The 72089-nt window shown below is 36.5% G+C and overlaps 1 protein-coding gene and 3 long non-coding RNA genes across 6 annotated transcripts; all 4 read left to right on the top strand.

Moving 5' to 3' along the window:
- The first annotated feature begins 3985 nt into the window (after positions 1–3985).
- Positions 3986–10982, top strand: LOC145952845 (uncharacterized). The gene is made up of 3 exons (XR_014430335.1): positions 3986–8145; positions 8185–8395; positions 9325–10982. It is a non-coding gene; the product is annotated as an uncharacterized LOC145952845 (long non-coding RNA).
- Positions 10983–12979: 1997 nt separating this feature from the next.
- LOC145952668 (uncharacterized) lies at positions 12980–18331 on the top strand. The gene is made up of 3 exons (XR_014430174.1): positions 12980–17533; positions 17629–18202; positions 18280–18331. It is a non-coding gene; the product is annotated as an uncharacterized LOC145952668 (long non-coding RNA).
- Positions 18332–24117: 5786 nt separating this feature from the next.
- LOC145952821 (uncharacterized) lies at positions 24118–31589 on the top strand. 3 transcript variants are annotated; one of them, XR_014430309.1, is made up of 7 exons: positions 24118–24880; positions 26418–27631; positions 27860–27972; positions 30408–30518; positions 30696–31044; positions 31144–31239; positions 31326–31589. It is a non-coding gene; the product is annotated as an uncharacterized LOC145952821 (long non-coding RNA). The 3 variants fall into 3 exon arrangements; XR_014430307.1 differs by having other exon boundaries at positions 24118–27631; XR_014430308.1 differs by lacking the exon at positions 30696–31044 and having other exon boundaries at positions 24118–27631.
- Positions 31590–36985: 5396 nt separating this feature from the next.
- On the top strand, positions 36986–38071 carry LOC145952286 (F-box/kelch-repeat protein At3g23880-like). The gene has a single exon (XM_083064625.1). The coding sequence runs from the start codon at positions 36986–36988 to the stop codon at positions 38069–38071; it is 1086 nt and encodes a 361-aa protein (XP_082920751.1).
- The last annotated feature ends 34018 nt before the right edge of the window (positions 38072–72089 follow it).

The following is a 72089-nucleotide window of genomic DNA, read 5'->3' on the forward strand; positions in this document are numbered from 1 at the left end:
GTCTGACTATTGGCAGATACAAATCCAAGAAGAGGAACGTTATAAGACAACTTTTACTGTTCCTTTCGGGCAATGCAAATGGAACGTTATGCCCTTTGGATTAAAAAATGCCCCCTCAGAATTTCAAAAAATCATGAATGATATTTTCAATCCCTATACTAGCTTTGCTTTTGTATATATTGATGATGTCTTAATTTTTTCCCAATCCCTTGATCAACACTTCAAACATGTTAACATTTTTGTCAAAATTATCAGACAAAATGGTTTAGCCGTGTCCAGCTCAAAAATCAGTCTTTTTCAGACTAAGATCCGTTTTCTTGGTCATTTCATACATCAGGGGAAGATCACACCTATTAGCAGATCCATTGAATTTGCTGATAAATTCCCTGATCAAATTATAGACAAAACTCAACTTCAAAGATTTTTGGGTTGTTTAAATTATGTTGCAGACTTTATTCCCAACTTAAACAATATAATCAAACCTCTGCATGATCGATTAAAGAAAAATCCTCCTTCTTGGAGTAATAATCATACTACTTCAGTCAAACATGTCAAACAATTGGTTAAAAACCTTCCTTGTCTCTCTTTACCAATCCCTCAAGCCTTTAAAATTGTTGAAACCTATGCGTCTGACCTAGGTTATGGGGGAATCCTCAAACAAAAATTAGGAGATAAAGAGCATATTGTAGCCTATACTTCCAAACACTGGAACCCTGCATAGCAGAATTATTCAACTGTTAAAAAAGAAGTTTTAGCAATTGTGCTTTGCGTTTCAAAATTTCAATCTGATCTTTTAAATCAAAAGTTTTTAATTAGGGTTGATTGCGAACCAGCCAAAGAAATTTTGCAAAAGGATGTCAAAAACCTTGCATCAAAACAAATTTTTTCTAGATGGCAAGCAATTTTAATTGTTTTTTATTTTAACATTGAATTTCTCAAAGGCACTTCAAATTCTCTCCCTAATTATCTTACTCGTGAATACTTACAGGGAACACCAACTGATGCCTAAAAAGCCAGTACTGGCCTCCACCAAAGGCAGAGGCAAGGGAAGCCATTTGGCCTTAACAGGGCCAACCCAATCTATGGGGTCATCTACTCCACCAAACAAGGACCTCGAATTATTGAGTCATTGACTCAATCTCAACCAAATCAAATAATTGAGTCATCTACTCAACAAACCGTTCAAACACAAAAACAAACCAAGGAAAATTATGCCATTCCAATCCCAATCTCAACCTTATTAAATCTTCAGAGTTTAAGCTCTATCCCAAACAAGACTTGGGCTGACTTAATTTCAGAAGAAGAAGAAGAAGATAAAGCTATGGATCTTCTTACTGGAAAATTACCAGAAAAACAAACCCAAGCAATTTCTCAAAACCAAACAAAAAAACCCCAATCTTCTCCAAATCATTATATCCCAAAAAACAAGACGTCAGTCATTGTTCAAATGGAACCTGAATTTTGGGACAAGAATCCCAACAAAATTCCTCAAAAGATTTTTCCTGAGGGTTTTCATTTTAAACCTGTAGCCCTTAATAAAACAAGGAAGTTCTATGAGTTTATTCTGGTTGATACAGATTCTGTAGCAATCAAACATTACAAGGACCCAAAAGATCCTTCTAATGTAACTCATACAACCCTCCAAATTCTAAAGGTTTTAACTCTAAGCCAGTTTGGCCAAAACCCGAATGAAACTCAGAAATTTTTAATGCTTTTTGATCCTATTAGATACAATTATTGGGATTATATTGATGCATGGACAAAAACGTTTTGGTATCAAAATAAATCCAATCGCCACTCGTGGCTTATATATTTCAAAATAAATGTTCAGTACAAATTCCCAAATTGGTTCCTCCATTGGTGGAATTTTTGTGGTCCAATCGAAGAAATCCTTCCAACCCCAGCAGATGAAGGATTTAAGATCTTCTAATCCATGTATGACAGCCAAAATACATGGATCCCAACAGATCTTCAATTTTTTTCAAGCTTCTCACTTTCATGGATATTTTCATGGCAGTACAAGTTTGGAAAAGCAGAACATCCTTTACAACCTCCGCCATTGCAAAGAAACTCTTATGTCAAATGGTGGAATCAATTTGATGCTAGTAGAGCAAACCCACAAGAAGTTAAAAATTGGTTTGCCTCCAACACAAAGTTTTTAAAACTAGTTGACCCAGAAACATCATTGTTTCTCAATCAGAAAGCAAAAATTACAACGTCACTGGTTGCTGCAAAAACAAAAGAAAGTTTTGCCAAGAACCTTGATGAGATTTTGGCTCTACTAAAAAATGAAGGCGAAACTTCAAAATCCTCTTTACCCATTTCATCAGAGTCTACAGCTTCTCTAGATGAATTCTATCAAAATGAAGATGATTGCTTTGGTATAAACCTAGCAGAAATCTGACAATTATTGTAATACCCATTTTATTATTATTATTAATTATCAATGGCATTTTCGTAAATTTTATAAAGGTATAGGGGTATTCTTGTAATTTTATTACAGATGGCATTTTCGCAATTTTCAAAAAAATTTAAGGGGTGTTTTGGTAACTTGGAACGGGCCGTTCCAAAAGTAAAACGGGCTGTTCCAAGCTTAAAAATTATACTAATTTTTTTTAGTGAGAACAGGTCCTGATGGAATCATGCCTAGGAAAGCAAGGGGTGACACATTGAAAGAGCCAAGAGGAATGGGCTAGATATGAAGATTTGGGCCAGTCGAGGTCCAATGGGCCCGATGGGCTTGGAAGGCCCAAGTTGAACTTCTCATGGGCCATATCTTGTTTTAGCTATTTTCTTATGTCTTGTATATATCATGTTAGTATAGGATTCCTATATTTTAGGTCTTGTATTTTGGACCATTTAGGATAGCATTTTAGGATATAGGCTTATTGGGCCTAGTTTTGGGCTTCATGGGCCTTTGGGCTTTTGGTACCCAATATTGGGCTCATTTTCATTCTTGTAATTTTTCCTTTCCATTGTATTTGCTTGGCCATTGTATTTAGGCCATTAGAATAGGAATTTAGAAGGATTAAGTAATAAAGCATGAATCATAGAATGTTAATTACATTTAGGAGAAATTAGAGTTTCATTTGAGTCACATGTTTTGTGCCAAAGGTGGCTGCACATGTGTACACTCAAATGAACCCTAAATTACCTCTAAATGCAATTAAGAATCTAGAAGGAAGGGCTGCACATGGGTGAGGATAAGTGGACGTCCAATTTGAATTCAAATTCAAATTTGAATTCAAATTGGCGCCACTTTTGAGTGCACATGTGATGGCTCCAAAGACTCCTATGATCCGTGGCTTTAAATGCTTGACTCCTTCACTATTGTAGACACTTTTGAATGAATGAGAATTCTGAATTTTACTTCAGCCATATTCTCTCCAAGAGTCACCAAAATCTCACTAAACCTAGTCTTAGGAAAACCTCCATTCCTAAGCTTGAAAGTGAGCTTTCATTTGGATCTTTAGCTTGGATGCTTCCATCCTTAGCTTAGGGATTCTCCTATCATTCCATTCATCTTCCTCCATCATTCAATCTGTGGAAAGCTCAAGGAAAAGGTCTTCAAATTTCGGAGAAGGTCACAAGAAGCAAGAATCACTCCATTGTTTCAACCTAAACTCCATCAAGTGGTATCATGAGCAAGGTTGCTTCCTTGAGCTAAGTAATCCTTTTCCACCGAATTTTTTTTTTGTGTTTTTGTGTTCTCTCATGTCTCATCTTGGTTGTGCTGTTTGGATCTAAATTTTTGGCTTAAATTTGATGGATCCAAGTTAGTGATTGTCACTTGTGTTCAATTCGGCAATTACTACAAACTAGGAATTCTACTTGTGCTTGTTTTTGTTTTGTTTGAGTCACTTCTTATTCTCTTTGTTTTGATTCGGCTATCTCTTTGAGTTGCATGTGTTTTGATTTTTATTTTTTGAATCTTAGTTTGTCAAGTCATGTTAGTACTTTAAAAATGTCAAAATATTCAAGATGTGTTTGTATGTTCATTTGTTGAAAATTTTTGAGTCTTTTGGAATTCGGCCGAGATTCATTTCTATTCATATGTGCCTTGCTTGTTTGCTTTTCTATTTGCATATTTGAGTTCATGTTCATCACTAGATCATTGGTGAACTCTTAGTGTTAGGTTTCCATTGTGTACTTGAGTTTTCAAATTTACTTTCCATATCAATCTTGAATCAATCTTTTGTATCTTGAAATTTTAAGTGATACTTTGTGTTTTAGTGTATTGATTGTATTGGATCCGAATTTGACAAGTTTGATTGCTGGAAAACAGAGAGAAAACAGAGAATATTGACACAAAAGAGATTGAAAAAGAAAAGCACACAAAGATCAAAAAGGATCCAAAACATTTTCATCTTAAACTACACTAGAATTTGAATTTTCACTTGAAATTAATCATTCTAGTAGTTTCGGTTCATGTCCATTTGATTTGTGAAATTTTTGATGTAAAAGGCAATATATCTTCTCTGGAAAAGCAAGTTGAAATTCAGCAAAACAAAGAAAAAAAATAATAATCTAACATAAAATAAAAGAAAAAGCCGAGAAGGAAAAACAATTGAAAAAAAAATCAAATTTCATCAAATGCTTTGAACTACTAGTTTGGTTTCTCTTCTTTGATTGCTTCCAAATTTTGTTTTTGTTTTCTTAATCTACTCTAGTGCCAATCTAAGACTTTCCTAATTGAGTGCTAACTTGTTTTTGAGTCTTAATTTTTGTTTTACTTCCTTGGCTTTCTTTGAGTCTTGTCATACACACTTATTCCTTCAATTTTGGTATAAGCTTTGATAAATTGTGCTTTTGTTGCTTGTCTAAGTTTTCTTTGTTAAAATTCTGTGCTGGAAGTTGCATCAAATCCTTGCTAAAGAACCAAACATTGACTCAACAAGGATAGGAAATGAGTTTTGAAACAAGGACATTAAAATTTGACCTAAACTAGTGATCTAAACTCCTAAATTTTTCCTTCACAAGAGTGATCAATCCTTTCATCTTGTGAGCAGCCTTCTTTCACCTATTTGTTGTGTTCACTGTGCAGGTTCAAGGAGCATCAAAGGACCAAGGTTGGAGGTGGATTAAAGCATTCAAACAAGTGATGGAAAAATGTGGCTGAAAATCCGTCACTAAAGTGGTCACAAAACCGTCACAACTTTGTTTCTTTTTTAGGACTAGTTTAAGTTCTTGCATTTTTCTTGTAAATTCAATCAATTGGTAATAGCTTGGAGGCAGTATTAAGAAGCTGGTCAGGTATATCTAATCCCTTATAGTCACTCACGTGTAGTACTAGTGGAAGTGGCTTGGAAATTTCATATGTTTCAAGCTTCCACTTAGGGAAAATTCGACTAGTTGATTAATATTGTTTCCTTTGATTTGTTTGTTCTTAGTTTGTTTACTTTGCTTTATTAATTCGACTAGCATGTGTAGAATTTAAATTTCTCACGTTTAGTTGTAATCAAAAACACTTGAGAAAATCATCCAACATTAAAAAATTTTGTGAAAAATTTTGTGGAATTGAGAATATCACAAGGAAGTTTAGTGATTTCCACTTGAAAAGACTTGGTTATTAAGTGGCTCTTAGTAGCTCACCTCCCTTGATAGTGCAATTTGTACACTTAGACTTCCAAGTGTTAGTCTTGTTCCTAGAAAAGACCAAAAATATTTTCTCTTTGCATAGCATATAAAAATTCTTTTTTTTTGTTTAATCATGAGAAAATATTCCTCAAGTGGTAGTGATTCAAGCTCTCCAAAAAGTTTTTCACATCCTACTCAAAGGCTTAAATCACTAACACCTTGGACAAAGCAAGAAGTGTTAAAAAGAGAAAAAGAAAAACTTGAAAGAGAAGCACAACTTGCAATTTTAGAGGAAGAAATTCACATTCTTAAACAAAAGGAAGAAAAATTTTTAGTCAAAGAAAAATTGAGAAAAACAAGAGAAAAAGAAAGAAAAAAGGCATTTCTCTTAGGGAAGAGTAAGGAGGAAAACATTTCCTCTAAAGGACTTGTGAGTGAAGAGAGTTGTTCTCAAAACCATTTGCAAAATACTCTCTTCATACATAAAAACCTTAACTCTTACCCTTATGCTACCACTAGTCATGAAGTGGAGATTCTAAAACAAAATATTTTAAAGAAAAATGAATCTCAACTTCAAGATGTAGTGAAGAAGGAGTGGACTACACTTAGTTTTACTTCTTGTGCTACTTCCTTGGAGGTGCCCAAGGAAGATAGCCTTCCTCTCTTTAGGACTCCTTCTACCATAGTTGTTCTAATAAAGCACCCAAATTTTGGAATATATTGTTTGATGGATACATCTTGTTATATTTCATATTCTATTTTTTATCTTATGGGAAGTTCCTCTTTATTTGAACTTAATTTGCCTCCTTCCCTACAAGACAAAAATAGTTTATATGAGTTTTCAGGATTTCACAAGACATTATCTTTTTATCTACCAAACAATATGTTTCAAAATTGTTTAGGATTTCCTTCTAGGTTATGCTTAGAAGAGGATCTTTTTTCCATTTGTAGGAATGTTAATTTCAAAAGTTTAGTTTTCTTTGTTAGGATAGATGGAAGGATTCTTCTTAGGATCCATAGTCCATTTTCTTCACATTTCACCTCTTATACTTGGTATAATATGCATGTAGGTAATGATTCTTATTCCATGGCTCCTCGAGATTTGAGGACAAATCCTTTTCAAGAGGGAGGGGATGATGGAATCATGCCTAGGAAAGCAAGGGGTGACACATTGAAAGAGCCAAGAGGAATGGGCTAGATATGAAGATTTGGGCCAGTCGAGGTCCAATGGGCCCGATGGGCTTGGAAGGCCCAAGTTGAACTTCTCATGGGCCATATCTTGTTTTAGCTATTTTCTTATGTCTTGTATATATCATGTTAGTATAGGATTCCTATATTTTAGGTCTTGTATTTTGGACCATTTAGGATAGCATTTTAGGATATAGGCTTATTGGGCCTAGTTTTGGGCTTCATGGGCCTTTGGGCTTTTGGTACCCAATATTGGGCTCATTTTCATTCTTGTAATTTTTCCTTTCCATTGTATTTGCTTGGCCATTGTATTTAGGCCATTAGAATAGGAATTTAGAAGGATTAAGTAATAAAGCATGAATCATAGAATGTTAATTACATTTAGGAGAAATTAGAGTTTCATTTGAGTCACATGTTTTGTGCCAAAGGTGGCTGCACATGTGTACACTCAAATGAACCCTAAATTACCTCTAAATGCAATTAAGAATCTAGAAGGAAGGGCTGCACATGGGTGAGGATAAGTGGACGTCCAATTTGAATTCAAATTCAAATTTGAATTCAAATTGGCGCCACTTTTGAGTGCACATGTGATGGCTCCAAAGACTCCTATGATCCGTGGCTTTAAATGCTTGACTCCTTCACTATTGTAGACACTTTTGAATGAATGAGAATTCTGAATTTTACTTCAGCCATATTCTCTCCAAGAGTCACCAAAATCTCACTAAACCTAGTCTTAGGAAAACCTCCATTCCTAAGCTTGAAAGTGAGCTTTCATTTGGATCTTTAGCTTGGATGCTTCCATCCTTAGCTTAGGGATTCTCCTATCATTCCATTCATCTTCCTCCATCATTCAATCCGTGGAAAGCTCAAGGAAAAGGTCTTCAAATTTCGGAGAAGGTCACAAGAAGCAAGAATCACTCCATTGTTTCAACCTAAACTCCATCAGGTCCAGAACGGGCCGTTCCAACTGGGAGAACGGGCCGTTCTGACTTTGGAACGAGCCATTCTGGAGGGAGAACGGGCCGTTCCGGAAGGAGAACGGGCCGTTCTGGATGAGTCTCGGAACGGGCCGTTCTAATTTTAGAACGGGCCGTTCTGCTTTTTGGGAACGGGCCGTTCCGATTTTGGAATGGGCCGTTCCAGTTTAAAAATTTGCGTGCATTTGAAAGATTCGGAACGGGCCGTTCCGAATTCAATACGGGCCGTTCCGGGTGACTCTGGTTGCCTATAAATAGGGGCCAGGGGGGGTGAAAAAAATATACTGAGGGAAGTGAAAATCTTAGAGAGAGAGAAAGAGAAGAGAGAGAGAGAGAAAGAGAAGGGAGAGAGAGAGAGAAAGAAAAGAAAAGAGGAGAGAGAAAGAGGAATCCAGTAGAGGAGGTTCTGCCAGGGGAGAGAAAAGAGGAGGGAGAAGAGGAGATTCTGCCCGAGTTTCGGTCCTTGCTTAAGGAGAGAGGTGGAGGTTCTGCCCGAGTTTCGGTTCTTGTTTAAGCAAGAAAGAGGAGAAGGTTCTGCCCGAGTTTCGGTCCTTGCTTAAGGAGAGAGGTGGAGGTTCTGCCCGAGTTTCGGTTCTTGTTTAAGCAAGAAAGAGGAGAAGGTTCTGCCCGAGTTTCAGTTCAGGTTTATCCAAGTAAGGGTAGTGCTTATAAAATTAATCTAGTATATATGAGCATGATAGGAATAGTATAATTTTAATATGCTATTTTATGTGGAGATTTTCATTTCATATAATATAATTTGGATCAATTGATGGTTGTTTTGGATATTTAATTATTTATATTATTATTATATTGACAAATTGGCATGGTTATGGTTATGTTTAATTATGGAATATGCTATGTGTATGTGGTTTGGAAAAGTAAATAGGACTTAAAGGAGTAAGGTTATGGTATGGATTAGATCTCTTGGTGAGATCAGGATATAATCTTTGGAAAAATATGGAATTTGGGAATCCCATGGTGAGGATTCCAATGTGAAACTTTTCCAAAGGTTATATAATAAACCACTTCAGATGTTAGGTGGATTCTGAAGTACTCCTCTAAGTATTCTATTTGCTACCGGTATGGGTTTAGGCCGAGTCATACCGATGGATGAGGTGGCCCCACCAGGGTTACGTGTCAACGTAATCCAACTGTATATTTTTCATGAGAGGTTAGGCGTGGGACATGGGTTGCTGACATGTTTCACCGTATCAACACTTGGTTTGGATGGTGTTGAGGCCAACATTTGGTTTGGATGTGTTGGTTACATCATGGATTATACAGTGGTGTGACTTTGTTTTGGATATGGAATATGTATACATATGGTATGGATTGTATACATTGGTTATGGATTATTTTATTATCATAAAATATGTATACATTGGCATGGACGTGTATACATTATATTTTGGGTTGGTCTATATTTAGCTTGAAAATGACTTGTTGGTCTGGATAAATACTGTGGATAAATATTTGTTTAATGATATTTTATTATGATGTACTATGATTGGTTTTATATGTGCTAACCCTTATATTTCCATGATGTGGACTGTGATGATCTCACTATGTGGGGGAGCAGATCAGGTATGAGGCTTTGGGATAACAAGGAGTCTTTTGGATAGCTGCTTTGAGAAGTGGCTAGGTTTAGAGCTTGACCAGCACCTAGGGTGTCTTATTTTGATGTTTTCATGACATTGTAATTATATTATCTTTTTGGATTACTGTATAACTTTACTAAGGATGATGACTCTGCTATAGAAGATTATATTATATATTTTGGAAACAATTTATATGTTATTGTATAATTACACTCTAGCGTAGTTGGCTTTTGCTCTATTTTCTTTATTTTATATTATTTTATTTTGGTTGGTTATTGATGTGACGGCCTAGGGTGGGTCGTTACAATTATCAATTTGTTTAAACATTAATCATGATATTTTTATTTAATGGTGGACAAATTCACATTACATATTGTGAAAACCCTGCACCGCATGTCATCATGATCGTTTATCGATATCACTTCAGCCCAGCAATGTATGTAGATATTTACCCAGTTTGAAGTGATCAACAGTTCCAGTCAAGATACCGGCACTGTAGCAAATTATTTTCAGAATGAACAGTTCCTGTCAAGATACCGGCACTGTAGTTAACAGTTCAAGTCAAGTTACTTTTTCTGTAGAAACAGTAAAATTTTAGTCTATAAAAGGAGGCCTCGACCATGTTGTGAGGTACCCTTTCATTTGCAACATCTTGGAGAGATTTAGTGAGAGAAGCTTTGAGATATTTCTTTGTAAGCTTTTCTGTTATAAAATCTTTCTTTCTTCAATTGCTTTCTTTACTTTGAATTTATTTTCTTGCATTATTTTTAAGATTTTGTGAAAACCTGGGATTTGTAAGCCTGATCCGTCAAGTGTGCCCTTGATACCCAGTATTGTGAGGACTACCGCCGTGTAAATCTGGTTCATTGTTGCATTTTTCCTCTTTTCCCTTTACCCTCCTAGATCCACTCCAGGAACATCTCGTATCAGAGCCTGATGGGGAAATAGGATAATATTTATTAATATTAAGTTAATATCTATTACTATGCATCTGGTATACCTCGTTCATTTACGTTTTTAGAATGATCTTTTTAGTCGTACAGTAAATTTTCTGGAAAACTATGAATCTATGCTTTAGGATTTCGAAACAACTGTAGCAGTAAGACTCGTGAGTGGTAGTAAGACTAATTTGACGATGTTGTGTTCAAAATCTAAAGCTAGTTCAAAAGGATTCCTTTTTGTATAGTTAAAAAAAAAGTTTTATAAAACTAGATTCATTGGACAGAAATTAATTTAATATTAATTTATGGTATCTTATAGAACCAAATGAGGGTAATGATACTAGATACTAATACACCATGAGTAATTTCCTTTGCTCCCTTTCTCGTCGTCTCACTGTCAAAGCATCCTCTTCCTCCTCTTCACCTTCAAAAAATCTGCTCACTAAGCAAAATCAAACTATGGAGGAAATTCCTCCTAAAAACAATATTTTCGAAGAAGAAGTCTGCTTTGAAGATATCAACCAAGCAATTGATAATTGGGAAATTCCCAAAATACCCCAGGATGAGTTATATATTCCTGATGAAAAACATGTTCGTAGTTCTGATTACATTATCAAGACTGCTGAAAATAACATACCATTGGACCCCCAAGCTAGTGAGGAGTTTCAACTTCTTACTAAATAATTTGTTACAGAACATTCTAGGAAGTACAAGTACCTCCATATAGGGTGTGTCCAAGTTACTGTTAAGCCCCTAATCAAGGAAGGTCTTAATGCCTCAATCCTTATGTGTCTTAGAGATATTAGGCACAATGACTTCCACGACTCCCTTATAGGAACCGTCGAAACAAGTTTAGGACATGGTCCTGTTTACTTCAATTTTTTCCCAAATAAAACTGTGAGTCTTTTAGATAGGAATGTCTTAGATTCATTATTTTTAAATATTAGACTGCATGGGTTAAACATGAAAGAAGGTTCTATCCTGCAGCCCTCCTGTATAGGATCCAATACAAAGTCATGAACACTTGTAACTCAAGGGTTCTTCTTAAAACAAATGATAGGGAAACCACCTTGTTCGTCACAGACATGACAAAAGCCAATGTTGCTGTTCCAAAACTCATAAAAATGGGATGAAGTAGAACTTCCAACAGCTTGGAAACTTGAAAGAGCAACACCAACCCTACCTAGACAAGCCCCTGAATTCCAAGAAATTAGGCAGTCTGAGGCTGGTAAGGTAGAAATCATTTTCGATAGGAGAAATTCTTTTTCCTCAAGAACCGAAGCTACTAGATCTGAATACACTTCTGCTAGAAGATCCTTTTCAGTAGCCTCACAATCTAGTGCAACCAATATTCCTAGAATAATTGTTCCTAATACAAATATTCGAGGAATAAAAACTAATTCAACCATTCCAAGAGCAGTTTACCAAACCAATGATGAGGTGACCAAAAGTCTATCCAGTCTCCAACCTATTCTTCCCTTAATGATCATTATGATACAATCTGAGTTCCAAATTGATAAGGAGGCCCTCCGTAAAGATTTTGCCTCGGAGGAAAATCAACCCCAAATATATATATATATATATATATATATATATATATATATATATATAAAGGGATCCATATATTTATTTTAAGAGTAAGTCTAGCTAATTACATTTACTTCATTCAATAACTCATGTTCTACGCTAAATTTTAATGATTCAACAATTTAATTAAAAATTCTTAATGCATAGATTAAGTTTACAAATTTTAAGAGTTTTGAAAACTATTTGATACTTCATTATATAAATTAAAAACAACGTATAAAATGTGTTTATTGATTATCTGTCAATTTAAATTAATAAAATGGAATTTCATGTAAATTTCAAATTTGTTAAAAATTTGTAAATTTGATCTATACATTAAGAACTTTTAATTTATTGATGTAGAATATGAGTTATTGAGTGAAATAAATTTAAGTAAACTTATTCTAAGTAGACAAACTCTTGAAATAAGTGGATCCCTCCTTGAAAAAAAGAGAGATTATTTTCAAAGAAAAATACTTATAAAAAATAAAATAAATAAATAATATATATAAAGAGATCCACTTACTCTAGTAGTATGACTCTCAATAATTATCAAATTTTAACGATCCAACCGGTATATTAAAATTAAGTTCTTAGGATTTAAATCAATGTATAAAATACTTTTATGATTATCCATTAATTTGAATTAATGAAATGAAGTACCAAATAGTTTTTAAATTTTTCAAAAATTTACACAGTTGATATATGCATTAAAAATTTTTAATTTAACATTTGGATTGTTTAAATTTGATGTAGAATATGAATTATTTAGTGAAGTAAATTTTGGTAGACTTACTCTTAAAGTAAGTAGATCATTTCTCATTCACACACACACACATATATATATAAAGATGTATTTGTATATATATAATTTATTTATTTTATTTTTTATAAGTATTTTTTTTAAATAATCTTTTTTTTGAGACACCATTAAAGACCAGCATTTCTTTCAACAATATTTTGCATCTTGATTCACTTCATTATATATATTTGGATAAACTTTTCTATAAATACTTATACGAGGAAAAAATAGAAAGAAAAATTAAAATAAGTTTCTCTATAAGTTAAAGTTAGTTTATGCATGGGTTAAAAATAAGATTTTAGAGAAATTAATAGGAGAAAACTTTTAACATTTAAATTATGCACAAGGTAATTTAATGTTGTGATGTTCATTTCATTTTCTTCATCGTATTTTTCTATTAGAAATAATTTTGGGAAATTTTTCCAAACAGATCAGAAAACTAGTATCTTTGGTTAGGTTTAATTGTTATTAGTTAATTAAGTTTAAGTTTAAATTCGAGTTCTTAATTATGTTAAGCAAGTTTGTACCTGCCGTAATTTATATGTGGAAATAGTTTTATAAAGTTTTTAAAAAAATATATTTGGGACCAATAGTATATTTAAAACCTAAAAGAGATACAAAATCCTTCTGATAAAAAATCACTGCAAAGCAAATTATGTCTTTCGCTTAGTAACTGGAAAAATTATGAAATTTTCAAACTTGTTCACGTCCAAATTAGCACTACAAATGAATAGGGCTTATCAGAACTTGCTATGTTTCAAATACCACTGTTTATGACGTATAATATTTATTTTTAATTAAGTTACTTTTTTTTTTCTTCTTTTATCTGCATCAAGTTGCATTCTGTTCTAACACTGTTCGAGCGAAATTTTGGTGAAAAACATATAATATCTAACATGCAAATTCAATTTTACTTTTACGTACTAAGCATAATGGAAGGAAATAATTTCAAGAAACATTTAACTTATCAAGCATATACAGCAAGGTTCAAAACATTTTTATTTAGGCTAAAACTCTATTTTGGTCCCTTATAATAATTGTTTGTTTCAATTTAGTCCCACTTTTATTTTTGGTCTCAATTTGGTCCCTCATAAGTTAATTGGTTTCAATTTGAGACTTCCGTCCAAATTATTTAAACGGAGTTAAGTATTGGTCACGTGAATGTCACGTAGATGCATACGTGGATGTCACGTGGACGCCAAATTCTGTGAAAACACCTGGAACCAGAACGGCCCGTTCTGAAACCAGAACGGGGCCGTTGTAGATGCAAAATTAACACAGCAATAGTACATCAGAACGGGCCGTTCTGGTTTCAGAACGGGCCGTTCCAAGACTGAGAATAGAATATTCTTTATTAATTTTATTAAAAAATATAATAATTTTGAAAAATATTTTTTATGGTAAAAATTTTAAAATTATTTATTTTTATAAAACACAATTGTCTTATAAATAGAGTAATAACTTTTTCTTTTTCTCTTTCTGTCTGAAGAAATATTTAAGTGTCACTTTATAATTTTTTGCAACTTATTTAAAATTAGAGGAATAAAATGATAAAAATTAATAGGATAAACATAATAAAATTATTAATTTATTTTCTTTTAGTGTCTTCTAAATTTTTACATTCATTTAAAACAAAAATATTTATTATATTAGATATAAGAACATAATTAAAATATAATTAATAATATATATTTTATAAAATTATTAATATTTTATATATAAAAAAAGAATGAAAATTTTTTTAGTGGGGGCAAGTGCCCCCACTATGATTAACTTAGATCTATTCCTGCATATGGTTGTGGTGAAATGTTAGTCCTGTGTATCCTCTTCCTTTACTTCAGGTTCTACCTCTTCAAGAACAGGTTATTGTTGTTGGGGTACATCGTTAATGACTTCAAGGAAAAATACTATGTCATTTCATCCTTTACTGTATAGTGTCAATTTGGTAATAAGTGGTTAACTCTAGTTTGAAATGAAATAAAATCTGCTACCATTGTCTTTAGTGATACATTCCATTGTCCTTAATAATACACTGTATAGCCTAACTGTTTAGCAGTTGAAGTTATCAATTTCCATTGACAATATTACCAAATTCAGTGTTTGAAATGCTTTGTACCTTGGGTCTTTTTCCTTCCATGATTCACAACCGTGAACTATAATCATTGATCTTTGTTAGAAAGTATGAAATGCATGTTAATTTTAATAAAAGGTTTTATTTGTTTTGACTGAATAACAAGTACATTTATAACATTGTGTATTTTTTTTTTATCATTGTTATGCAGATGGATGAGTTTAAAGAAATGTGTCATTCGAATGAAAATGGTTTTATTGATTGTAACCATAGTGAGGTTGAAAAATCAATTAATATAGATAGTCAAATTGATGAAGAGGTTAATTTAGAAGATGAAGGTGATGAAGATGTATACAAAAGTTATCTTGATCTGACGACAGATGATATTTTTGGATTGGAGTTTGCAAGTGAAAATGCTGCTTATAAATTTTATTTCACTTATGCTAAGTGTCATGGTTTTGGGATCAGAAAAGATGAGGTAGGTTATGATGATAAGCACAATATTGTGATGCGACAATATTTATGCAACAAAGCTGGATTAAGAGACAAAAAACATTTGATGAGAGATGATAGGAAAAAAGAACATAGACCACTATCTCGTACAGATTGCAAAGCAAAGTTACGTGTGCGTTTGGATCCAAAAACCTCTGAATTTAAGGTTGTTTCATTTGAGGAAGGTCATAATCATAATCTATGTGGTTCTAATTTTGTGCAATTAATTCGTACGTACCAGGGTTTGACTTTTGCAGACAAAGTTCTAGGACCCAAGGTTTTAGGACATGCCATATAATGGGTTTTATGTTGGACCAAACAGGTGGGCATATGGGCCTTAACTTTAACAAAAAATATTTGTTCAATCATATTGAGCGTAGTAAGCGTTTTAAGATCAAAGATGGAGATGTAGTGGCTGCTTTAAGTTATCTTCAAGGCAAGGCAGATAATGATCCATTATTTTTTTCAAGGTACATGATATCATCTGAGGGTCAGTTGAAACACCTATTTTGGGCTGATGGTACGAGCAAAAGTGATTTTCAATGTTTTGGTGATGTACTTGTTTTTGATAGTACATATAAGAAGAATAAGTATAACAAGCCATTGGTGATTTTTTCTGGTAAAAACCACCATGCTCAAACTATTATATTTGGTTGTGCTATTGTTTCTGATGAAAGTATCGAGGCATATAGGTGGGTCATGGGTGTTGGAATCCTTTCTAAATGCAATGTCAAATAAGCAACTAAAAGCTGTAGTGACTGATGGAGGTGGTGCAATGAGAGAGGCAATTAAGCAAGTATTTCCATAAGAAACACACAAGCTTTGTTCATGGCATTTGCAAAAAAATGCTTGTCAGAATGTTAAGAATAATAATTTTTGGAAGGATTTCAAAAGAGTAATGTATGGTAATTATACCCCAGAAAAGTTTGAAAGATTATGGAATGAGTTAGTAGAAAGACATGAACTACAAGACAATAATTGGGTTTAGCAAACTTACCAAAAATGGTTTATGTGGGCTACTGCTTATTTACGTGACAAAAATTTTGCGGGTATAAGGACTACTTCTTTATGTGAAGGAATAAATTCATGCATAAAGTCTTATTTGAAGAGAAAAAAATACTATAGTTGAGTTGTTGTACAATTTTGAGCATTCTTTAAGGGATTATAGGTATAATGAGTTGTTGTCTAATTTCAATTCTTTTTATACAGAACCTGTTTTATCCACGTCTTTGCCCTTAATTGAAAAAGAAGCCTAAAAAATGTATACCAGTGATGTGTTTAAATTGGTAAAGGTTGAGATTGTTACTGCTGGATCTTTGAATGTTATTGATACAAATGACAATGGTGATAAGGTTACCTTCACATTTGACAATTATAAGCATCGTCAATCTTTACACAATGTTGTTTTTGACAAAGATGAGTGCAAATATGAATGTGGTTGTATGATGTTTGAATCTTGTGGCATTCCTTGTAGTCATATTATATGTGTTATGTGATATCAACATGTTCATGTGTTTCCTCCAAGTTTAATATGCAATCGATGGTTGAAGGATGCTAAAAATTCAGTTTATATGTCTTATGAGACAGGGGATAATTCTAATGATATGATTATTACTGCACGCTTTGGGGTTTTAAGTGCATGTTTTAATAGACTTGGTCACCTTGCCTCAAAGAGTCGTGAAAGTTATAATTTCATAAGGAATGAAATTTTGAAGCTTACTGATAATTTACAAAAAGAAGTTGGTTTGCAGCACAATATGGATATGATTCTAGTAATGATTATTGTGACCCCCTTGTTGTTAAGAAAAAAAGTGCTCATCAAAGAAAAATGTCAAGAAAAAGAGTAGGAAATGTTCTAATTGTAATTTAACTGGTCATGTAGCTTCAACATGTCCTGTCCTCCTTTCCATGGATTATGACTTTAGTTCCAGTGAGGATACTACAGAATTGGATCATGCTGGTGATGAAAGTGTAAGTAATTTATTTTGAAATATCATTTTAGGTAATTAATTTATTTATTTGACACATCAATTTATATAAGTAATTTATTTTGTTAATTGCAGGAAAATTTTACATCCTCTGATGATGATACTAACAAAGAAGATGGCAGTAGTGCTCCAGTCAAGGTATTTATTTTGTTTAATGTATATCTAAAAAAAGTTTTAATAGTCTCATTATTTGTATTTTGTGATTAATTTATGAAATTTTTCTTTTAATCGAATGTACAAAATAAACGAATGGATGATGATTTAAGTATAACAAAATTGAAATATAAGAAACAAAGGGTTTCAAAACCCAATTTGAAGGAGGAGAACATTGTAAGTAAATTTTATTTTCATATATGTATGTCTTAAAATATTAATCTTTGCATTTCATTATAATGATTGTTTTGTATTATCATATTTAATTTCAGAAATTGAAAGCAACAGATTTAAAAGTACATATAGTTGGTAGGAAGATTTGTGATAAAAATGTAAAAGCAAAAGGAAAAGCAAGTTCTTGTAATTTAGTGAAAGATGTGAAGATGGAGTCTTCAAGTCAAAAAATACAGGTCCAGTTTGTGAGTAACTTTTGTTTTTGTTGAGTTCGTTGAGGATCAAAATATAATTTATTTTTAAACTTGTAATTTGTTTATGTTAATGAAGGAAGGTGAAGAATCTAACAAAAAAGATGTTTTATCCCCGACATCATTTGAGAATTGATTTGCTCCATACTTATAATCATTTTCCTACTGTGCAACATCCTTTTTATAATCATATCCAGCAACAGCAGATGTTAAACTTTCAATATCCACAATACTTGCCAATAAATGAGGTTAGTTAATTTTGTTTCCGTAATGTATATACATACATTATCCATAATATGTTATTAATATATTAAAATTAAAAAATTGATCATGTTGTAGAATTATCGTTTGATGAACATGGCTGGTGTATCTGGTTGGTCTGACTTACTTCAAAATGTTATGAATGGTGGCACTGAACCAAGTAAGTTTGTTTGTTGACGGTGTTGTACATTAAAATAATATTTTTTTAATGCTTCTCACATTATTCATTTTTTGTAGGTAAAAAATCAGGGTAGAAAACGGTGATTTCCCAGCTTTATATGCTAAATTTTACAAGTAACAATGGTCTTCGGTTGACTATAAAGGGCGTTGAGACAATGTTGTTAGTTTGAGATGCAAAATTATTAGTGAATTCTGAAATTTTAACATATTTAAATTTGATGTATTGAGAAAAAATGATGTGATACACTTATTTTAAGATGATACTGAGGCATAATTTTAATACTTATCACTTTAGATGGAGAAAATGATTCATATTTGATCTGACTGTGCATGTGCAAATTGACTGGTTAAATAAGAAAATATTGTGTGTATAATTTGTGTAAAATTAATGTACTAATGTTGATGAAAAAAAAGTAACAATATCATTACAAATTATAAATGAAAAACAGATAAAGTGATGTAATACATTATCTGTTATGTAAAAAATTGTTACAAATAAAGGGAAATATCATTAGCCTTTTTGTACATATAGTATCTTAGGATTATGAGTAAAATAAAACTGAAGGACATCATCCACCAAAATGTTGTTGGACCAGATGAACTCATACCATCCTACAACCATGTTTCTTTGATGAGAACTTCCTTTCAATTGACATATATATTGATTTCCATCTTCATCCTGTAAGACTATTATTTTTTGTTCAACTGGGATAAAATCTCTAACAACATGAGATGGAATAGTCTACAAAACCAAGATGTTATAATTCGTGATGAAAGATTAGATTATATAAATTTTTTTTAACAAATTAGCATATAAGTTGTTAATTACTATAAAACTTACCAGCGTTTGAAATTTTTTAAAATCTTGATCAATAATGATTTTGACCAACTTTTTTCAACCATAAACTGTTTTAAATTTTCTTCATCTTTTCCAATCTCGTAATTAATTTCTATCTTGCTTTTTGAAAACACCCTTATTAAGAACTTATTATGTTCCAAATAATGAATCCAAACTAGATGATTGCTTTGAAGATGATATCTTTGTACCAGTTGCAAAGCACCAATGAACTGGAAATCAATACCAGTTGAGTCGTATTGTAATTGCAAAGAAAATTCATTTCATGCAGGATCAGTAATGACGGCAACGCCAACATTCATCTTATCTTGCCAAAAAAAATTAAAAGTTCCTTCAAGTCGCAATATATCCAACTTTAATATAAATATATATTCATACAGAAAACTCCACACATTTTGTGTAAGGATTAGTAACTTTAAAATTAATACCTGTTCATTATTTATGTTGGTTTTGAATGTTTAAAAAAGTTGGTCGAAAAGTCAATAGTACGTCGGTTGATGAATGTTTTTGAAATTGGGTAATCTATTTCAAAAAACCAATGAACTATGTTCATTTGATAGAAATTTGTCATATCAGTGCACCCACTTGAAAACCAATGTTTGTTTTTTCTTTTACAAATTACAAGTGTGTTCATATTGCCATTGGGATCCATCGCATAAAATGAACCAGTAACTAAATGATGACCCCAAAATTGGTGAAAGTTCTTGCATATTTTCATTGAATCCTGTATAAAGAAATAATAAAAGTTATGTTTCAAACAACAATAGTTGATAAACAGTATTAGTCAACATTAAAAATATTAAAATAATATGAAAATACCTTTCCTGGAGTTAATTTTTTAGCGAAAGTTTGAAACCAGTATTTGAACTTGTCATTGTTTACCGATGTGGATGAAGATGCCATCTTTAAAATATGAAGAAAACATTAGTACGAAGTGAATGCTGAATAAAACCCAAAAAAAATTGTCTTTTTTATAATTTGAAAGTCAATACAGACATACCTGAAAGAGATAAGGATGAACTGAATGTTGAATAAAACCCAAAACAAAGGCAATGGTGTTATGGAATTTAACTTTCCCTCAGTGTACATACGAACATTTTGAAAATGAACATATATGGTGGTTAGTTATGGAATGTGAAATTTGGGTATTGTAGGTCACTTTAAATAAGTCATTCAGGGGGGTGAAAACCCTAAACGGGAAAACAAAGTGTCGTTTAATAACTTTAAATATGAGGAGTCATTTTCCTCATGAAGGGTTCGTATTTCAAAGTAAAATTCTTTACACAAGTGGATATTAAATATGAAAAAACAATAATACTAATATACAACTGACAAGACAGAACTCGTATTTTCATTTACGAAGCACGTACACATTTCATCAAGGATATCAAATTTATTTATGTATCACTGCGATGGAATGATTCCAATAAGCAATGATGATTTCAGATGTATGTAGTAATTAATAATGACATGATATAGTCATGCACGTGTGCAGTAAGGAAGCAGGGTTACTTTGAATAATACATGCGTATTTAGTTTTTACTGTCTGAATCATTTTCCCAATGTTTGATACAAACTGATTATAATTTTATTATTTTTAATTAAGTTAATTAATTAATTAATTAGTTTAAAAATTTAATTATATAATTATTTATTATTAACAAAATAATTTGATACGGTTTCGGAATACAATTACAAAGATGTACAATTTTTGTTTTCAAAAATAGGACAATAATCATTTCAAAATTCTATAAATAAATTTTTTTAAAAATATGAATAATGGAACATTTAATTAATAACTAAAAAAATAATCACATTTTACAAATTTTTTAATATATTAAATAAAATTAAGGTAATTTGTTAATTAGGTTACAAAATAATGTAATTTTGTATTTATCGTAATTGGAATTAAAAGAATGCAGGTCAGAGTAAATTTCATCAAAATTAATTATAAAAGTTACGAATGTTTAACAAAAAAAATATCTTAAACGATACCCCCCAACAACAACAACTAAATTTTCAAAACGTTTATGAGCAGATATTCCGAGTGAAAAACTTTTTCCAACTTCAGGATGTCACCCTCATTGAATTTTCCACCCTTCATAAATTGCATCCATGCAGAACCCAAATAACACTCCTTAGTTTGGCGGGACGATTTTCTGCTTATATATGATTCATATTGTTTTTTTTTATTCACATCAAATAAAAAACAATATGCATAATCATTTATGTTCCAAGCAACGACGTATTTAACAATAAAATTTTGCTAGCAAACAATTAAATAATTAGTAAACTATATTATATTAATCATATGTTACTTATATTAATTATTCAGTCAAAATATTCAAAGTTCATTAATAAATTATTTTTTAAGTAATTTATTTACTCACCAATGGTTCTTTCCCTGTAGTTGCTGCCTTTGTTAGAGTCAAATACCATGGTGGATATATGGGCAGGTTATCCTCCGGTTCGTCATTAGGTTTTGGTGCTGGTGGAATTATTAGTTCTAGGTCTCTTCATTCATCCTCACTAGCTTCTTGTATTATGTAATTGTTAATGATAACAAAAAATTTCAACATTCAATTAATGTAAAGTATGACAATAAACAAGTTACTTAATAAATGTTGTAAATTAACTCTGACCTGATATTTTCAATGTTTGGATTGTCGGGATAAATAATTTCTTCACCAGCCATATTAAAAAATCCGACTGTGAGACCAATATTCACTACTACAAAAAGGGTAATCTAAGTAGCTCAATCTAAGTCAGTTTATTAAAAAATGATGTAAAATAAGACGCGGTGGCATTTTTGTAAATAAAAGGAATGTAATCTAAGACGGTTTAGACAATACCCGTTGTAGAATAGCCTACACAAATATATCTACGACGGTTTATAATAAAACCGACGTTGATGTTAAGTGATCTACATCAGTTTTTATGTAAAACTAACTTAGATGGAGACCCAAAAATAAACCCGCGCGTTCTCTCTCAATTCATGCGCGCCCTTCAGTCTCCCAGCCACATTCTCTCTAGCCTCCACCTCCTCCGCCCTCCGCTCCTGCGCCCACCACATACTCTCATTCCTCCCCTCTTTCCACATTCTCTCACGTAACTATAACTGCCCCTTCCACTCACTAAACCCTAAACCCTCTATTCTCTATTTCCCTATAACTGCCGCCTTCCGCTCACTTCCTGATGGAATCATGCCTAGGAAGGCAAGAGGTGACATATTGAAGGAGCCAAGAGGAGTTGGTTAGACATGAAGGTGTGGGCCAGTCAAGGCCCATTGGGCCCGATGGGCCTGGGAAGGCCCAAGTTGAACTTTTCATGGGCCATATTTTGTTATAGCTAATTTCATATGTTTTGTATACATGATGTTAGTATAGGTATCATATATTTTGGTCTTGTATTTTGGACCACATAGAATAGCATTTTAGGTTTTAGGCTAGTTAGGCCTAGTTTTGGGCTTCATGGGCCTTTGGGCTTTTGGTACCCAATATTGGGCTCATTTTCATTCTTGTAATTTTTCCTTTCCATTGTATTTGTTTGACCATTGTATTTAGGTCATTAGATTAGGAATATACAAGAATTACTTAAATAGGTAAATTAGGTTAAACTAGGTTTAATTTGGAAGTCATTTAAGTTACATTTGAGTCACATGTTTAGCACCATGGGTGGCTGAACATGTGCCACTCAAATTAACCCTAAATAACTCTCAAATCAAACCTAAATGCATGTAGACACCTAAATTTTCGGACTAGCACATGGGAGCCAAAATTTGAATTCAAATTTCAAGTTTGAATTCAAATTTTGGGCGCCACATGTAGCCTTGGATTTAGGCGCCCAAAGTTGCACACTTGAAACCCTACTTAAGTGATTCTTCCACTCTTTGTATTCACTTTTGAGATTAATAAAATTGGAGAGCTTATTCAGCCCAATTTTCTCTTGAGAGTCATCGAAATTTCTCACATCAAAAGCCATAGGAGAGTTCATCTTTTCCTTCTCTTTGAAGTGAGGAATCCTTTGCTCCTTAAGCTTGGATGCTTCCATCCAAGGCTTAAGCCTATTCCAACCGAGAATCATCCTTCTTCAAGTGTTCATAGCTGCGGATTCAAGTCTCCTTTGAAGAGATCCAAGCCTAGGCAAATCCAAGGAGAAGAACATCCCTCACTTCTCCTAGTATTTCCATCATTTTTGGTATCAAGAGCAAGGTTCTTCTTGGAGATAAGTTCTCTTTTGTTTTGTCCGATTATTTTGCTGTTTGTGTACTCTTGTATGTCTTCTTTGAGTTTCTATTCGGATCTAATTGTTTTGAATCAAATTTGTTCCATAGATCCATTGTTTGATTGTTCTTGAATTTCTTCCTCAATCAACTTGTTTAGGAACTATTTGCTTGTGCTATTTTGATTTTATTTTGAGTCTCTCCATTCTTGTATGTGTCCGTGATTGGACCTCATGCATTGCATTTAGATTTTGGTTTTGAATCTATGTTTTGTCTTAGAAGTTTGTGTTTAATCCTTACATGTTGCCAATTCCTTGAATAGCATGTTTAACCTAGTTTTATTTTGATTTTTGTGTCTACATATTGGTCTCGGTCATTGCTCATTTTGTGCCTACCTATATGTGCTTTTTCTTTACCTTATTGTGTTAATAATTTGCTATTAGTCCTAGCAAGTTTCTTTAGAGTTAGGTTTCTATTATGTTCTTAAGTTTTCAAATCACATTCCATTGAAAATCTTATAAAAAATTTTGTGACTCAAAAATTTCAAGTGTAAACCTACTTCTAGTGCACTCTTCTTGTGGATTCAAATTTAAAAAAAATTAGAGGCTGAAAACAGAGATAAAACAGATCCTAAAGTGTTCAAAAGATCAAAAAAAAAAATAGTTCAAAAGGAATCCAAACCAAAACCTAAAACTAGTGCACTAGTTTCTCATTTTCACTTGAAATTTGACCTAATTTTTTGGCTGATTTGTATTCTCGGTTTCTATAGCTTGGAATCATTGAAAATTTTGAAACAAAAGGCAAATATACTCTCTGGACTCTTAATTTGATACTGAAAAAAGAAAGAATTAAAAAAAAATAGAGAAAGAAAATTAAAAGGAAAAAGCCGAGAGGTATACAAGTTGAAAAACCTACTTGATTCCTTGTTATTGTTTTGGCTACTACTTTTGCTATACTTGTCCAATTGTCTTCAAATTTTTTTTGTTTTGTTCATCTATTCTAGTACCTATCTAGGAACTCTTCTGTCTGAGTGCTAGCTTTTATTTGGAGTCTTAATTTTCAGTTTTATTTGTTGAACCTCTTTGTGTCTTGTCATATACACCTATTACTCTTGTTTTTGGTATAAGCTTTTTAAATTGTGCTTTTGTTGCTTGTCTTGTTTTCTTTCTTTAAATTCCCTGTGCTGGAAGTGGCCTCAAATCCTTGTTCAAGGATCAAGCATTGCTCAACAAAGAGTAGGAAAAGTTTGGACACTAAGACCTAAAAATTTGACCTAAATTAGTGACCAAAATTTCTCCTAAACTTCCTTCACTTGAGTGACCAATCCCTTCACCTTGTGAGGCAGCCACATTAACCTCTTTGTTGTGTTTCTTTTGCAGGTCCAGGAGCATTATTTTGAAGGATTAGTGGCAGATTAAACACTTGATTAAGTGTTGGAAAATTTGGACAACAATCCGTCACTAATTGGTTGCCAAAGCCGCCACTTTATTGTTTTCCTAGGCTAGTTTACATTTTTGCCAAATCTTTTGTATTTTAAACCAATTTGTAAAGCTTGGAGGGAGTATTAAGAAGCTGGTCAGGTATATCTAACCCTTGATAGCCTTCTCACGTGTAGTACTAGTGGAAGTGGCTTGGAAATTTCATATGTTTCAAGCTTCCACTTAGGGTTATCCGACTAGCTACTTGTTTTTGCTTCCTTTAAAGTTTCTTGTCTATAATTGTGTTTACTTAGTTGCTTAATTTCGTCTAGACTTGTGTAGATTTACTTGCTCACGTTTAGTTTAGTCTCAAAAAAACAAACAAATTGTGAAAAAGCATTCAAAATTTTTGTGAAAAGTTTTGTGGAATTGGAGATACCACAAAGGAGTTTAGTGATTTCCACTTGAAAAGGCTTGGTTATTAAGTGGCTCTTTGTAGCTCACCTCCCTTGATAGTGCAACTTGTACACTTAGACTTCCAAGTGTTATTTTCATTCCTAGAAAATACCAAAAACATTTTATAACTTTTTGCATAGCATATACAAAAAAATTCTTTTGTTTAATCATGAGAAAATATTTCTCAAGTGGTAGTGAATTAAGCTCTCCAAAAGGTTTTTCACATTCTACTCAAAGGCTTAAATCACTAACACCTTGGACAAAGCAAGAAGCTTTAAAAAAAGAAAAAGAAAAACTTGAAAAAAAAGCACAAATTGCAATTTTAGAGGAAGAAATTCACATTATTAAACAAAAGAGAGAAAAACTTTTAGCAAAAGAAAAATTGAGAAAAACAAGAGAAAAAGAAAGAAAAAAGGCATTGCTCTTAGGAAAGAGTAAGGAGGAAAATAATTTCTCTAAAGGACTTGTGAGTGAAGAGAGTTGTTCTACCACTAAAATTCATTTACAAAATACTCTCTTCATAAATAAAGACCTTAACTCTTACCCTAATCTTACCACTAGTCATGAAGTAGAGATTCAAGAACAAATCATTCTAAAGAAAAATGAATCTCAACTTGAAGATGTAGTGAAGAAGGAGTGGACTACATTTAGTTCCACTTCTTGTGCTACTTCCTTGGAGGTGCCCAAGGAAGATAGCCTTCCTCTCTTTAGGAATCCTTCTACCATAGTTGTTCTAATAAAGCACCCAAATTTTGGAATATATTGTTTGATAGATACATCTTGTCATATTTCATATTCTATTTTTGATCTTATGGGAAGTTCATCTTTATTTGAACTTAATTTGCACCCTTCCCTACAAGACAAAAATAGTTTATATGAGTTTTCAAGATTTTCCAAGACATTTTATCTACCAAACAATATGATTCAAAATTGTTTAGGACGTTTTCTAGTATTCTTTTCTTTATATTTTAGGAAAAGCCTAGGCTACCATTTAGGGTATTTTAGGCAAGATATTGTAGTGTTTAAAAATCATTCTTTTCATTGTCTTAGTCATAGTGTTATTACATTCTTAGGTTTTACTTCTAGGTTATGCTTAGGAGAGGAGCCTATTTCTACTTTTAGGGAGTCTAATGTTGATAGTTTATTTTTTCTTAGGCTAGATATAAGGACTCCTCTTAGGATCCATAATCCATTTCTCATCATAAACATGTCACCTCTTATACATGGTTTGTTGTGTATGTAGGTGATGTTTCTTATTCCATGCATCCTCGTGATTTGAGGACAAATCCTTTTCAAGAGGGAGGGGATGATGGAATCATGCCTAGGAAGGCAAGAGGTGACATATTGAAGGAGCCAAGAGGAGTTGGTTAGACATGAAGGTGTGGGCCAGTCAAGGCCCATTGGGCCCGATGGGCCTGGGAAGGCCCAAGTTGAACTTTTCATGGGCCATATTTTGTTATAGCTAATTTCATATGTTTTGTATACATGATGTTAGTATAGGTATCATATATTTTGGTCTTGTATTTTGGACCACATAGAATAGCATTTTAGGTTTTAGGCTAGTTAGGCCTAGTTTTGGGCTTCATGGGCCTTTGGGCTTTTGGTACCCAATATTGGGCTCATTTTCATTCTTGTAATTTTTCCTTTCCATTGTATTTGTTTGACCATTGTATTTAGGTCATTAGATTAGGAATATACAAGAATTACTTAAATAGGTAAATTAGGTTAAACTAGGTTTAATTTGGAAGTCATTTAAGTTACATTTGAGTCACATGTTTAGCACCATGGGTGGCTGAACATGTGCCACTCAAATTAACCCTAAATAACTCTCAAATCAAACCTAAATGCATGTAGACACCTAAATTTTCGGACTAGCACATGGGAGCCAAAATTTGAATTCAAATTTCAAGTTTGAATTCAAATTTTGGGCGCCACATGTAGCCTTGGATTTAGGCGCCCAAAGTTGCACACTTGGAACCCTACTTAAGTGATTCTTCCACTCTTTGTATTCACTTTTGAGATTAATAAAATTGGAGAGCTTATTCAGCCCAATTTTCTCTTGAGAGTCACCGAAATTTCTCACATCAAAAGCCATAGGAGAGTTCATCTTTTCCTTCTCTTTGAAGTGAGGAATCCTTTGCTCCTTAAGCTTGGATGCTTCCATCCAAGGCTTAAGCCTATTCCAACCGAGAATCATCCTTCTTCAAGTGTTCATAGCTGCGGATTCAAGTCTCCTTTGAAGAGATCCAAGCCTAGGCAAATCCAAGGAGAAGAACATCCCTCACTTCTCCTAGTATTTCCATCACTTCCTCCGCAGGACGTTGCCCCTTCCGCTCACTTCCTCCGCCCCAATCGCTCTCAAGCTCGATTGCGGTTGCCTCGACGATTCCACCATCATCTCTGTGCAGCCGTCGGAGAAACAACTGCAAAGAGAACCTTGCGTTTCGTCTTGCGGAGGTGTTCCCATGACTTTGCTCTATTTTGTTCTTTGTTTGAGACTGTTATGGCCTTTCTTCTTCTTTGTTCTCTGTTCTTTTTTGAATTATGAACAATTTTTTATTTTCAGTTTGGATTTTTAGCATATATACATGAACAATATTAAATAGGTTAACCAGGGAATGCAGTCTAAGGGTACAATATTCAATATTTATATTCACGATCCTGGTGTTTGCTGCTACTATATAGGGAACCAGAAAAACTCTCGTGTTGCAGGAGATACCAGAGAGTGAAGTATCGAATGTTTTGTCAAATCAGGATTATTTGGCAGCATGTGATGTAGCTATTTTTGTGTATGACAGGTATGGTGCAAAATGAGTTTATGGAATAATGCTTTGCTACATTTAAACTGTTGGATTGGTGTTTTGCATTCTTGCTTTGCTGTAACCAGCATATTTATGGGTACTAGATAAAAATAATGTATTGAAGAAATAATTGCGTCATGTGTAATTATGTGTAAACTAACTACCTAAATAAAGCATATTTGTGGCATATCCCCTGCAATGACATGAGGTCTGGTACTGTTTAAGATCCCTTGAAATACCTGCCTTTGCATGATAGTTTCCCATTTCCCTATTAGTTATCAATATGGATGCTATATGCTAATTAGAAAACTGTGGCAAATCCTCAAAACCTTAATTTTTGATTAACCATTTTAATTGTATTAAAACTTTATGTGAATTCTAATTTGGCTTGTATTTTTATGGTTCTCAACTTTCTGGAAGAAAGAGCATATCAAGTTAAATGAACGATTATTGGGTGGTGAGCTAATAATGTAATAACAGCAATTCATTCAAAATGAGTGGTTGACATCAAATCTTTCATTAAAATCCCACATGACCTGTTTCTCATTCACTCTCATATCTTACATTGTCTTTCTCTCTTCCACTCTCGCAACCAACTTCTTTCCAAGGTTTTTAGCATCTTACCTGTTTGTAGCTTGAGTCTTGTCCTTGTTTGTCTATATAATTTATATTCTTTTGTTTGTAGCCTTCTTTCTAAAAATCATGCCATTTCAATGCAAAAAATTATGTTAAACTTAATTGATTTTGGCAGTTTGAAAATATATTTGTATTCTATTGCTATTTATGAAAAATACAAAGATGATTGAGCCTCTGATTACAAGATATATATATATATATATATATATATATATAGAGGCTCGGGTATAGAAGAAGTTACAACAGTGTAACTGAATCAGTTACAATTGATTTCGGCAGTTTGAATATATTATAGAGAAAATATATTTGTATTCTATTGCTATTTACGAAAAATACAAAGATGATTGAGCCTTTGTTTTACAAGATATATATATTTATACAGAGGCTCGGGTATAGTAAAGAGTAATACACTCACATATGGCATTTAACGTGAGTGGATTATGCACTTTGAAAACAGGAACTTTTGTGGTAATAATGTCTGCTGAATATGTTTGAGCTTCTATTTAAATTGTGAGTATGTTTAAATGGACTGTTGTGATGTGCAGAATTTCACATGAATATCTGACAAATATTTTGTTTTGAATTATATAAATCTTTTCTTACAAGTTCTGTATTAAAATGTTTTTATGATTTAAAATTGCTTTTGTGTGTGTGTAGATGCTAAAAGAAATATCTCAGTACATAAATAGTTTAAAGCCTGTACTCGATTGATTGTGAAAATAATATTTATTATCTTATCCTTTCTGACTTTAATAAATTCTTCTTTTTTCATTTTAGTTGGGCGAAATTTAAATGGAAATGAATTATAATGCTTTGTAAATAATGGCTATGCTGGTTTCATTTTTTTTTTCAAACTTTTTATTTTTGAATCTTTGTGTCTATTGTAATATTGCTTACTGCATTCCCGTGGACCATACTCGATTAAAAATCGTGGCTTTATGTGTCAGAGTTATAATATTACTTCAAATCATTTGGTTTGAAAGAATAAACATTTTTTTTTCTGTTCAACCCATTTAATATTTTTCCTATTTTTTTGAACCTGGAATATATGCTTTGGTTTTAGCCATAGATCATCTGTACTTTATGATTAATTGCAAATGTATTAAGTGTCTTACTATTTGGATTCTGGAAACTTCAAATTTAAGTTAATCTATAATCGAATACAATTTATAGCCTTCTAGAGGTTTTTATTTATTTTTGATAAGGAGGGTGGGTTTACTTTGTTTCATCGCATAGTATCCTGCATACTTCTTTTTAGTATCTTAAAAATAATATTGAAGTCACATATAGTCTAATGGTTTAAAATGCTATGGAGATACGTTTACCTGCCAACCTTTAGTTTAAAATGGGCCACTTTATACCTGCACAAGTCTTTTGATCTAATTCTAAACATTTTATTTGTAATAAATAGTGTGATAAATAGATGTGATATCTACCACTATTTGAAGCAATTCTATGGGTAGTGGTTGTTTAATTTCTAGATATTAATTTAGACAACTTTTTCGCCCTTTATATTTGTCAGGCACCGTTCAAAAAACATTTCCTTTGAAATTAGTTTATTATCTTATTCCAACTTCAGTAAATAGCTGGTCACCCATATAATTTTAAGCTGTTTGATTTATTCAGATAAAATGTAAAAAAAAAGGAATCTTATATCAGGTGACTTTATTGATTATAACTTTGTAGATCTTGTATTAGCTGGTGAATGTTTTTGCTTAATGGAATCTTGTGGTTTAATTGAGTTTGTTTTGGTAGGTGTGAAACTTATTTATTTGAATTATTTTATTCCTTGTCAGCTTCCTGGAGAACGAAAAGTAGATTTACTCAGAAGCCTTGCAGAATTTTCACCATACACAAGTCTACAAGATTCACGCCAAATGCTTCCTTCTATTGTTCAGTTGCTGAAGGTAAACCTTTTGTTGAATCGGCACATTCAGTGTGGTGGATAACTGGATATAGCATTAACAGTATGTTTTCTGCTATGTCAACATCAAATTTTTGTGTTTATTTTGATTATGCTATTATTCCCAAGCACATTGTTGACTAACAGAAGTCTGATGTTAATTATGCTGTGCTTTTTTCAGAAATACATGACTTGGAATAAGACTGGAGAAGAGATGAACTTTACATATGTAGATTGCTTGCTAATCATATTAAATTATAATATTAAATGGGTAATATTATAATTGGAAATGTTAATCCTGTGAACGTTTAAAAATACGTTTAAAAATACGTTTAAAAATAACATTTAAAAATTTAGTCAAAAGGTAAACTTTAATTTTTACACATGTTTTAATTTTATGCTCTTTATTATAAAATTTTAATAATGTAACTTACATTCATTTTATTTTCTTTAGTGTTATGGTTGTGTATAATGTCATGAATGGTAGATCTACTGCATTATCAAAGAACTTAGAATGGATTTACCCCATGGTAAATGGTTTGTAATTAAAGTCAATGTTCCTAACAAGTGTCTTTTATTGTCTTAATTAAAAAAATTACTTATACTACTCAATTTGGTTTTCATTTTAGAGTTATAAACAACAAGGACATTACGAATGTGGATACTATGTCATGAATTGGATGTCAAAAATAATTGAAGGGGGTATAACAAATGGTTGGAGTGAGGTACATTTAAAAATATTGTTAATTTCTTTTAATGCATATTATGATGTAACTAATATATGATGTATATATGTTGCAACTTTTTGAAGATGCTACAGCATTGGAGGAAACCAAATTGGAAGACATTCGGATTCATTGGGGAAATTTTCTTTTTAGAAAAATTTAGAAATAGATCATGTTGAAAGGTTTAATATTACATGTAAAATTTAGAAATAGGTGAATGTGGCTTTAGCATTAGGCGGCTAAGTACATGTCTAATGTAGTATGACCTAATTTTTTTGAGCTTCTCTTCTCTTTGTAAGAAAATACTCTTCTTTTTGGATCTCAGATAGGTCTGTCTTGATTTTTGAGTATATGGCTTCTTTAGTATTATTTATTATATAATGATAATGATGTAATTGAGTCATTCTTATAATGATACGGATCTCATATTGGCCTCTTTTGGTTTATGTTGGATTTTGATGTGGCTTCTCTCACATTGGATAATTGAATTAGTTTTATTAAATCAGTTTTTACATATTTATAATTTAGTCAGTTTTATTTTAAAAATTAACCTGATTAAAAAAATATAATCTACAACGGTTCTACAACAAAACCGTCTTAGATGTATGTGTTGATCTAAGTCAGTTTTTGAAAAAAATTGACTTAGATTTACACATACATCTAAGTCAGTTTTTGTCAAAAACTGACTTAGATCAACACATACATTTAAGACTGTTTTATGAAAACTGACTTAGATCAACACATACATCTACGACTGTTTTATGAAAACTGACTTAGATCAACACATACATCTAAGTCGGTTTTTACAAAACCGACGTAAATATGTTTATTCATCTATGTCGCCTTCATCTAAGTTGGTTTTAGAACCGATGTAGATATGACAAAATAACCAACTTAGAATACAATCTTTCTAGTAGTGATTTTTTAAACCAAGAGTGAAAGTGTTTCCTTTTGGATCAATAGTTTCGCATACACTTAACTTCCCTTTCCATTGTTTATAAAATACATAATTCCAAAATATTTTTCCTGCAAAAAAAATATATATAAAAATTAACAATGACATATATAATGGCAAAATTTGTTTATTAATTCATAAAAAAAATTAAAATAACATTAAATACCTTTTTTGGACTCAAAAAAGAACTGAAGTGTGTTACCAATGACCTAACAATAAAGAAAATCGCATTTATCATTCATAAATAAGATTAACAAATTTAAATAAGAAAATTAAATCCTATGTATTCTGTATACATGCAATCAGTTGAAGACAGTAATGATAAGGAACATTTCCATTTCGGTTAAACATGTTCAAATAAGAAAAATTGTCAGTCTTATAAGCAATAACAATATAAATTAAACTTACACACAATTTTTGTTTGGAAAAACGATACTATCATCGGCCATGTATGTAGATGAGAGGGAAGAAGATGAGAAAAAAAAATTTAGAACAAGAAGATGAAAGACAAATATCACCAACTACTGGAAAACCCTAAACACATGCAATAACAACATAAATGAAACTTACACACAATTTTTGTTTGGAGAAACGAAGCTATCATCAGCCATGTATGTAGATGAGAGGGAAGAAGATGAGAGAATTTTTCTTTTTAGATGAAGAAGATGAAAGGGAAGAATGTTAGATTTGTTTCTCTCTGATGCAAATAAACCATCACTCTTATATTTTAGAAGTACTGAGTAATGATTACTCTCCGAAGAATGCAATAAAGGGGTTCACCTTTTTGAACTTACAAAACACATATAGTCCCTATTAAAAATAAAAATTTCCAATTCGAGAAGCAATAATTACACTCAGTAATGAATATCGGGATGAAATATTACCTTGCATTTACTTCAAATGCAATATTACGGAGTATTTTTCTAAACACCAATAATAACGTTTGAGTTATGAAATAATTTACTTTAGTTATTTGGTCACGGTTAGTAAACATTAGAGTGATCATTCTAAGTGTATGTTTGGGAATACGTTTCACACTGCGTAAATGACATTTCACACTTTCCAAAGCCAAAAACGTAGAAGTAAAGGGAGAGTTACTTTAAATTGAACGTATGTTTGTTAAAGTTCAACTGTAATCTAAACACACTGTAAGTAACAAGCACAGTGTATTCATATTTTACCCCTTACACAAAGACACCTAAACTCTATTAATCTTAAATATAAAGGATATATGTTACCTATTAGTAGGGGTGGGTATACGGACCGGTCCGGCCCGTTTAAGGCCCGGTCCGTAAAACCCGCATTTTATACGGCCCAGATAAGTCCGATCCGTAAAATAAATGGACTTATTTTTTAAGTCCGTATCTGGCCCGCCAAAATCCGCGGATAACAGACCGGTCCGCGGGCCTAAATAATGGTTCAAAAAAATAAATTTTTAAAAAATAAAAATACATAAAATTAGAAGAAAAAAATATTTTTTATTTATAAGCTAAATTTTATCATACTAAAATTTATCAATAGTTAAAATAGTTTAAAATACTAAATATTAAAATATAAAAATAAAAATAATTACAAATACTTAAATAATAGTACCAAACTTTCAATAATAAAAGCATCAAAATGTCATAAAAGTAATTCAAATGACAAATACCTACCAACTAAACATAATTTTAATGTCATAATAATTTAAAAAATTAAATACACAACTTAATATTAAAATCATAATATTTAAAAATATTAATTAGTGAAGTCCGCGGACTAGCCCGCGAGCCCGCGAATTAAATCCGCTAAGTCCGCGAACTTCACGGGCCGGGCTCAAAAATTAGACATAGTCATACGAATTTGAAAAAAACGGGTCCGTTATCCGCGAAATCCGCGGACTTACGGACCGCTCCGCGGACCCGGCTCCGTCTACCCACCCCTACCTATTAGATACAGACACCTAAACTGTATTAATCTTAAATAAACCCTAAACATATAATATCATTTTACTTTAGTCAGTTGGTCATGATTTGTAAACATTAGAGATCATTCTAAGTAACCAGCACACTGTATTCATATTTTACCCCTTACACAAATACACTTAATCTTTATTAATCTTAAATATAAAGGATATATGTTACCCGTTAGACACAAACACTTAAATTGTATAAATCTTAAATAAACCCTAAACATATAATATCATTTTACTTTAGTCATTTGGTCATGATTGGTCAACATTAGAGTCATCATTCTAAGTAACTAGCACAGTGTATTCATATTTTACCCCTTACACAAATACACCTAATCTTTATTAATCTTAAATATAAAGGATATATGTTACCCGTTAGACACAGACACCTAAACTGTATTAATCTTAAATAAACCGTAAACATATAATATCATTTTACTTTAGTCATCTGGTCATGATTAGTAAACATTAGAGTCATCATTCTAAGTAACTAACACAGTGTATTCATATTTTACCCCTTACACAAATACACCTAATCTTTATTAATCTTAAATATAAAGGATATATGTTACCCGTTAGACACAGACACCTAAACTGTATTAATCTTAAATAAACCCTAAACATATAATATCATTTTACTTTAGTCATTTGGTCATGATTAGTAAACATTAGAGTCATCATTCTAAGTAACTAGCACAGTGTATTCATATTTTACCCCTTACACAAATACACCTAATCTTTATTAATCTTAAATATAAAGGATATATGTTACCCGTTAGACACAGACACCTAAACTGTATTAATCTTAAATAAACCCTAAACATATAATATCATTTTACTTTAGTCATTTGGTCATGATTTGTAAACATTAGAGATCAGTCTAAGTAACTAGCACACTGTATTCATATTTTACCCCTTACACAAATACACTTAATCTTTATTAATCTTAAATATAAAGGATATATGTTACCCGTTAGACACAAACACTTAAATTGTATAAATCTTAAATAAACCCTAAACATATAATATCATTTTACTTTAGTCATTTGGTCATGATTGGTAAACATTAGAGTCATCATTCTATGTAACTAGCACAGTGTATTCATATTTTACCCCTTACAAAAATACACCTAATCTTTATTAATCTTAAATATAAAGGATATATGTTACCCGTTAGACACAGACACCTAAACTGTATTAATCTTAAATAAACCCTAAACATATAATATCATTTTACTTTAGTCATTTGGTCATGATTAGTAAACATTAGAGTCATCATTCTAAGTAACTAGCACAGTGTATTCATATTTTACCCCTTACACAAATACACCTAATCTTTATTAATCTTAAATATAAAGGATATATGTTACCCGTTAGACACAGACACCTAAACTGTATTAATCTTAAATAAACCCTAAACATATAATATCATTTTACTTTAGTCATTTGGTCATGATTTGTAAACATTAGAGATCAGTCTAAGTAACTAGCACACTGTATTCATATTTTACCCCTTACACAAATACACTTAATCTTTATTAATCTTAAATATAAAGGATATATGTTACCCGTTAGACACAAACACTTAAATTGTATAAATCTTAAATAAACCCTAAACATATAATATCATTTTACTTTAGTCATTTGGTCATGATTGGTAAACATTAGAGTCATCATTCTATGTAACTAGCACAGTGTATTCATATTTTACCCCTTACAAAAATACACCTAATCTTTATTAATCTTAAATATAAAGGATATATGTTACCCGTTAGACACAGACACCTAAACTGTATTAATCTTAAATAAACCCTAAACATATAATATCATTTTACTTTAGTCATCTGGTCATGATTAGTAAACATTAGAGTCATCATTCTACGTAACTAACACAGTGTATTCATATTTTACCCCTTACACAAATACACCTAATCTTTATTAATCTTAAATATAAAGGATATATGTTACCCGTTAGACACAAACACCTAAACTGTATTAATCTTAAATAAACCCTAAACATATAATATCATTTTACTTTAGTCATTTGGTCATGATTAGTAAACATTAGAGTCATCATTCTAAGTAACTAGCACAGTGTATTCATATTTTATCCCTTACACAAATACACCTAATCTTTATTAATCTTAAATATAAAGGATATATGTTACCCGTTAGACACAGACACCTAAACTGTATTAATCTTAATTAAACCCTAAACATATAATATCATTTTACTTTAGTCATTTGGTCATGATTAGTAAACATTAGAGTCATCATTCTAAGTAACTAGCACAGTGTATTCACATTTTACCCCTTACAAAATACACGTAATGTTTATTCATGTTTAGGGTTTATAATATGGTAATAACAACTTTATACAAAAAATGTTATATTTAAATATAAAAGACATATTTAACCCCTTAGACACATACACATAAAATATATTAATCTTAAATATAAATTACATATAATTAATTTTGTATTTGTTAATTTAATGATTAATAATGACAAGTAGTTAAATTAAAATATGCGGCTTCAAATAGGCAAAGGAATGAACCTGATCCACTTAAATCCAATTAAAATAACTAACTCATTAAAATTAAATAAAAAGGTTGTATAATTAAAATAAACAGTTGTACTCTAGCGGATGTGGGAGCCAAGGGAGGTGCAGTTATTGGGAACAGATGTGGGGTATGGGGATGCAACTTCTAGTATAGATATAACTCTTCGTATATGTCATTTTTCGTATAAATATGACCAAATGGATTTGTTAGTCATCATTGCTTTACTGCACAACAAATACTGTACGGTCATTTTCTACAATAACATCACCCTCAAAAATGGCACTTCCAATCGAGTTAATAGTTGAAAGTTTTGTGCGGGCATCCGTCAAATCAGTTTGTAGAGCCAAAACCGTGTGTAAACTTTGGTTTGCTTTGTTTTCTGAATCTGACTTCGCAAAAAGGCACTACAAAGAATCCAAAATCGTGAAAAAGGTTATGTTCTTTTCATGTTTCCTAACTGAAATACTACCCGTAGATGCAAGCAAGCCTCTTCTTGCTGTAGACGCAAGTTGCATTCTTCCGTGCGCAATGACCTACTCCAATGCGTACATGAAAATTGTTGGTACATGCAGGGGCATTATACTTATTTGGGTTCTTACATACTTCTTGATTTGGAATCCCTCTACCGGGTTTACTCGTTCTTTTTATCCATATCCACCTACTATAATGAAAATTTGTGGTGATTATTTTGGTCTCAACTACTATGGATTTGGTTATGATCGATCTAAAGACAATTATGTTGCGGTTCAAATTTATCTTAGTAAATGTGATTCATCTCATCGCGCACTCGTGTATTCTATGAATGCTGCTTCATGGAGGGATTTCGAAGATGACTCCCTTTTGACAATTACCTATTCTTGTATTTCTGTTCATCAAGGAAGTATCGGTCTCTATTTTGGCGATTCTCTTCACTGGATTACTTTCAACTGGGAAACAAATGTTGATGTTATTTTGGTTTATAATTTAATTGATTCAAAATTTTATGAACTAAATATTCCTAGTGAAGTTAAATTAGAGGACTATACTCTTTGTTGTTTGAGAATTATAAGAGATTGTTTGGCTTTTTGTACTGTCATGCGAGATGAAAATTGGGACTACATGGTCGACATATGGGAAATGAAAGAATATGGTGTCCACACGTCTTGGACGAAGTTGATATCTATGCAAGTGAGTAATGACTTTCCAGGATATATGTTGTCGGCATGTTCTTCAGATGATTCAATTTTATTTGTCAACAATGAAACGGGAGTTTTGGCCACATGGAATGCAATAGATGAGACCTTACAATATAGGAATATTGGCCATGTAACGCAATGTGAGCACGAGATGATAATGTGTGAAGAGACACTACTTTCAACCTAAATATAATGTAATTTTATCATTTTTATGCTCTTCTTAGAATATTATATGTATTTTAATTTATAAGATGATGTATTAAACATATTATGAATTGCTATTTGAATAGTATATGTTATATATTATAAATTTTAGATTTTATATTATACATTTTATAATATATATTTTTTCAATGCAATTTCAACGAACAAGTTCATAAAAAAATGGCTTATTCAATACTTTAAAAGTGATGATATCAATTATAACATATAAAGCAATTTATTTAAAAATAAGTACGTAACAAAATGGCTTATTCATCACATCAACTCATTACACACTGACCTTTCAGTTGCTTTTCATACATACACGTATGCATTTAAAATTCCAAAAGTCGAACGCAGCATCCAAAGCTAATAATTACAAGTACTCTAAATTGAATTTTGTTTTTAACTCATTTAAGTAAATTCCAAAATCAAAATATGAAAATTTGGATTCAGAAGGAAACTTATCGAAGCAAAAAGCAACCTGCTCATCTTCTTCGTATTGTCTTCTGGTATCATTATATTTCATTCCAAATCTGTATATATTTTATATTTTATTAATATTTCTATATTAACATAACAATAATCAGCACAGTTAATGCATGTTGTTTTAGGAATCAGTAATAACTTACCAGAATTTATGAGACCTTACATTATTATCTGTATTTTAATCTTTAACATGATCTGTTAAACAAATTATGAATTGCTATTTGAATAGTATATGTTATATATTATATATTTTATATTATAAATTTGTTCTATGCAATTTCAACAAACAAGTTGATAAAAAAAAATAGCTTATTCAAAACTAAAAGAACTTTTCAGACTATCAATTAATAATATATAATGAAACTTTTTTAAAATAAATACGTAACCAAAAATAAGAGAGAATGGAACGTAAAACGAGACAATGAGTACCCATCACTGTCATCACTCATCAACCGATTTACCCCTTCACTTGCTTTCCATACATACACCTATGCATTTAAAAATCCAAAAGCCCAACGCAGCATCCAAAAATAATAATTACAACTACTCTAAATTGAAGTTTGTATTTAATTCATTTAAGAAAACTCAAAAATACAAATATCAAAAGTCGGATTCAGAAAAAAAACATTTAAATGTAGAAAATGGACCGTAATATGAATGCTGAAATAGATAACATTGTCAAATAGTTCAGATCTGAGTTATCTCCAAACAAGGTTAAGTAATATTCTGTTTTCTTTTATATTGGATATAATGTAACACCCCAGTTTTTATTTCACTTTTTATTTATTTATTTTAATTGAGGGTATTTTGGTAATTTTATAAAGGTGATAAGGGTGATTTAGTAGCTTGGAACGGGCTGTTCCGGAATTGGAACGGGCCGTTCCAAACTACTAAAAGGTATATGATTTAGTAGCTCGGAACGGGCCGTTCCGGAATTGGAACGGGCCGTTCCAAACTACCAAGTTGTGTGTGAGTTAATAGCCCAGAACGGGCCATTCTCAAGGTAGAACGGGTCGTTCCAGACTATTAAATATGCCTTTAACCCTAAATAAGAACGGGCCTGGAATGGGGCGTTCCCAAAATTATGGCCGTTGGGGGTAATTAATGCACACCAGAACGGGCCGTTCTGGTTTTGGAACGGGCCGTTCTGGATGTGATTTTTAGTCACGTTTTAAGGGTCCGGAACGGGCCGTTCCGGATTTGGAATGGGCCGTTCCGGCGTAAAAAGCCTATAAATAGAGTTGTTTGCCACTCCCAAAAAGCACACCTCTCATTTCTGATTTCTTTTCTTCTACTCTCTCTTCTTTCCTCTACTTTCTACTTCAGACCGAGGGGAACCCAGCGAGGGAGATCAACCAGATCTAGTCTAGATTCAGCTTCTTCATATCCAGGTACGGGGGAAAAGGGAATTATTTATATATAGAGTTACATGAGGGAATTGGGTAGAGGAAGAACCCCTTAGAATTATGAGCAATTTTAGAAATATTTCTGTTTGAAGAATTATCAGCATTATTTGATTCTGTATATATTTAGGACAATAAATATATAATTTGTTTGTAAAAATGATGCTCTAGGAGAGAGAACGAAATTATAGAAAAGTGCCTGTAGGTTAGGTTTTGGAAAAATTGGATTATTTCTGTTTGAGGAATTAATTATACCATTAGATTCCGTATGTGTTGAGGATTAGAAATATATATTTAAATCGTAAGAATGATGATCTGGGAGAGAGAACGAAATTGTAGAAAAGTGTCTGTGAGCTAGGTTTTGGAACAATTAGGGGTTTTACTATTTATGTTGAAATTATATTAAATTGGTAATTCCGTTGTTTATTATATTAATTTATGAATATCATTGTTATATTATTTGATAAAAATTGATGATTTAAATGTGAATTACTTGATACGTGTGAAACCCATTATTTTGGACATATCTGATATATGTATGAAATTGAATTATGAGATGTTGTGTGGAATGTGAATGAGATGTGTTGTGGTTCTTCACACCTATGACTAGGGGTGAGCACGGCCCGAGATTGTTACATGAGTATCGTGACCTTGGTTAACATGTCAGGGGTGAGCACGACCCTAGGTTAGGGGTAACGTGACCTTGGCACAGTGTTATGATCGAAGCCGTATCCGGTCAAATAAATGCAATTAAGTGTAATACTAGGAAGTGACTCCTAGGTCGTCTCCCAAGGACCATCTTTTTTTACTGTTAAAGGCTTAAACACACAAAATGGGGGGTTTGTTTTTAGATTTTTAGTTGGTGACACAATAAAACGAAATAAAATAGCAATTAAAACGGATTGGTTCCCTGCTCAGATTGCAACTCTTTTATCCCTGGTTCTCAAAAGATTACTCTATTAACCACTTAATCCTTGTTCCATCCGAGTTAACCAACTAAGCGAAGATTAACCCAAGATTTCGTATACAACATCAACCTCTTCACACAGATTAAGCAACTGTGGCATTAAGCACAACCCATTAAGCTTGGACACTCATACAGAGGTTAAATGAAGAAGACAAAGCAGAACAGAGATAAACACACATAACTGAACCTCAAACAGAGATTGCAATCTGCTCAAGGAGCCAACCCAGGGGTTTTTAGCCTTCCATTAAGATGGACCAGAAACGAAAATAATACAAACAGAAACAAAAATGGAACAGAAATTGGAAACGAAACTGAAAACGAAAATGGAAACGAAAGTATTTATTCAATGCAAATGGTTCAGTTCAGATACAAAAATGCATATATAAAGAGAAGAAGGAAGTAAAATGAAAATGGCAGCTAAATAGAGCAAAACGTGAAACTGGGCTACAAGAGAGCAAAACGTGAAACAGAAAAACAAAGAGAAGCCAAAAACGTCTGGAATGGTGAAGGAGGCTACTGTTCACGTAGTCACATCAGCCTCTCATGTTAGTGCTGCCCAGTCACCCTACCCTAGGTGCAGTTGACCTAAAACGAAATTGGGCCCCCATCATACAAGTCTGACCCAATAATACAATAAAATAAAATACAGATTGAAATTAAATGCTGAGGTGGAAAAATGGTGCAGTGGTGACATGGCAGATGATGTGGCAGATGACGTGGCAGCTCCACTTGAAGTCCAGAAATTGATTCCAAGCCCAAATAATTATTAAACTGCCCTGAAAATGAAATTTGGAATAATTAGATTCAGAAAATTCAAATTAGTTAAAATATGAATTACCGGTCCAATTAAAGCCCAAATAGAAAACAGTGGAGATAATCAACAGTTAAGCGCAAATCAGAGATTAAAATAAGTACAGAAAGGTAAGAAAATAGGGGAAAATAATGACTCATCACACGGCTCTAGATTGTTACGTGGGTATCGTGACCTTGGTTAACATGTCAGGGGTGAGCACGACCCTAGGATAGGGATAACGTGACCTTGGCACAATGTTATATCAGGGGTGAGCACGGCCCGGGATTGTTAAATGGGTAACGTGACCTTGGCATAGTGTGAAGTGCAAGATTTGTGATGATTGGTTTGATTGAGAATTATGACGTGATGACAATGCATGATTGATTGAAATACGATATGTTGAAATATTTACGAATATTAAATAATATATTGTGTTTTCTAATGTGCTATATATATAGATGTTTTCTTTTCTCACCGTGCGATTTGTGGATATTTTAGGTGAGGAAGATCTGGCTACGAGTGGTATCTAGAATGCCAACGGTTGAATTGTCGGGATGCTCTGATATTGTGACATCGGGGCAAAAAGGATTTTTAGAACATAGGTTTTTATTGTAAATGTTATTTTGAAAATAATTTGAAAACTCTTGCGTTTCATTTTTTGTTATTGTGGTTATTGAAGGATAATTTTTAAGATTCTCATGTGAACCCTTTTACCGAAATTGAAAAATTTATTTATAAGTTTTTATTATTACAATATATATGTTGGGGTAGTAAGGGTGTCACATTTAGTGGTATCAGAGCAGGTCGATCCAATCGGCCGTGAGTTATGAGTCTACTATGCTTGTTTGGTAGATAATTGATGAAATGATTGATTGTGAAATTTGTTGATATGTTAGTTTGTTGTTTACTTATAGTATAATTGTTAACTTTTCTGGTGATTAGAAAAGTAATGGCAGGAGGTAGGAAAGATCGTGCAATCGCTGATGCCCTACAAGCGATGGCTCAGGCTCTTGGTAATATGAACCAACAACCAGAGATAGATTGGTTGGAGAGATTCCAACGAAATAATCCGCCAAGCTTCCGTGGGGGTTATAATCCTGATGGAGCTGCTGACTGGATTTTTGAAGTGGAAAAGATATTCCAAGCTATGGGATGTCCTTTGATACAGAAGGTGACTTTGGCTGCCTTCATGCTTTCTGGAGAGGCTGGCATCTGGTGGCAAGGTGCTCTGCAAAGAATGATAGCTGCAGGTACCCATGTGAACTGGAGAATTTCAAGCAGCTATTCTTGGAGAAATACTTTCCCCGAGATGTAAGACATAAGAAACAGGTGGAATTCCTTGAATTGAAGCAAGGAGAAGATTCTGTGGCTGATTATGAGACTAAGTTTGAAGACTTGGTTAGATTCTGCCCTATGTATGATGGTGTGGGCAATGAGGAGGAAAAATGTGTGAAGTTTGTGAGTGGTCTTCGCCCTGAGATTAAACAAGTTTTCAATTATCAAGGGATTACTCACTATCACGAATTGGTAAACAAATGTCGAGTATATGATGAGGATAACCGTGCTAGGGTAACTCATTATAAGAGTGGAGGACCCATGAGGAATAATAAGTTTGGGTCATCTAGTAAGGGTAAACCTTACACCAAGTTTGTCAGGAATTCGAGTTCTAAGGTGAATAATCAAGGTTCTGTGCAACAAAGAAGCCAAGTTCCCACGACTAGCCAAACTTCTAGAGGAGGAAGTGTGGGTTCTGTTTCACACAACAACTACTACAATTGTGGGAAGCCAGGTCATAGGTGATGGAGGAGGCCCATGGGCTAAGGGCCCAACTACTAGAGCAATGGCAAGAAGGATGCATGAAGAGTGGGCCCAAGCCCAAGAAAGGCCCATCACTTTATTTTGTTGGGTTTTAGCTCAAGCCCATTAGATTAGGGTTAGTATAGGGTTGGGCCTTGGTGCCTTGTATTTTCTTTTGGGCCTTGTATTTTCGGCCTTTTGTAGTGTAGGAATTACATGTAGAGGTCATTTGGAATTTAGGGTTAATTAAGGTTGCATGTGTATTTTCATTAGCATGTAATTAGAAGCACATTTGGTGTGCATTTCGGCCATGTGCAATACATGCACATGGTGTGATCCGAAATGCAACTCAAATGGCCTCCTAATTACATGCCAAATGAGAGCACATGGAGGGGGTGGCCGGTTGGCACCAAAATTTGAATTTTAGAATTCAAATTTTGGCGCCTAGAGTTAAGTTAACCATACCATGGTTTTACTTAACTCTAGGTGAACCCAACTTAAACCCTTAACCTAATTTCACCTATAAATCTTCCTATGGCCGAGTCTTGTAGCACTTTTGGAATTAATTGAATGAGATTTCTTCACTTGAAACCTCTCCCTCCGAAAGTCATTTTGGTTTCCTACTCTACCCTCCTTGAGTGCTTCTCTTTGTAGAGCTAGGACACCCTTTTCTTCCGTGGAACTTAGCTAGAAGCAAGCTTCGGCCACCTTGAGTCTCTTTGGAGCTCCAATCCTTGACGCCTCTTCTAAGGATCCGTGGAGACTTAAAGTTCTTCCTATGTGCATCCAAGTGGAAGCACATCAAGTGGTATCAAGAGCATCCGGTTTTGTCTTCAAGAGATAAGTGTTGATTCTTATCTTTTGTGGTGTGATCCGTGGAAATTTGTTTTCAATTTTTGTTCATCTTATCTTTGAGTTCTTGTTACATGAGAGTTGCTTCATTCCTAGATCTATTTTTGCCTTAAAATTTGATGGATCTAGTTTCATGTTGCTTTGAATGATTCATATATGCGCCTATGTAATATGCTTTCATGAATCATGCTAACTTCTTGTGTTTAATTAGGAATTTTCTGCCTATGTTCTTTTTATTTTCTTTGAGTCATATTTGAAATTTTTTTTTCGGTCAATTGAATGCTTGAGTCTTTTATTTTGAAATCCATGTCTAGTAGGTTTGTGTAGTTCTTATATGTTCATCTTTCTTAGCTATGCTTGTTGATCCGTTTGAATTTTGATTTGCATCTTGAAACAATTTTTTTTGGATTTGGCCGAGATCCATAGCTTTGGTATATGCTCATAATTTTTGTTTCATTTTTGAGTTCATAAGCTACTACTAGATCATTAGTAGTTTTCTTAGAATTTTAGGTTTCCAAATTTTTGAAAATGTCTTGAAATTTTCTTTCTAATCCGTGAGGTTTGATTTTGTATAATTTGGAGTGTGCTGAAATTTGTGTTTGGAAATTCAAATTTGAATTTGAGTTTGGAGCCTAAAAACCGTGCATGTGCCATTCAAACTAGCAAGCATCAAAAGCATGTCACATTTCACTTGAATTTGAACTTGATTTCACTTGTATTTGGCAACTATTCTAAACCGGTTTTTAGTGCTACTATTAAGTGTGACCGAGAATCATATGATACATCTTTTGTGAGCAGCAAAAGGCAACTCCTAATTGATAAAAAAAATTTAGAAGAAAGATCAAAAGAAATTCCAAACATAAGTGATTAAAAAAAAAAAAGTGCTAAACCAAAATTTGAAAAGTAAAAGCCAATTAAGGAGTTTGAATTCTTATTTGTTTCTTCTTGGTTTGTAATTGTGTTTGATTCATAATAATTTCAGCTACTACATCTTTGAGTGTTTTTGGTTTTGAGCATCCATTCTAGAACTATTCATAGGTCAACTCCTTCTTGTTCTAGTCAACTCATTATTTGTGTCATATAATCTTGTCATCCTTTAATCTACTCTTGTCTTTCTTTTCATTCAATACTCTTTGCTGTTCCTATTGATGTGTTAATCAAAGAGTGATCTTAGTTTGACCTAACCTATCTTCCTAGAAGCTAGTTCTACAAGGGTCATCAAAAGAAGCCTAAGGAAATGAGGAGGAAGGAAGCTAGAGAGCTCTCGGTTTTGACTACTCAAATATACACACCATACACATTTTGTTGGCTAGAAATTGGTGGCTGGACTGGATTCACACCGTGAAGATTGGAGGAGTTTCACTTTGAATTGTATTTGAATTTAAAAAAAAAATATATATAAGCATTAGTGACGGATTTTAGTGACCGACTTTACCTTACTAATTTGAATTTTTGTTGCAAATTTGGTCACTAATCCATCACTAATTCTTTGTGGCTGTTTTTAATCCTTCATTCCAGCCACTTGTTATTTGTTGTTTATACTTTGTATTTGGCCATTTCAAGGAGTGTCTTGGGAGTGTCTTTGGTACCAAACCATCTCTCCTTAAGTTTACAATTTTCGTTAGTACTTGGTGGGAGTGGTCCTTGATTGATCTTTGGTATCTCTCAAGCTCTCACCTTAGGACACGTTTAGGTAGTTTAATTTTTTGTTTAATACTTGTTTTATTTGCTTTCATACGTCTAGTTTATCATAGTTCACAAAAACATCAAAAACAATTTTCATTGAAAAGAATTTGGTAGAGATTAACTACAAAGGGGATTAGTAATTTTTACTTGAAGAGGCTTGGTTTTTAAGTAGCTCCTAGTAGCTCACCTCCCTCCAAAGTTCAATTTGTATACATAATCCTCTAAGTACTTAGTCTTAACCTTGCATAAAACCAATTGATTTTCAAAGATCATTCTTCAAAAAGCAACTTTCTCCTATAATGGAAGAGTTTTCTACTCCTCAAAGTGATAGTAATTCAAGTGATTACAATGACTTGTCAAAAGTAACACATGAATTAAGATCACTTAAGATTTGGAAGAAGCAAGAAGCCAAGAAAAAACTTAAAGAAAAACTTGAAAGAGAGGCTCAACTTGCTATCTTAGAGGAAGAGATTCGTTTATTAAAGGAGAAAGAAGAAAAATTACACCACAAGCACCGAAGTAGACATAGCTCCCAACATAGTTTAACTCTAGGAGAGTCAATGAATGATGATAGCCTTGCTTTAGGAGATCATTATCAACCACCTCCTAGAAGGGTGCATAGGACCCCCAAACCAAGGGAATCTAGGGTAGATCTCCCTTATTTTCATGGAAAGGATGATGTTGAGGGGTACCTGTAGACCCCTAAAATTGTCCGGGTCGGAAATAAAGCTCAAAGACTCTCAAAGACCGAAGGAAAGTCACCCGGAAGGACTCCTGGAAGACCCTAGGATGATTCTTTGTATGTCTAGAAGTCTTAGAGTAGCTTAGAATAAGGGTGTGTGAGGATTGGAGCTCAATACGCCCTCCCAGAGGTTCAGTACGGCCGTATTGAGCTTTTTGAACTACAATACGGCCACACTGAAACCAATACGGCCGTATTGAACTTTTTGAACTAAAATACGGCCACACTGAAACCAATACGGCCGTATTGAAGTTTTTGAACTTCAATACGGCCGTATTGAATTCAATACGGCCGTATTGTAGTTCAAAAACTCAATACGGGCCGTATTGACCTCCCAGGCCGTATTGCGCCTCAATCCTATAAATAGGACGTCATTGGCACGTCCTTCCACACTTTTTACACATTCTTCAACCCTCCTGCTGAGTATTCTTGGGTTTTTGAGCTATTCTCTGCCCTAGATATCTCTCCGGGAGCCGATCCGACGAAGTTCTTGAGTCATGAGCCATTAGCTTGAGATTCGAACAAGTCGAAGGGAAATCTCTTTGATTTCCATAGTAAAAATTATCTTTAGGGGAAAGGAGCGAGCGGACGTGTAGTGGGAAGGAGCGCCAAAAAGCCTCCTAAACTTCGTTTTGAATATATAAAAGCCCGCTTCGAAGGTTTCTTTCTAAATCCTTTCTTTTACTGCTCTTATTTATTGCTTTTTGATTATTGCATTGCATGTTTAGAGCTTTCGTCGTGTAAATATTTTATCTATAATCGTTTCTAATAAATAGGGGTAATTTAGTAACTTTACACTGTTATTTATGAAATAATCCGTCATAGGGAACCCGAAAGGGGCGTTGTGGGGTGCTAACACCTTCCTCGCACGTAACCGACTCCCTTACCCGACTCTGGTTGTAATGGCCAAAGTTGATTTACGAAAATCAATTGCCTTATATCTTTTTCCAATGTTTTGAGTAAAATATTGGTGGCGACTCCAAGAACCCCTTCTTTTTGCGAAAACCACTAATCCATGGAGGGTCCCGCTTGGGATTAACATGGATTGGTGAGAGTCATTTAAACAAAATTGTTAGCTCGATGAGGTCTCAGTTTGAGAATAAGTCGTTCTAACAATCCATCATTTTTCCAAACTTTAAAAAGAGTCCGACCATCGTCGCGAATTCCAATGTCCGTTTCGGCGGGTGGCGACAGATGGCGACTCCACTGGGGAAGCCTCGAGAGTCAGTCCCATTTAGTGATGGATTATTTCTAAAATAACGGTTTAAAATTACTTCATTACCCCTCGCTCGTATGATAACATGTTTTACCTAGTTGGCTTCAATAACTGTTGGATGTTTAAATTTTTGCAATTGTTTGAAATATAAACTGCACACGAACCTTTGCACATAACAGTTCCCTCTATACCCGGGGGCATGAGTGGAAAGCCATAGGGAGTAGATGTTGTCGCCACCGGCCCAAACGGGCCTCGGCGGTCGCGAAGACGGTCGAGCTCGTTTTTATTTTAGTTTTGAAAATGTATTGGATTATTAGAACGACTTGTTCTCAAACTGAGACCTTGTCGATCTTATCCAATTTATTTATTAAATGTCTCACCAATCCATGTTAATCCCAAGCGGGACCCTCCATGGATTAGTGGTTTTCGTAGTAAAAGGGTTCATGGAGTCGCCACCAATGTTTTACTCAAAACATTGGAAAAAGGGATAAGGCAATTGATTTTATAAATCAACTTCGGCCATTACAACCAGAGTTGGGTAAGGGAGTCGGTTACGCGTGGGGAAGGTGTTAGCACCCCACAGCGCCCCTTTCGGGTTCCCTATGACAGATTATTTCTAAAATAATAGCGTAAAATTACTAAATTACCCCTATTTATTATAAGCGATTATAAATTAACTATCTACATGATGACAGTTTAAATATGCACACAGAAAGCAGTAAAAGGAAGGATTTAAGAAGAAACCTTTTGAAGCGTGCCTTTATATATTGAGTAAAACTGGGAAGCTTTTTGGCGTTCCCTCGCTCTACAAGCCCGCTCGCTCCCTCCTATAAAATTTTGACTATGGAAATCCGGTGGATTTCCCTTCGACTAGGTTCGATCCTCAAGCAAAATGGCTCGGGGCTCAAGAACTTCGTCGGACCAACTCTCTGAGTGATTTCTAGGGCAGAACACTGCTAAAAAACCCCAGAATACTCAAGGAGAGGGTTAAAACTATGTGGAAAAGTGTGGAATGACGTCCAATTGACGTCATATTTATAGGGAATAGGCGCAATACGGCCTACAGAAGCAATACGGCCGTATTGAAATTTTTGAACTTCAATACGGTCGTATTGAGTTCAATACGGCCGTATTGAAATTCAGAAATTTCAATGCGCCCGTATTGAGTTCACTGCGGCTGTATTGAAGCTTCAATACGGCCGTATTGATTTCAGTACGGCCGTATTGATTTCAGTACGGCCGTATTGAAGTTTCAGAAACTTCAATACGCCGTATTGAGTTCACTGCGGCCGTATTGAAGCTTCAATACGGCCGTATTAAGTTCAGTACGGCCGTATTGGGCTTCATTCCCTCCACTTCCTTATTTTGAGCTATTCTAAGACCTCTAGACCTACAGAGAACCCTCCTAGGGCCTTCCAGGAGTCCTTCTGGCTGATCTTCCTTCAGTCTTCGAGAGTCTTCAAGCTTTATTTCCGACCCGGACAATTTTAGGGGTCTACAGCTGCCCCCCCTTTGCTTAGTCGGACGGCCTTTTGGTGTACCGGCTGACAAGTAAAGGAGTTGACCCAATTGTCCGGGTGATGTGCCAACCTTCTGACTTGTAGCGTCTTCCGGTGGAAAATTGTCGAGTAGCCTCTCCAGGTTTTGCTTTGCTTGCTGCCCAAGCTGGAAGCTGTGAGTACCGCCTCTCCAGGCTTAGCTTCACTCTTTGTTCGAGCCGGAAGCTAAGTACCCTTGTGACAACGGTAGCAGTGTGAGTTTCGCCTCTCCAGGCTTAGTCTCGTTCTTTGTTCGAGCCGGAAACTAAGCACCTTTATGACGACGGTGAGCAGTGTGAGTTTCGCCTCTCCAGGCTTTGCTTTGCTTGCTGCCCAAGCTGGAAGCTGTGAGTACCGCCTCTCCAGGCTTAGCTTCACTCTTTGTTCGAGCCGGAAGCTAAGTACCCTTGTGACAACGGTAGCAGTGTGAGTTTCGCCTCTCCAGGCTTAGTCTCGTTCTTTGTTCGAGCCGGAAACTAAGCACCTTTATGACGACGGTGAGCAGTGTGAGTTTCGCCTCTCCAGGCTTTGCTTTGCTTGCTGCCCAAGCTGGAAGCTGTGAGTACCGCCTCTCCAGGCTTAGCTTCACTCTTTGTTCGAGCCGGAAGCTAAGTACCTTTGTGACGACGGTGAGCAGTGAGTACCTCCTTTCCAGAGATAGCTTCGCTCATTGCTCGAGCCGGAAGCTGCATACCTCCGTGTTTGTGACGACGGGGGTAGCGTGAATATCTCCTTTCCAGGGATTTGTGATGATTTTGTCTCCACAGTCCACGATGCTGCTTCGACGGTTGTTTTTTGATTTTTGTGCCACTGAGGGCTGGATAACGCAGGGATCTGTCTAGAGGATGTGCAGTTACTCATAGGTTCTTGTGTCCCAACTTTCCATTGCGTAGTTGGTGCCCACTGGGGAATTTCTGATTCCTTTGGGGTGCAGACACAAAGATGCTCCTTCTGATGTGAGCGGTGCCTTATGATTGGCTGACGTCCTTTCGACGTTGGTGGAGTATCCCGGTTATCCTTGTTCGGGTGTCTCTTTTGGTTTTCTGATTTTGCTGCCTCTGTGTAGGCTGTTATCCACTGGGGGATTTTGTCGTTGATTTTGATTAGCCTCTTCTGTTAGGCATATTACCTTGATGTTCAATGATTGGCTGAGAGCCAGATTCCACTTGGGGAATGATTATTGATCTTTTTATGATTTTTCCTTTTGAAGGAGTGCCTCTTATGTAGGCGACTGGGGAATGGGGTTCAGTGTTCGGCTGAGTGCCGGATTCCGCTTGGGGAATATTTATTGATATTTTTTGATTTTTCTCCTTTTGCAGGGATGCCTCTTGAGTAGGCGACTGGGGATTTGGGGATCTTATGTATCCTAGAGTATTTTTTAGGAAGCCTCTGCAGGCTTAGCCTCACTCAACGCCTGAGTTGAAGAGCTATCTTCACTGAGGAAGTTTTAAAGTCCTTTGACTTGGATATTCTTCTTGGGCGATCGTGTTTCCATTAGGGATTTTGACGATCTTGCTTGATAGCTCTTGCTGGGGATTTTGAGTCCAAGAGCGTGAGTTGAGGTTTTTCTTGGGGAGTATTATTTCTGCGAGCCTCTCCAGGCTCAATTATTCTTTGATGTGGAGGATGAGGAGTATTTTGGTAAGCCTCTCCAGGCTCAGTTATTCTGTACAAACTGTTTGTTGGATTTTCTATATCCTTGCCTTTTTTCATTTTCGGCTTTTTCTGTATTTTGCCTTTTCTTCTAGTTTGGCTTTTTCTGTATTTTGCCTTTTTTTATGTTTTTGGCTTTTGCTGTACAGAATTTAAATTGCTAGAGAATTTTGAATTCAAAAGTGGCAAATTTCATTACTAAAAATGAATTTGTACAAGGAAAATTTGAGAACTAGGGCTAAGCCCAACCAAACTAATGCATGAAAAAGCAAGAAAACAGAAGCCGGTCTTCACTCCTCTGCCGGCGGGTCCTGTGGCGGGTCCGGGAAGCGGCGATGCATCCAGACGGAGAGGTTGTCGAAACCCTGCACCAAGGTGTCTAGTCGAGCATCTGTACTCTGCTGCCATGTGCCGATGCTATGCTGAAAAGCATCGAATCGAGTATCGATGCTTTGCTGTAAAGCGTCAAAGCGGGCATCAAAGTAGGCCCTATCCGACTGCGAGGTGCCGGTCTCTGGCTGTGGGCTGCCATCGCCCTCAAAGTCGAGGTCATTGAGGATGTCGGCATAGGCATCGGGGCCATCTACTCGTACAAACCCCCCAGCTGATCTAGTAATGATCCTCATGCTAATCAAAGTGGTAGCACCGATCAGCTTTGGCGCCAGCGCCCTTGGCTCTTCGCCATCGGGGCATCCCCATGTCTCCGCCAGCTGTGAAAGGAGTGGGGCGACCAAGATATACCCCTGTCTAGACTCTCCTCCCTCTCGTGTCCCCAGCTTCTTCACATGCTCGAGGAAGAAATATCCAGGGTTGGCCTTCCGTCCGGTGGCCATGCAATATAATGCCAGCAGGTCTGGACGAGTAATCGACTCGGGGCTCTTGGACCTGCCATGGATAGTACTGGTAAGGATCTTGTGGCAGATCCGAAGAGCGGTCGGATGCCGGGAGCCCTTTACCCCTGAATGGTAATCCTCTCGGCCAGTGAGCAATCTCCACATGTCAACCGGAGTCCACTGATCAGGCCACTCGCATATGGCATCACGAAATTCCAGCTGATCAGTGCGGCTGAAAAATCCTGCCTGGACATTGAACTCGTCCAAAGTCAAGGAGCGGTACCCCTGATTCATCCAGAAGTCAACCGAGCAGACATCTTCCCCATAACTGTTCGTCGACTCAGTAACACCGACGGAGGCCAGGAACTCCTTCGTGGCTGTCAAGTACAGCTGAGAAGGGGAATCAAGGAGAAATCCCCATCCTATGCTGCCAAAGTAACCCCTGACGTCATCCTCCAAGCCCACTGCTCGGAGAAGGTCAAAGTCGAGCACCCTTGACGGCTCGAAGTTGAATGTCTCTATGAGCTCCAGCCGTTGCCTGTGTCGATCCGTCATCTCACGTCGAGCTGGGGCTCTCTGTCTTTTTCGGGATGACTCTGCCATTTCTGAGAAGCTGTCTAGGGTGCACTCACAAACAAAATATGCAGAGAATGAAGATTGGTATGCAAAAATGAGAGGGGGGGAGGCTTATTTATAGAGAAGTTTTCGCCAGTACGGCCGTATTGAATTCAATACGGCCGTATTGGCTTTACCGTTATTGTACAAATGTGGAAATCAATACGGCCCGTATTGAATGGAATACGGCCGTATTGAACGTCAATACGCCCGTATTGTGTTTAATACGTCGTATTGAATACGAAACGTTGCTTCAACGTTCACCTTGATACGCCCGTATTAAACTCAATACGGGCGCATTGATTTTCATTCATTTTTTTTTTTTTTTTTTTTTTTTTTTTTTTTTTGAAGATAAACAGAGAATAAGTGATCTTCCAGTACACCTATCATCTGTATGCATGTATGCAGTATATGATGCACCTAATTCTATTTGATTCATTTTTTCAAAAGAATTAATCGATGCGTTCTTCTGTTTGGATTTTTGCCATTCCTCTAGACGAGCTGTGCTCTGCCGATTTCTGTTACCGAGGAATGATGCGTATTTGATTTTGGTGTCATCAACCAAATGATTCTTCCCTTTCTTTAGAAGATGTGTCAACCCTCCTATTGACCACTATATCTCCATGTTTCCACTAGATTATTCAAAAATCGTTGGGACAAGAGAGAACAGAAGGAAAGGATATATTTTCAAAAGTTTGTGTTTTAGAGGGGATTATTTATTTATTATTATTATTATTTTTTTTTTTTTGAAAAATGGATTTTGTAAGAATGGCTGGCCAATGGTAGGCTTATTGTGTTTAGGTTTGTTCGATTAAACACTTATGAAGTTAAGCACATCTTTGTTATTAATGATTGTGCTTTGACAACTTGGATAGCTTTTCTTGAGCCCCTTTGTTGAATTCAATTGATGGTACCTTCATGGATTTATTTTGTTTTTTTTCTTTTTTGACGGCCCTAACTTTTGCCTAAAACACCTATTTGTGATGTCTTAGCGGGCTTTTGTCTTTGTTCATTATTTTGTAACCCTAATTTTTGCCTAGGTCACCCTTCTGTGGGATTCCTAGCGGGTCTTTTGCTCTTATTTTTGCGCAGTCCCCTTTTTGGGTTTCCTGCCGAGCTTTTTGTCTTCAGGATTTCTTTATCCATGATGGCACTTATTGAGGCCAAGGAAAGGTGCTCCAAGTTGTCACGCACTTCCACATAAAAAGATGCGGGTTTATTTTTATTAAGACGATTTTAACCTCACTTATGTTTATTCAAACAGGGTTAAATAACGTGGTTTAGAATTTTATTGCGAGCAAGAAAAGAAGCAATAAGAAATAATGAAGAATGATTTTATTATAATCATAATGGAAACATGTGCCCTATCGAGGCTCGGGGGTCGGGCTGTCCCTGAGGAGTGATCTCTAATAGTCATCAGGTTTACATATCCCTATCAGAAGGAGAAGGACACTTGATGACAACAGCTGGCCTTGACGTTTGTGAACCAGCCTTCCTAAAGATCTGGCTTAAAGAACGTCGAGAAGGATCTTGATTCCTCTTCGTTCTTTGATCTTTAACAGGGTTGTATCCTAACCCTTGTTTCCCCGGATTGTCCTTGATAATGGGTAGCTCCGGGATTCCTTGGGAGTTCTTGCCTAATCCTTGTCCTGGCAAGTATCCGTTCTTTGTGAGCATATGAGCTACCTTCTTCATTTCTCGGGGAAACGTTTCAACATTGGCGATTTCCAATGCTTGGAAGGCGGTTTCCAAAGCTTCCTCTGCTGCATCCACATAAGGTATGTTGGATGGCTTACTGATAAGTATGTCATCTTCAGCTTGCACGGTCACCAGTTTGTCACCCACGATGAACTTGATTTTCTGGTGGAGCGTAGAGGGTACAGCTTTCGCATCATGAATCCAAGGTCGGCCGAGGAGACAGCTGTATGCAGGAGTAATGTCCATTATTTGAAATTCGACGTTAAAGATAGTGGGTCCGATTTGGATTGGAAGACTGACTTCTCCCACCACTTCTCTTTTAGAGCCGTCGAAAGCTCGAACGATCATGTTGCTTGGGCGCATTTGGACTCCCTTGGTTGCCATCTGATCGAACGTTCTTTTTGGCATCACGTTCAAGGAAGATCCATTATCCACCAAGACCTTCGCGATGTGATACTCCTTGCACTTTACAGAGATGTGCAAGGGCTTGTTATGGTGCGGTCCCTCGGTGGGGATCTCTTCATCTGTGAAGGTGAGGTGATCATTAGCCGTGATGTGACTAACAATCCCCTCAAATTTGTCTTGGGATATGGTGTGTGATACATACGCCTCGTTCAAGACTTTCAACAGAGCTTGCCGATGCGGTTCGGAGCTTAGGATCAACGACAACAAAGTGATCTTCGCTGGTGTCTTGTGAAGTTGATCCACAATGGAATACTCGCTCTGTCTGATGAATTTTAACAGCTCATCAGTCTCCTCCTCGGATTCTTTTTCCTCGGTTTTATCTTTTCCTTTTTCTTTATTCTTGGGAGCTTTATCATGAAGATCTTCGGGAGTGTAGATCCTGCCACTCCTAGTCATGCCCCCAAGTCCAGCGATATTGGAGATATCACTGTCGGCAGAAGTATGGATGTCGTATATCCATGGCACAGCTTTATTCGATTCGTAAGGGAAAGGTCTTGGAGCGACAATCCTTAACGGCGTGGGACCTTCCCCTTTTTCTGTCTTGATTACCAACAACGGCGTCGTCGTGTGTTCGCTTTGCGCAGTTGTTGGTTTGCATTTTATCACAAATGGCGTGCGATCCATTCTGAACATACGCATCGATTAATTCTTTCTTTTTATTAATCTTTATTATTAATTACTAGGAGAGATAAATGCAAAATGAATGACTAATGAGATGCAAAGGCAATAAATCTCAAAAATACTGTTTTATTCATTAAAGAAAGTGTACAACTTTTATACAATGCTTTGAAGCAATTTTTTACAATAAGAGAAAAGCCGGTAAAAACCCACAGGCGGGTTCATATTTCTTTGCCATTCATCTTCGGCTTCCTCGACATGACGACCCATTGCTTTGCTTTAATCTGCGTATGGACCGCTTGGCCCATATCGTCACTGATTTTCTGAGCCTCCTTCGCTTTCTGAGTATAGTAGTTGATCATGGCCTGTAGCTCATTAAGCTCGTCTTCGGCTCGATCCTTCTCCTCTTGGAGTTTGGCCATTTGTGCCAATCCTTCCCTTTCCTTTCTGCGGAAATCGGAAAGGTTTGCGGTTTGTCGTTGAGCGATTTCCCGCCATTGCTGTGCGTCGGATCGAGTCAGAAACAAATCATCTTGCATGTCCTTGATCAACTGTGCCTGCTTTGCATGCTCGGCTTCAAGGCGTGCTATCTTCACATTGACTTCTTGGAGTTGACTACTCGGTTCAACCTTTGGCATTTTGGATGCCCGAGTAGTCTCCTCGTTGAGGTTAGCACACTCATCCTTGAGCCGCTCTATCTCATGGTCCTTCTTCTTGCATTGCCTTTGAAGACCATCAATGGCGAAACTGGATTCTTAGTTTTTCTCTTCAAGAACTCTCATCTGAGCTCCCATGATTTCCAGTTTCTTGGTCAAGGCGTCGACCTGTTCTTGCAACACCCTCCTTGTAGTCGTGGTTGGACAAGAGGTGGATGGTTGTGACACCCCCCTCTCATTCCTCCATTTCTCGTAATCAATGGAAATGGACACCCGAGGCTTTTCAAGCTCGAGATCTCCCTCATAGGTTGGTCTCTCCCACGCTCTTATAACAGCGTGCATATCTCTCTGATGATCGGGATCGAAAGAGAAACACAACCCTCCCAGCTCCTCTATGGTAGGAATGATTTGGGTCCTCATTAGTTGCCTCATAACCAATTTAGGTGAGTAGGTTATGCAACCTCTGAGGCCCATCAATGGTATGTTCGAATAACTGCCGCATCTTGTCAATACATGGCTCGGACGGAACCAAGGGCAAACCCACGTGAAGTGCTCGATGCTCCACTGTTCCATCTCATCCTTCCACTCGGAAGCATATCGGCGGCAGACGGGGATCTTTGAGAAGCTTCTCAACGGATCGGGCAAGGTCCCCATGTGACTAGAGGCATAGAAATGCGTGATGCCCCACACATATAACAAGGAGGTGCAGCATCGGATGATCTTCCCTTGCTTCTGTTGAGATAGATGAACAGATAGCAAGGTGTCGGCAAGAATAGCGGGCACGGGACTCTTCATATGCACGTCCCAAGCAAAGAAAGCGTCCATCGCAGCATGGTCCACTGTGTTAGCGTGAAAGGGGAATAGGATCGTCCCAAACACGGCTAACGCAAGAGTCTTGTTGAAAGCTAACCAATCTCCCTCACCAGCCAAGGAAGAAAGGTGGTCTTCGATCATAGCAAGCTTCCAACCCTTGATACTGCCGTTCCCTACTAAGGCAGCTGATCGTAGTGGTAGTTTGACCTGAGTGGCTACTCTCTCTACGGCCACATGGTTCCCCTGAAAAAGGTAGACCCCAGCTGATTTAGGCCACCGTAACATGAGCTCGTACTCCTCTAGAGTAGGAACCAGGTCAAACTGGGGGAACTCAAAACAGTGCAGATCGGGATTCCAGAAGTGAACCAATGCCCTCAGAAAAGCTAGATCCACACAAATCCTCATCAAATCGAGAACTCGCCCATAAGATTTCTCAAACTCGACGCGAGCCTCTCTTGACATCAAGGTACAGAGGTGATCCAACCTCTCAGCACGGTATAATAGGAAGTCCACTTTCTTTAATGGCCTTTGCACCTCCCTAGACCTCTCCATAATCTACAATACAATGCATGATATGAGATGATGGCGATGAATATGCATGCATAGTGTTTATTCAACTAAGCATTATCATGTTTTCGGGATATTCCTAAGATGATGCATGATATTGCTTGGTTTGGATAAATACGTATTTTTTCCTTTTTGAGTATTTTGCATTTTTGTATATTTTGGGTGAAAAGGGAAACTACCTATATGAATGCAATGGAGGCAGATGTTAACACCATGTACTAGAAAATCTTTATTTCTATTTATTCTTCTTTTTTTTTTTTATTGTAAACAAGAATGTTGTATGTTTAAAAGGTGCAAATATATGCTCATACAATGTCACATAAAAAATGCACACACAATTCACTCATCCACGAACAGTCACGAGCGAATCACGAGGTAGGGGTATCCTGCAGAAATGGTGCATATTCAAGGTAGGTTCTAACTGTTCTCACCAGTCCAAGGCCCCCAAGGTGCCCCCATTATAGGGACCCAATTCCTCTCATCGTAGGTCGATGGAAAGCTCCAACGCACCGTCGGACTCAAGTTCATGGTTATCACCTTGAGTGATGTTTTCCGACAACGGTCTACGGGCACCTATAGACCCATTCGACAACCGGCCGTACTAACATCCACTCCCTATGGTTAATCACTCATGCCCCCGGGTATAGAGGGAACTGTTGTGTGCAAAGGTTTGTGTGCAGTTTTTATTTCAAACAATTGCGTAAATTTTAAAAATACAACAGTTATTTAAAAGCCACATAGATAAACATGTTATCATACAAACAAGGGGTAATAAAGTAATTTTAACTATTATTTGTTAAAAATAATCTGTCACTAAATGGGACTGACTCTCGAAGCTTCCCCAGTGGAGTCGCCATCTGTCGCCACCGGCCCAAACGGGCCTCGGCGGTCGCGAAGACGGTCGAGCTCGTTTTTATTTTAGTTTTGAAAATGTATTGGATTATTAGAACGACTTGTTCTCAAACTGAGACCTTGTCGATCTTATCCAATTTATTTATTAAATGTCTCACCAATCCGTGTTAATCCCAAGCGGGACCCTCCATGGATTAGTGGTTTTCGTAGTAAAAGGGTTCATGGAGTCGCCACCAATGTTTTACTCAAAACATTGGAAAAAGGGATAAGGCAATTGATTTTATAAATCAACTTCGGCCATTACAACCAGAGTTGGGTAAGGGAGTCGGTTACGCGTGGGGAAGGTGTTAGCACCCCACAGCGCCCCTTTCGGGTTCCCTATGACAGATTATTTCTAAAATAATAGCGTAAAATTACTAAATTACCCCTATTTATTATAAGCGATTATAAATTAACTATCTACATGATGACAGTTTAAATATGCACACAGAAAGCAGTAAAAGGAAGGATTTAAGAAGAAACCTTTTGAAGCGTGCCTTTATATATTGAGTAAAACTGGGAAGCTTTTTGGCGTTCCCTCGCTCTACAAGCCCGCTCGCTCCCTCCTATAAAATTTTGACTATGGAAATCCGGTGGATTTCCCTTCGACTAGGTTCGATCCTCAAGCAAAATGGCTCGGGGCTCAAGAACTTCGTCGGACCAACTCTCTGAGTGATTTCTAGGGCAGAACACTGCTAAAAAACCCCAGAATACTCAAGGAGAGGGTTAAAACTATGTGGAAAAGTGTGGAATGACGTCCAATTGACGTCATATTTATAGGGAATAGGCGCAATACGGCCTACAGAAGCAATACGGCCGTATTGAAATTTTTGAACTTCAATACGGTCGTATTGAGTTCAATACGGCCGTATTGAAATTCAGAAATTTCAATGCGCCCGTATTGAGTTCACTGCGGCTGTATTGAAGCTTCAATACGGCCGTATTGATTTCAGTACGGCCGTATTGAAGTTTCAGAAACTTCAATACGCCGTATTGAGTTCACTGCGGCCGTATTGAAGCTTCAATACGGCCGTATTAAGTTCAGTACGGCCGTATTGGGCTTCATTCCCTCCACTTCCTTATTTTGAGCTATTCTAAGACCTCTAGACCTACAGAGAACCCTCCTAGGGCCTTCCAGGAGTCCTTCTGGCTGATCTTCCTTCAGTCTTCGAGAGTCTTCAAGCTTTATTTCCGACCCGGACAATTTTAGGGGTCTACAGATGTTAGTACGGCCGGTTGTCGAATGGTCCATAGGTGCCCGTAGACCGTTGTCGGAAAGCATCACTCAAGGTGATAACCATGAACTCAAGTCCGACAGTGCATTGGAACTTTCCATCGACTTACGATGAGAGGAATTGGGTCCCTATAATGGGGGCACCTTGGGGGCCTCAGACCAGTGAGAACAGTTAGAACCTCCTTGAATATGCACTTTTCTGCAGGATACCCCTACCTCGTGATTCGCTCGTGACTGTTCGTGGATGAGTGAATTGTTTGTGCATTGTTTATGTGACATTGTTTGAGCATACATTGTAATCTTTAAACATACAACATTTCCCTTTAAAATAAGAATAAATAAGAATAAGAATCTTCCATTACATGGTGTTAACATCTACCTTCATCACATTCATATAGGTAGTTTCCCTTTTCACCCAAAAATACAAAAAAAACAAAATACCCAAAAAAAAAAAAAAGATTATTTATCCAAACCAAGCAATATCATGCATCATCTTAGGAACATCCTGAAAACATGATAATGCTTAGTTGAAAAAAATACAATGCATGCATATTCAACGCCATCATCTCATATCATGCATTCTTATCGTAGATCATAGAGGGATCTAGGGGAGTGCAAGGGCAGTTGAAGAAAGTGGACTTCTTATTATACCGTGCTGAGAGGTTGGATCACCTCTGTTCTTTGATGCCACGTGAGGCTCGTGTTGAGTTCGAGAAATCATATGGACGAGTCCTCGATTTGATGAAGATATGTGTGGATCCGTCCTTTCTGAGAGCATTGGTTCACTTTTGGAGTCCCGATCTGCATTGCTTCGAGTTCCCCCAGTTTGACTTAGTTCCTACTCTCGAGGAGTACGAGCTCATGCTGCGATGGCCCAAATCAGCAGGGGTCTATGTCTTTCATGGTAATTATGTGGCCGTGGAGAGGGTCGCTACTCAAGTCAAACTACCATCACGATCATTTGTCTTAGTGGGGAACGGCAGTATCAAAGGTTGGAAGCTCGCTATGATCGAGGATCACCTTTCTTCCTTAGCTGGTGAGGGAGATTGGTCAGCTTTCAACAAAACTCTAGCGTTAGCTGTGTTTGGGACAATCCTATTCCCCTTTCACGCTAACACAGTGGACCATGCCGCTCTGGATGCTTTCTTCGCATGGGACGTGCACATGAAGAGTCCCGTGCCTGCCATTCTTGCCGACACCTTGCTTTCTGTCAACATGTCTCAGCAGAAGCAAGGGAAGATTATCCGATGTTGCACCTCCTTATTATATGTGTGGAGCATCACACACTTCTATGCCTCTAGTCACATGGGGACTTTGCCCGATCTGTTGAGGAGTTTTTCAAAAATCCCCGTATGCCGCCGTTATGCTTCCGAATGGAAGGAAGAGATGGAACAGTGGAGCATTGAGCACTTCACATGGGTTTGTCCTTGGTTCCGTCCGAGCAATGTATTGATGAGATGCGGCAGTTACCCAAGCATACCCTTGATGGGCCTCAGAGGTTGCATAGCTTATTCACCTAGATTGGCTATGAGACAACTTATGAGGACTCAGATTGTTCCTACCAAAGAGGAGCTTGGAGGATTGTGTTTCTCCTTTGATTCCGAGCATCAGAGGGACATGCACGCTGTCATTAGAGCGTGGGAGAGACCAATCTACGAGGAAGATCGAGAGCTTGGAAAGCCTCGGGTATCCGTCTCCACCGACTACGAGATTTGGAGGAGCGAGAGGGGGGTGCCCCAACCATCCACCTCTTGCGCAACCGCAGTCACAAGGAGGGTGCTACAAGAACAAGTCGATGCCTTGACCAAGAAGCTGGAAATCATGGGAGCTCAGATGAGAGTTCTTGAAGAGAAAAACGAAGAATCCAGTTTCGCCATTGACGGTCTACAAAGGCAGTGCAAGAAAAAAGACCATGAGATAGAGCGGCTCAAAGACGAGTGTGCTAACCTTAATGAGAAGGCTACTCGGGCATCCAAAATGCCAAAGGTCGAACCGAGTAGTCAACTCCGAGATGTTGACGCAAAGATAGCACACCTTGAAGCCGAGTACGCAAGGCAGGCACAGTTGATCAAGTACATGCAGGATGACTTACTCTTGACTCGATCCGATGCGCAACAATGGCGGGAAGTTGCTCAACAACAAACCGCAAGCCTTTCCGATTTTCGCAAGAAGGAAAAGGAAGGACTAGCACATATGGCTAAGCTCCAAGAGGAGAAGGATCGAGCCGAAGACGAGCTTAATGAGCTGCAAGCCATGATCAACTACCACATTCAAAAGGCGAAGGACGCTCAAAAGATTAGTGATGATATGAGCCAAGCAGTCCATACGCAAGTTGAGGCAATGGCCCGTCATGTAGAGGAAGCCGAAGATGAATGGAGAAGAAACATGAACCCGCCTGTGGGTTTCTATCGGCTCTTCTCATTTTGTAAAAAATTGCTTCAAAGCATTGTATAACAAGTTGTACACTTTCCTTGATTAATAAATTGAATTTTTGAGATCTATGGAATCTTTCAATTGCCTTTGCATTTCATAGTCATTCATTTGCATACATCCCTCCTAGTAATTTATTAATAACATTAATAAAAAGAAAGGATTAATCGATGCGTATGTTCAGAATGGATTGCACGCCGTTCGTTATCAAATGTAAGCCAACAATCGCGCCAAGCGAACGCACATCAACTCCGTTGTTGGTAATCAAGACGAATAAAGGGGAAGGTCCGACACCGTTAAGGATCACTGCTCCAAGACCTTTTCCCTACGAATCGAATAAGGCTGTGCCATGGATATACGACATCCATTCTTCTGCCGACAGCGATATCTCTAACATCGCTGGACTTGGGGGCATGACTAGGAGTGGCAGGATCTACACTCCCGAAGATCTTCATGATAAAGCTCCCAAGAATAAAGGAAAAGAAAAAGAAAAAGAAAAAAACCGAGGAAAATAAAGAATCCGAGGATAAAGATCAAAGGACGAAGAGGAACCAACATCCTTCTCGAAGTTCTTTAAGCCAGATCTTTAGGAAGGCCGGTTCACAAGCGTCAAGGCCGGTCGTCGTCATCAAGTGCTCTTCTCCTTCCGATAGGGATGTATAGACCTGATGACTATTAGAGATTACTCCTCGGGGACAGCCCGACCCCCGAGCCTCGATAGGGCACATGTTTCCACTATGATTATAATAAAATCATTCTTTATTAATTCTTACTGCTTCTCTTCTTTCTTACAATAAATTTCTAGACCACGTTATTTTTAACCCTGTTTGAATAAGCATGAGTGAGGTTAAAATCGTCTTAATAACAATAAACCCGCATCATTTTTATGTGGAAGTGTGTGTGACGACTCGGAGCACCTTTCCTTGGCCTCGACAAGTGCCATCATGGATAAAAAGGAATCCGTTAAAGAACAAAAATCATAAAAACAAAAAAAGCTCGGCAGGAAACCCAAAAAGGGGGGCTGCGCAAAAATAAGAGCAAAGAACCCGCTAGGAATCCCACGAAAGGGTGACCTAGGCAAAAGTTAGGGTTGCAAAAATGAACAAAAACAAAGGTCTGCTAAGACGCCACAAAGGGGTGTTTTAGGCAAAAATAAGGACAATCAAAAAGCGAAAATAAATCCATGATGGTACCATGAGCTGAATTCAAAAAGAAAGGTTCAAGGAAACTATTTATGTTGTCGAATCACAACGTCAATAACAAGACTTCCTTAACTTCATAAGTGTTTAATCAAACAAGCCTAAACACATAAGCCTACCTTGGCCAGCCATTCTTACAAAAACCATTTTTAAAACAATAATAATCCCCTCTAAAACACAAGCTTTTGAACAAAAAATACCTTTCCCTTCTTTTCTCTTGTCCCAAACGATTTTAGAATAATCTAGTGGAAACATGGAGATATAGTGGTCAATAGGAGGGTTGATACATCTTCTAAAGGAAGGGAAGGATCACTGGGTTGATGACACCAATCTCGATATAACACGCATCATTCCTCGGTTACAGAAATCGGCAACGCACAGCCCGTCTAGAGGAATGGCAAAAATCCAAGCAAAGAAACGCATCGGTTAATTCTTTTGAAAAATAAATCAAATAGAATTAGGTGCATCATACCGCATACATGCATACAGATGATAGGTGTACTGGAAGATCACTTATTCTCTGTTCATTGAAAAAACAAACAACAAACAAAAAACAAAAAAACAAAAAATAAACTTCAGAAAAAACAATGCGCCCGTACCATGTTCAGTACGCCCGTACTAAAATTAGGGTTATGAACAAATTTTCAACTCAATACGAGCGTACTGAAATGAATACGACAAATGAACTTCAGTACGGCCGTACCAAATTCAATACGGGCGTACTGAAACGAATACGGCAGCATTGGCCATAACGTCCACACCAATACGGGCGTATTGAATTCAATACGGCCCGTATTGGCCCATTCTTTTGTACATCAACAACATCTTCATTCCTCTGCATACTTTATCTGTGAGTGTGTTTGAGATCCCTCCGTACAGAAAAAGCCAAAAATCGAAAAAAGGCAAAATTCAGAAAATCCAAATCGTACAGAATAACTGAGCCTGGAGAGGCTTGCCGAAATAATACTCCCCAGAGACATCTTAGCTTGCACTCTTGGGCCGAATTCCCAGTGAAAGCTATCAGAGCAAGATCAGCAAGGTTCCCTAATGGAAGCATGATCATCCAAACATCCAAGTCAAAGGACTCGGACTTCTTCAGTGGAAGATGGCTTTCCAACTCAAACAACGAGTGAAGCTAAGCCTGCAGAGGCTTTCTAAATAATACTCTGGGATACATAAGATCTTCAATCCCCATTCGCCTACTCAGAGGCACTCCTTCAGAAAGGGAAAATCAGAAAAAATGACAGAATCCCCTGTCGCCACCGGCCCGAAACGGGCTTTCGGCATTCGCGAAGGATGGTTGGACTCTTTTATTGTTTTGAAAAGTATGGATTGCTAGAATGACTTATTCTCAAACTGAGACCTCGTCAAACGAGCAATTTTATTAAAAGGCTCACCAATCCAAGTTAATCCCAAGCGGGACCCTCCATGGATTAGCGGTTTTCATAAAAAGGAAGGGTTCGTGGAGTCGCCACCAATGTTTTACTCAAAACATTGGAAAAAGGGATAAGGCAATTGATTTTTATAAATCAACTTCGGCCATTACAACCACAGTTGGGTAAGGGAGTCGGTTACGCGTGGGGAAGGTGTTAGCACCCCACGGCGCCCCTTTCGGGTTCCCTATGACAGATTATTTCTAAAAATAATAGTGCAAAATTACTAAATTACCCCTATTTATTCTAAGCAATTATAAATTAACTATCTACATGATGACAGTTTAATATGCACACAGAAAGCAGTAAAAGAAGGGATTTTTAGAAAAGAAACCTCTTGAAGCGTGCTTTTTATATATCAAGTAAAACTGGGAAGCTTTTTGGCGTTCCCTCGCTCTACAAGCCCGCTCACTCCTTCCTAAAAATAATTTTTGACTATGGAAATCCGGAGGATTTCCCTTCGACTAAGTTCGAATCTCCAAGCTAAATGCTCGGAATTCCAGAACTTCGTCGGATCGACTCCCAGAGAGATTTCTAGGGCAGAACACTGCTCAAAAACCCCAGAATACTCAAGGAGGGAGTCAAAACTCAGTGTAAAAGTGTCCAATGACGTCAAAATGACGCCATATTTATAGGGAACAGGCGCAATACGGGCTATGGAATCAATACGGCCGTATTGAAATTTTTGAACTTCAATACGGTCGTATTGAGTTCAATACGGCCGTATTGAAATTCAGAAATTTCAATGCGCCCGTATTGAGTTCACTGCGGCTGTATTGAAGCTTCAATACGGCCGTATTGATTTCAGTACGGCCGTATTGAAGTTTCAGAAACTTCAATACGCCGTATTGAGTTCACTGCGGCCATATTGAAGCCTCAATACGGCCGTATTAAGTTTAGTACGGCCGTATTGGGCTTCATTCCCTTCACTTCCTTATTTTAAGCTACTCTAAGACCTCTAAATCTACAGATAGCCATCCTATGGTCTTCTAGGAGTCCTTCTGGCTGACTTTCCTTCGATCTTTGAGGGTCTTCGAGTTTTATTTCCGACCCGGACAATTTTAGGGGTCTACAGCTGCCCCCCCTTTACTTAGTCAAACGGCCTTTTGGTGTACCGATTGACAAGTAAAGGAGTTGACCCAATTGTCCGGGTAATGTGCCAACCTTCTGACTTGTAATGTCTTCTGGTGGAAAATTGTTGAGTAGCCTCTCCAGGTTGATGCATACCTCGGCGTTTCTGACAACCTTGGTAGTTGAGTACCGCCTCTCCAGGCCCTGCCTCTTAACATTCGGCAGTTGAGTATTGCCTCTCCAGGCCCTGCCTCTTAACATTCAGCAGTTGAGTATTGCCTCTCCAGGCCCTGCCTCTTAACATTCAGCAGTTGAGTATTGCCTCTCCAGGCCCTGCCTCTTAACATTCAGCAGTTGAGTATTGCCTCTCCAGGCCCTGCCTCTTAACATTCAGCAGTTGAGTATTGCCTCTCCAGGCCCTGCCTCTTAACATTCAGCAGTTGAGTATTGCCTCTCCAGGCCCTGCCTCTTAACATTCAGCAGTTGAGTATTGCCTCTCCAGGCCTTGCCTCTTAACATTCAGCAGTTCCTGCCTCTTAACATTCGGCAGTTGAGTATCGCCTCTCCAGGCCCTGCCTCTCAACATGAGGTAGTTGAGTATCGCCTCTCCAGGCCCTGCCTCTCAACATGAGGTAGTTGAGTATCGCCTCTCCAGGCCCTGCTTCTCAACATGAGGTAGTTGAGTATCGCCTCTCCAGGCCCTGCCTCTTAACATTCAGCAGTTGAGTATTGCCTCTCCAGGCCCTGCCTCTCAACATGAGGTAGTTGAGTATCGCCTCTCCAGGCCCTGCCTCTCAACATGAGGTAGTTGAGTATCGCCTCTCCAGGCCCTGCCTCTCAACATGAGGCAGTTGAGTATCGCCTCTCCAGGCCCTGCCTCTTAACATTCAGCAGTTGAGTATTGCCTCTCCAGGCCCTGCCTCTCAACATGAGGTAGTTGAGTATCGCCTCTCCAGGCCCTGCCTCTCAACATGAGGTAGTTGAGTATCGCCTCTCCAGGCCCTGCCTCTCAACATGAGGCAGTTGAGTATAGTTTGTCTCCACAGTCCACAATGCTGCTTCGACGGTTTTTTTTTCTGATTTTGTGCCGCTGAGGGCTGGATAACGCAGGGATCCGTCTAGGGGATGTGCAGTCATTCATAGGTTCCTGTGCCCCAACTTGCATTGCATTGTTGGTACCCATGGGGAATTTTTGACTCCTTGAGGTGTAGACACAGATGCTCTCTCTTTGAGCGATGCCTTATGTTTGGCTGACGTCCTTTTGACGTAGGTGGAGTATCCCGGTTGTCCTTATTCGGGTATCTCTTTTGGATTTTCTGATTTTTGCTGCCTCTGTGTAGGCTGTTATCCACTGGGGATTTTGTCATTCATTTCTTGACTGGCCTCTTCTGTTAGGCAAATAACCTTGATGTTTGGTGCTTGGCTGGATGCCGCATTCCGCTTGGGGAATATTTATTGATATTTTTTGATTTTTTTTTTTTCTTTTTGTAGGAATGCCTCTTGAGTAGGCGACTGGGGATTTGGGGATCTTATGTATCCCAGAGTATTATTTAGGAAGCCTCTACAGGCTTAGATTCACTCAACGCCTGAGTTGGAGAGCTATCTTCACTGAGGAAGTTTAAGTCCTCTGACTTGGATATTCTGCTTGGGAGATCGTACTTCCATTGGGGATTTTGACGATCTTGCTTTGGTAACTCTCGCTGGGGATTTGTTCTATGAGCTTGAGTTGAAATATCTCTGGGGAGTATTATTTCAGCAAGCCTCTCCAGGCTCAGTTATTCTGAAAGAGTATTATTTCGGCAAGCCTCTCCAGGCTTAGTTATTCTGAAAGAGTATTATTTCGGCGAGCCTCTCCAGGCTCAGTTATTCTGAAAGAGTATTATTTCGGCAAGCCTCTCCAGGCTCAATTATTCTTGAAAGAGTATTATTTCGGCAAGCCTCTCCAGGCTTAGTTATTCTTGAAAGAGTATTATTTTGGCAAGCCTCTCCAGGCTTAATTATTCTGAAAGAGTATTATTTCGGCAAGCCTCTCCAGGCTTAGTTATTCTGAAAGAGGCGATTGATTTTCCAAATCTTTTGCCTTTTTGTCATTTTTGGCTTTTTTGTATTTTTTGCCTTTTCTGTTGATTTGCGGCTTTTTCTGTTGACCGCTGCCATACACAAGCAATTTTCTATTTTTTTCTATTTTATGCAATTGCCTCATGATAAGGTCTTTGAATGTGCAACTAATGTGTGTGTGATGCACAAATGCAAGTTTGATTATTTTATTAATGCTTTTTAGAAAAATGAATGGCTCTCCCTATCCTCCTCTTCTTGAAGGAATTTCTGTCGTCGACGTGAGGGAATATTTTTGTGAGACTTTTATGCAGGAGATTATGGATTTTATAGGAATCCCTCCAATTTTCTTTATTGACCAATTATTAAAGGAATTTCGTACAATTTTTATGAAATACCAATTTAGAGGCATAATCACATGGTCAAGAGAGAAGAGAAATGAATAGATATTTTATTGATATTCACAAGTGTTTTTACAGAAAGATATACAGAAGGAAATTTCTGAAGAATGGCTGGCCAGGGTAGGCTATATACATTGGGGATTAACAATTATATCTGTAATTGTTGCTCTTTACGTTCCCCTAATTGCTTCGGCCTGAGCCAGGAGTGTAGATGCTGCAAGACGCTTGCTTCTAGAAGATAATCACTTGAACCGCCTTTCGGTTTTCGATTCAAGCGATCGTTGCTTGCTTTGCTTTTACATCTTATTCTTTTGCCCCTAACTTTTGCCTAGGACGTATCCTAGCGGGGATGATTTTGCCTTTGTTTTGCCTAGTACCCTTGTACTGGCAGGCTTTTTATTTTGCCCTAACTTTTGCCTAGGACGCCCTTTTTTGGGTTTTCATCCTAGTGGGCCTATGCAAGCAACGTCTTCAAGCATAGTACTTCTTTACCACGTCAGTGTTGACTAGGTATCAAAGTTTTTCTCCATCCATGTTTGTGAGGATCAATGCTCCTCCTGAGAAAGCTCGTTTTACCACGTACGGTCCTTCGTGATTTAGGGCCCACTTTCCGATTTTATCCTTTTGAGTTGGTAGTAATTTCTTTATTACCAACTCTCCCTCATGGTGGACTCGAGGGTGGACTTTCTTGTCAAAAGCCTTTTTGATCTTCCTCTGATAGGCTTGACCATGGCATATGGCGTTCAGCCGTTTCTCTTGGATAAGGTTCAACCGGTCGTATCGGCTTTGAACCCTTTCTGCCTCGGAAAGTTTTGCTTCCATGATTACCCTTATATAAGGTTTTTCGACTTCGACGGGTAGAACTGCCTCCATCTCATAGATGAGGGAGAATGGAGTAGCTCCTGCAGACGTGCGTACTGAAGTCCTATAGCTATGAAGAGCAAAGGGTAACATCTCATGCCAGTCTTTAAATGAGACAACCATCTTTTGCACTATTTTCTTGATGTTCTTATTGGTTGCCTCGACTGCCCCATTCATCTTTGGCCGATATGGGGAAGAGTTGTGGTGTTGGATCTTGAATTCTTGGCACAGTTCTTCCACCATTTTATTATTCTGATTAGATCCATTTTCGGTGATGATTTATTTCTCCATGCTTCCACTAGATTATTCTAAAATCTTTTGGGACAAGAGAGAAAAGAAGGGAAAGATATTTTTGTTTTGAAGTTTGTGTTTTAGAGGGGATTTATTTTTCAAAAATGGTTTTTGTAAGAATGGTTAGCCGAGGTAGGCTTATGTGTTTAGGCTTGTTTGATTAAACACTTATGAAGTTAAAAAGTCGTGTTGTGATTTTACAACTTGGATAGCTTCCCTTGAACCTTTCTTGAATTCGGCTCGTGGTACCATCATGGATTTCTTTTGTTTTTTGATTGTCCTTATTTTTGCCTAAAACACCCTTTTGTAGTGTTTTAGCGGACTTTTGTTTTTGTTTATTTTTGTAACCCTAACTTTTGCCTAGGTCACCCTTTCGTGGGATTCCTAGCGGGTCTTTTGCTCTTATTTTTGCGCAGTCCCCTTTTTGAGTTTTCTGCCGAGCTTCTTTTATTTTAAAGGATTTATTTTTATCCATGATGGCACTTGTTAAGGCCAAGGGAAGGTGCTCCAAGTTGTCACACACACCTCCACATGAAAATGATGAGGGTTTATTATTATTAAGATGATTTTAACCTCATTCATGTTTATTCAAACAGGGTTAAAAATGATGCGGTTTAGAATTTTATTATAAGCAAGAAAAGAAGCAATGAAGAATGATTTTATTATAATCATAGTGGAAACATTAGTCTTTATTTCATCACTGATATGGGTCCCAATGTTGACCTCTTCTATCTCTCGGCCTTGCCCCAAATTCACGGTCTCTAATTTCTCTTGACACGGTTGGAGTAGACGAGTTTCTTGATCTAGCAGTCTTTGCAGATCCGGAGAGATGGTCTCCTCATCACTGTCCAACTCAACCCGTTTATCCTCAACTTTCGGATCCCGGTCAGAGCGAACAATTACAGACATAATTATTTTATTGGTTCTGTTTAGGTTTAGAATTATTAATGTTAATGAGGAAAGAGAGAAAAGAACAAAAGAGAGAGTAATGTATGAAAAATGCCTCTTTATTGATATATGTATGTAAAACTGTACAAAACCCTTATTTACATGAAAAGGTCCTCATGATCTCGGGTACTGATCATGAGTCCCTAAAAGAAAAAAGTGGAGGGGCCCTATCATGGCTTGTTATTCTCTCTAATCCTGCTTTGGCCGAGGATTCTTGCTCACGTCGGGCGCTATCGAATCAAAAGTGATCCACCCGGCATCAATAAGGTCTTGGACCTTATATTTGAGAGCTCTGCAGTTCTCCGTTGAATGCCCCGATGCCCCCGAATGGTATAAACATTTGTCTTGTGGTTTGTACCAACTGGGATGAGGTGGATCAATCTTCTTTAGTGGAACGTAAGCTAGAAGACGTGCTTCCACTAGCTTCGGCAGGATGTCGCTATATGTGGTCGGAAGTTTATCAAACTTCTTCACAGGTTTGAATTGCGATCTTCCTGACTTCGAAGTGGAAGAAGACGAAGAGATGGTTATGGCACTGACTTCTCTCTCCTTCTTCTTCCCAAAGGTCTTCTTAGCTTTAAATGATTGGGAAGGTTTAGCTAGCTTCCCGCTTTTCAGCTCTTGTTCCACTCTTCCTCCAACATGATGGGACTCATGGTCACTGTGCTCAGCCCCTTGTATGTTGTGGTGACGCATGAGTTCCATCATTTGCGCCATTTGCTCTTTGAGCTGTGAGAGCTCGGCTGTAAGCTCCTTATTTCGTTCCTCCAACGCGTCCATTTTCTTGTTGAGCTGAGAGAGCTCGGTTGTGAGCTTCTTATTTTGCTCCCCCAGCGCTTCCATTTTCTTGATTTTCTGCGCGCGCGTGAGGACAGAGAGATGACCAGCCACTTTCTAAAATGAATGTTTATTCTAATTAGCTTATTTATGATATGAATACACTCTTGATGTGAGCTTGATAACCCTCCATTTTTAAGGCGCTGCCTTTTTAAAACAGTGTTACCACCCTCCTTGACTTATGATCTCTCCTCAACGGAGAATCTCGATAATTATGGGTCTCTTTTACTCATGTCAAGAGGTATTGGTGAACCTAAAATGCATGGTCTATGAGGATGCATGATGTCTTATTGGTAATGATGTACATGCTCCTCACTTTTATTATATTTCCACACATGGTCTTTCCTCTCATGTCATGGTATTTTCATGCATGGAGATTATTCTTTAGACCTTATCACGAGGTTTTATTAATGCACAAACAATATCACATAAACCTATACACAAACAATTCACTCATCCACGAACAGTCACGAGCGAATCACGAGGTAGGGGTATCCTGCAGAAAAGTGCATATTCAAGGTGGTTCTAACTGTTCTCACCAGTCCAAGGCCCCCAAGGTGCCCCCATTATAGGGACCCAATTCCTCTCATCGTAGGTCGATGGAAAGCTCCAACGCACCGTCGGACTCAAGTTCATGGTTATCACCTTGAGTGATGTTTTCCGACAACGGTCTACGGGCACCTATAGACCCATTCGACAACCGGCCGTACTAACATCCACTCCCTATGGTTAATCACTCATGCCCCCGGGTATAGAGGGAACTGTTGTGTGCAAAGGTTTGTGTGCAGTTTTTATTTCAAACAATTGCGTAAATTTAAAAATACAACAGTTATTAAAGCCAAATAGATAAACATGTTATCATACAAGTGAGGGGTAATAAAGTAATTTTAACTATTATTTGTTAAAAATAATCTGTCACTAAATGGGACTGACTCTCGAAGCTACCCCAGTG

This window comes from Cajanus cajan, chromosome 10 (genome assembly GCF_000230855.2).
Source record: "Cajanus cajan strain Asha chromosome 10, NIPB_CcT2T_4, whole genome shotgun sequence".
NCBI lineage: Eukaryota > Viridiplantae > Streptophyta > Magnoliopsida > Fabales > Fabaceae > Cajanus > Cajanus cajan.

Bases quoted from the DNA above. Each gene is read 5' to 3' on its own strand.
- LOC145952286 (XM_083064625.1), top strand. From the start codon at position 36,986: ATGGCACTTCCAATCGAGTTAATAGTTGAAAGTTTTGTGCGGGCATCC.